The following is a 72,089-nucleotide window of genomic DNA, read 5'->3' as shown; positions in this document are numbered from 1 at the left end:
TTGCAGGGAGCAGGGAATCCTCCAGTTTGAAGGAGTCCTTGTGAATTAGTTGCCTTGAGCAATCAGTTCTCTGGCTGAAGGCAGCACCACGCACTCAGTAAATGTTCATGGAATGAATAATGAATCTTACCCAGAGATCTTCCCTGCAAGAGTATCTGCCTTTTCTTTTCACCTGACCACTGTCTGGTCCGGTCTTCAGTGACCATGGGAAGGTACACGGTCTGCACTGAACAGGCTAAGGCCTCACCCCCAGATTTATTTATTCAGCAAGTATTTATTGAAACTACGAGGCACTTGGGACTGTGCTAAGTTCCAGATGTCTAGCTAATGATAGCCCAACACGAAGAAATGTGTTTGTCCTGAAAAAGAGGGAGCTGCCTGAGCAGGCAGAAGCCTCCAGTGAGGCCGAGTGGTGACAGGAAGCCGGGGTGGGGAGTTAAGAGCCCAGCAAGTTGACTCTTTTTTGACTTCAGGAACCTGATCTGTCGCTGCAAAAGATCCTATGCCATTCCTTCCCCCTGGACCCTGGACTGTATCCCCCTATTTCCTTGGAAGCCTTAGGCCATCAGTTTTCTACAGGTGGTTATATTTTCAGTCTACCATTCACTGGCATACCTCCTCAGCATATAAATGTGTTATAAGTATTTTACCTGAGCAAAACCAAGGCCTTAATTGATTTTTAAATCCCCCTTTAGTTTCTCTTCTTTTCTTGTTATTTCCTTCATACAAACAAATTTTTGAGTTAGTTTACTGACCCCTTTCTTATGTCCCCTTGTCAGATATCCCCACCCCAGCATGGCTCGGGCCGCTCGTGCTATGCTAGAACTGTCCCGATGGTTGTGATACATGCATGTTTCATCTATTGTGCAAGGCATGTTGTTAATGTTTTGGTGGCATTTAACCCTGCTGACCAGGCTTTTCCTGAAACCCTCTGCTTCCCTGGCTTTTGTGGCCTCAAATGCTCTTGATTTCTCAATAACCTTCCTGGTTCTTTTTCTCAGTCATCCTCACAAGCAATTCTTATTCCACTCACTCTTTAAGTGTTTCTTTCCTGAGGTTTGGATTTTGGCCACCTCTTCTTTTCACTCTACTTACTTTCCTTGGGTGATTTTATTTATTCTTATGTCCTTAGCCAGCCCCTGTCCATGCTGACAATTCCCAAATCTTTATTTCCAGCCCAGATTTCTTGCTTGAGCCAGACAACATACCTACTACCTGTTTAATTTGTTCCTTGATATGTCCCCCAGGAACTGAAAACCAATGAAAAAGTGAACTTTTCACCTTTTGTCTACATACTACTTTTCCTCCACCTCAGTGCATGGTAGGATAATTCTCCACTTAGTTGCCTAAGTCATCCCACAGTTAACCAGCGACCATGTTTCATCAATCCTACCAACATTTTGTTTTTCAGATTCTTCCCCTTTTCTTCGTCCCTACTCCCATTAACTCAGTGCAGACCTCATCATTTTTTTGCTGCTATAACTTTTACCTTTTTGCCACCACAGTTTCCCACTACCCTCTGATGTGACTGTTTTAGAGATGGAACCTTTAAGTAAGTAACTAAAGTTCAATGAGGTTGTAAGGGTGGGTGATAATCTAATATGACATGTCTTCATAAGAAGATGGAGACAGTAGAGATCACAGAGCGCATAGAAAACACCAAACAGCAGGAAGGTGGCCATCTGCAAGCCAAGGAGAGAGGTCCTCAGTACAAACCAGGCCTTGCAGCCACCTTGATTTTGGACTTCCAACCACCGGAACTGTGAGAAAATAAATTCTTTTAAGCTGTCCTGTCTCTGGTACTTGGTTATGGCCACCCTCACAGACTAATATACCCCCTTGAATAGAATTTTTCAAAAATAAATTTGATCACATCTCTGTCCTGCTTAAACTTCTTTGTGTAGCTGGCCCCTCGACATTGACCTCTCACTCAGTACACTGGCTTTGCTAAATGACAGGATGTACCAAGCTCTCTCGGTACCTTTGCAAATGTTCTTTCCTTGATTGGGTCATTCTTCCTTGTCCAGACCATGCCCTTCCCTCATAATTTCTGTTTGTCTTTTTATGACCTGACCCTTGCCTCCCTCGTCTTCAGGGTGTTGTTCCAGAGCTTCCATAGACCTAAACTGTCCCCTTCTCCAGACTGAACTCTTGAAGGACAGGACTGAGGTCTTATTTATTTTTCTATTTTTAGCATTTGCATGATACTTGGATTACAGTAGGTATTCAAAAACTATTTTGGATGAATGAACAAACAGTAAAATGTTTTATTCTCAGGGATACAAAAGAAAATTTGACAAATCACCATGATACCAGGGACTGGGAGTAGCCTCTTTTGGGATCCACTTTACATTATGATTTATTGGACCTACTCACGCTGGTGGCCCAAAGACCAAAAACAACACTGTCATTATTGTCACCAGTGTTATAACAATAGCACTTTTCATTTATTTAGCCAACACAAGATGCATAAAGTATGCCATGAGTTATTAGAGTGTTCTGAGCCCAATTTTTTTTTGTGTGTGTGTGTGTTGTGTGTATGTGTGTGTGTGTATGTGTCCCACACCACCAACAATTCTTCAACACCAGCTGGGTGTCCTTCAATTCAACTTAATTCTGACACTATCCACCCGGAGATAGCATTGGATTCCATAGATTAAGGGCTCAGTTCCACAAAAACAGCCTCACTGTACTTCAGATACCAATTGCAAGTATGGTAGTCCCCCTTATCTGTGGGAGATACGTTCCAAGACCCTCAGTGGATGCCTGAAATCACAAATAGTAGCTAACTATATGAGTTTGTTATGTGCCATTGAGTCAGCTCTGACACCTGGGGAACTCATGAATGAAGGATGTCCGCAGCATTCTGTTCTCAGCAGCCCTGCTTCGTTCCTGTGGACTCATTGTCTATGGCATCTCTTATGGAGTCAATCCATCTCGCATTTGGTCTTCCTCTTTTCCTGCTGCCTTCTATTTTTCCCAGTTTTGTTTTCTTTCCCAAAGAACCCGGCCTTCTCCTGATGTGCCCAGAGTAGGACTGCTTTGGTTTTGTCACCTTTGCCTTTAGCAATGTTTCAGGCTTACTTTGCTCTAGGACTCACTTGTGCATCTGTCTGATGGTACCCATTGAGCTCTTCTGTAACACCGTATTTTAAATGAACCAATATTTTTCTGTCAACCTTCTTCACTGTCCAACTTTTGCATCTGTACATAGTATTGGGGAACACAAGAGTATGGCTGATCTTAGCCTTGATCCCTAATGACACAGCTTTGCTCTTGATGACTTTTTTCCAATTCTTCCATTGCTGCCCTTCCAAGTTCAGCCTTCTCTTGATTTTTTTTTTGCCTGTAGTCTCCATTTGACTTGATGATAGAACCGGGGTAAGCAAAATCTTTAGCAATTTTAATGTCTTCATTATTTATGTTAAAGTTGTGCGTTACTTCTGTAGTCATGATTTTTGTCTTCTTGCTATTCCAATGCAGACTTGCTTTAGCCTTTTATGTTTTCATTTTCATCAGAAGTCATTTCAAATCATTGGTACTTTCTGCCAATAAGATGGTGTCATCTGAATACCTGAAGTTATTGATATTTCTTCCACCAATTTTCACTCCTTCCTCTGAGTCTAGCCCAGTTTTTTGTATAGTATGTTCTGTGTACAGATTAAACAAATATGGAGATAAAATGCACCCTGTCTGGCACCTTTGCCTATAGGAAATCATTTTTTCCATCTATATTCTGCCCTGGCAGAGGATTCCTGTCCACAGTACAGATTTTGCATTAGAACATTCAAGGGCTGAGCACTCCCGTTTCTCTCAGAGCAACCCCTAGCTTTTCATGATCGACAGAGTCGAAGGCTTTACTGTAGTTTATAAAACACAGACTGACCTTGAAATTCTTTGGAGCTTCATTATCCAGCAAATGCTCACAATTAGATCTCGAGTGCCTCTTCCTTTTCTGAATTCAGCTGGAACATCTGGCATTTCTTTCTCCATATAAGGTAGAAGCTTTAGCTACATCACCTTGAGTGTTGCTTTACTTGTGTGGGAAATTAGAGCAGTGGTTCTATAGTTCCTGCACTCCTTGGCATCTCGTTTCTTGAAGATTGGGATGAGTATTGAATGTTTCCTGTCTATAGAACATTGTTTTGTTTTTCATATTTGTTGACATATGCTTGTTATGATTTTGACAGATTCTGTCTCCGTGGCTTGAACTAATTACCAGTATATTGGTATCCCATCTACCTCTGATGATTTATTTCTCCCAAGTACTTTCAGGGCAGCTTTTGCTTCACTTTCTAGAATTACAGGATTTCTAGGAATTTTCTTCAAAGGTATCTGTCATGCTTTTGTCTCTTCTGTATAGATTTTCAATATACTGTTTCCACCTCCCCTTTATTTTCTCGTGATTAGATAATTGGTTTCATTGTTGGTTGTTCAGCATTCCTAGTCTAGGTTTACATTTCTTTTTATTTCTTGAACCTCCTGGTAAAGATTTCCTGTAGTTCCTTTTTTGTTGTTGTTTTCTTCTATCTCCTTCCATCGACTAGTGTAACAGTTCTCTTTATCTGTATGTGATAGTCTTTGAAAAGGGTTAGATAGTCTTTCTAACCCTGCTTTCGTTACCTTCTACTTTTGCCTCTCATCTGTCTTTAACAACTTTTAATGTTTCTCCCGTCATCTACTCAATTGTTCTCTCCTCTTAACTTCTGACATTGTCTTTTTGTGCTTTTTCCTAATGATATTTCTAGTTTTAGTCCACAGTTGTGGTCTCAGTCAATTGAGTTTAACATTGCAAATATTTTTATGTGAACTTTAAATCCATCAGGAATATTATTTACACTATATGTTGATGCTGTGATCCTTTTAGAGTTCTTCTTCAGCTTTATTCTATTGTTTGATATAAGCAGTTAGCGGTCAGTACCACACTTTGCTTCTGGTCTTGTTTTGGCAGATAATACAGCTTCTCCATCTTCTGCTTCCAATTACATAGTCTATTTGATGTCTATATTGGCCATGTGGTGATGTCCATGGATATAGTCATCTGTTTGGTTGTTTGAAGCATGTATTTGTGGTGAACAAATTGTTGGCTTCACAGACATCCATAAGCTGATCACCTGCTTTGTTTCTGACCCCTAGTTCAAATTTTCCAATGACTTTTGATTCTGCTTTATTTCCTGCTTCTGCTTTCCAGTCACCTGTAATTATCCCCATGTCTTGTTTTGGTGTGCGATTAATTTCTCCATGGATATTTGTGTAAAAGCTTTCAATTTTATTTTTTTAGCCTTTGCAGTTGTAGCATAGACTGAATGATGATTATGTTAATAGGTTTTCCTAGAAGTCTGACTGATATTCCATTAGACCTTGCATTGTAGCCCCTAAATGTTTGTGCTACATCTTGCTTCAGTATTAATGGCATTCCATTTCTATCAAACCCTATATGTACTGTGTTTTTCCAATACATACATATTCTTATAGCTTCTCTTTGGCATACCTAAGTTGCCAGAATCAGTACTCTTATGCTTTGGGGTCGTTATTAAGTAAAATAAAGGTTACTTGAGCATAAGCACAATGATACTGCAACAGTAGATGTGACAACTGAAATGGCCACTAAGTGCCTAGTGGCGCGTAGCGTATGCAGTGTGAATACACTGGAAAAAGGGATAGTTCACATCCTGGGTGGGGCAAAGCAGGGTGGCGTGAGGTTTCATCACACCACTCAGAATGATTTGCAATTTAAAACTTATGAATAGCTTATTTCTGAAATTTTCATATTTAATATTTTTTAACCACAGTTGACCCCAGGTAACTGAAATGCAGAAAGAAAAATAGAAGATAAGAGGGGGCTGTAATAAGTCCCACTTGTAGGAGGGCAAGGATTCTGTCCAATTTGGCTACAAATCAGAGTTTTCAGTGACTCCCCCGCCCCTGAATTTGGGTTTGATTGATTTGTGAGAGTGGCTCACAGACTCAGGGAAACATTTACTTACATCAACCAGTTCATTAAAGGATATGAAAGGATACAGATGAACAGCCGGATGAAGAGATGCATAGGGAGAAATACACAGGGTCTGGGGAAGTCCTGAGCTTCTAGCCCTGGGGAGTTGAGGTGCGTCACCCTCCCGGTATGTGGATGTGTTCACCCACCTATAAGTTCACCTAAACTTGTGCTATTGGGATTTCATAGAGGCTTCCTCACGAGGCATGACCAATTATTACTCCATTTCCAGCCCCTCTTTATTTCAAGAGAAGTCAGGAACAGGGCTGAAAATCTGCTTCTAATTATGAGTTGGTCTTTCCTGAGCCACCTAGGGCCCAACCAGAGTTGCCTCATTAGAACAAAACATGTGCCTAGTTCTCTCATCACTGAGGAATTTACAAAGTTTCAGGAGCTCTCTGCCAGGAACCGGGGACAGAGACCAGTATATATTTTTCTATTATCTCACAGTTAAAGAGAAAACATGTTATCCCATCTTCATAACTACTCTATGAAGTAACATCTACACAGAAGAGAAACCGAGGCTTCGGGAAGTTAAACAACTCATCCCAGGTTGTAAGTGGTGAACGCAAGCTCAACTAATATTCCATTTGCCCCCTATATTTTCTAGACTTTTTATATGGGACTATATGACTACTTCTGGCCTAAGACCCGTGAGCAGAAGTGACCTGTATAAATTCTGGGCTGAAGCATGACTGAGATTTTGAGGATATTGTCACAAAAGCATGTTCAATTTTATCTTGACTGTTAAGAACTTTATCTCCCCGCCAGGGAGAGCCCTGGGTTCCATTACAGCAGTCCCATCCCCCATATAAAGAGAATGTGCAAAGAGAGACCCTAATACTTCTCAACAATCTAATCATCTCTCCAACACAGAGTAAGACTGTTGGATGCCAACTGCTCAGTCAGGTCGTATTGGATTACTAAGTGTACATGAAGTATCAGCTTCTTGAAGACCTTAAATATCTAAGTTGGAGAGGCAACAAGGTTGCAACTGTAATCAACAAAAATACACACAAACACAGGCAGTAATTATGTGAGTGCATTGTGGAGGCACTATCAACCAAATGATATAAATTATGATAAATTAATGATATTAATCAGGGATTCGGGTTGTAGACCTTGAACTGTTATGTCAAAGTTGGAAGGGTTTATTGAGGGTTTTTAAATCTTAACAGCATTAACATATTGGGCCAGATAATTCTTTGTTGTGAGGGCCAACCTACATATTATAGGATGTTTAGGATATTAGCAGCTTTCCCGGCCTCTACCTACTAGCCACCAGTAGCATCAACACTGGGCTCCAGTGTGACAATCAACATTTCCATAAGTCATACTGCCCCACAGGGGACTTACACTGGCTTATTGAATGGATAATCAGTTGTGAATGATCTTCTCTCATCTATTTCTACTAGGGGCTAGACCAGAAGAGCTGAGGGGAAATGCTCACCTGGCAGGTTTAGGGAACACCAGGAATGCAGTGCCCACAGACATCTCCCCTCCCTGAGAGATACATTTCCTGGACACTTCCTTGTTTGTGGATTAAAGCATAGAGACATTGCTTTCCCCTTTAAATACAGCATCCTTGGGAAGGATTCCCCAGTAGGCGCTAGCCAGGCATTTATACAACAAAGGGAGGATCTGAGAATAAATTGAACTAAGAGGAAGAAAAAAGTAGCAAGACACTTCACACTGAAAAAAACAGCAGGCCAAGGAGGCAGAGCTGATAGCAGGAAGTGACAAGAGCTCTCCAATAGTGTTGTTGCAAGCTAGCCCAGGATGGGTGCCCTGGTGTTTTCATGGGGAGGAAGGAGGCTGGGAGAGGACTTTGAAATGCACAAGGAGAGGGTACAAAACCGAGTCAGATGCAAGCTTGGGGGAGATCTGATACTGAACTCTGGGGTGGGGGAATAAAGAAAAGCCCAAAGGGAAAATTCTCAAGGTCCTGGTACAAGGGCCTAATGATCTGTCGGGCTGTGGCCTTCTTCCGTGGTCTAATTTCACTGCACTCCCTCTCATGCTTGGGGCTCAGCCCATGGGGCCTTACCCCTGTTTTTGAAATGTTTTGTGTTTCTTCCTACTTTTGTACATGCTGATTTACCTGTCTGGGAGCACCCTCTCAACTCTTATCTACCCCCCACTTCCTAGTTAACTGTTACTCATGCTTCACAAATCAGCTCAATTTGTTATTTCCTCTGAGATGCTTCCTAGCATCCCGCTCTTCATAGCACATTCCTTAGTTTATAATTTGAATATTGATTTGTGACATTACTTTATTCCTGTCTGCCTCCAAAAGTTAAAGCCTTAATGATAGAAGAAAGTTTGTCAGTTTGGCTCATCATGGTCTCCATAGAATCTAATGTCAGGCCTGGAATATAGTATATGCTCAATAAACAATTTTTAAAATGAAGTCATGAAGGTCAGGATTTTCCTACTTGATAATTGTGCTTGGTTATATAGGAGTAGGATCTACGGGGGCAGAAAAATGGTGGGAGGGGGTAAAGAAAAAAAAATCACAACATAAGACACAAACTTATCACATCAATAATCTTATTTTTGTTATTTAAAAAGATTTTTAAAAAAACAAATGTTAGCCCGTCTGGTGTGGCTCAATTGTTGAGTGTCATCCTATGAAACCAGGAGGTCATGGTTCGATTCTAGGTCAGGGCATATCCCCAAGTTGCATCCCCAGTAGGGGGCATGCAAAAGGCAACCGATCAATTTGCTCTCATCATTGATGTTTCTATCTCTCTCTCCCTCTCCCTTCCTCTCTGAAATCAACAAAAATATATTAAAAAATAAATGAAAGTCAAATTGTAGGCCACTAAAAAGTGACATCCCTAGACAAATAATCAAAGTTACCCAAAGAAGGTGCCAACAATTAGGTTATGTGACTGTTTTGGCCAGACCCCAAGTTCTTGTTTTATTTAGAATTAAATCCTGTTGGCCAAAGGAGCCCTGGGTATGTGGGCTCAATGAATCTGACTCTCACTGGGCCAGAGAGCAGTTTCTGTTTTCAGGTTTGTCTTCAGAGCCAAAACAGTGGTGCAGAAGCAATCCCCACACCGCTTAGGCTGTTCACAGAGTGCTCGGCATCCCTGCACATTTCACATTATAGGGATGGTAAGGTGTCTCAACTGGGGTTTTAGTCACTATATTTGGATAGACTGTGTTTACGGGAACCAGTAACGCTACAGTTCCCATATGGGCAGGTGGCATCCCTTTCTCAACTTCACACATTGGACCATGAAAGTCAGCTCCAAATGCAGTTCCTTCTATATATGTTCTTGATTAAGGGATTAGAAAATATTAGGAAAAAAATGCAAAGAGAATCTTCTGTGGGTTGTTTCGCCATAGAGACAGACTTCATGAGGATCAAGACAGAGACATAATCAACAACATTTAAAAAAAAAATGTATTCTATTGATTTTTTACAGAGAGGAAGGGAGAGGGATAGAGAGTTAGAAACATCAATGAGAGAGAAACATCGATCAGCTGCCTCCTGCACACTCCCTACTGGGGATGTGCCTGCAACCAAGGTACATGCCCTTGACCAGAATCAAACCTGGGACCCTTGAGTCCGTAGGCTGATGCTCTATCCACTGAGCCAAACTGGTTAGGGCTAATCAACAACATTTTAACATGTTGACTATATGCCCAGTATTGTGCTAGGGACTGATGTTACAGTGTTTAACTAGACTGATATGGAATTTACAGACCAGAGTTCTATAATCATGCAATAGATCTGTTTCATGTATCTAGTCTAGCAAAGAGAATACTCAGAAATAAAATAAGCAAGGCAAACTCTGATAAAATTAAAGTTTAAACAAAAGTACTAAACTCTTAACAATAAAAACTCAGTGGATAGAGCGTCAGCCTGTGGATTGAAGGGTCCCGGGTTTGATTCTGGTGAAGGGCACATGCCCAGGTTGCAGGCTCAATCCCCAGTAGGGAGCGTGTAGGAGACAGCCGATCAATGATTCTCTCTCATCATTGATGTTTCTATCTCTCTCTCCCTCTCCCTTCCTCTCTGAAATCAGTAAAAATAAATAAATAAATAAATAAATAAATAAATAAATAAATAAATAAATAATAAAAAAGAAAATTTTGCCTGAATACAGGCAGGAGAAGAAAGCTTTAAAACATATCTTATTTATTTATGAATGGAGATTATTTTTCCTGATGGGGAATAACAGTACAAAATGTCCTCCTTAATCACACACACACACACACACACACAGATGTATATATATGTATACGTGGTATTTAGGGAATGAGGTAGATATTGTCTGTTTGTATCTGTATCTGATGTGAGCAAGTTTTTGCAAACCCAAAAAGGTACATGAGGTCTGGTGAGGGGCCCGAATATTTGAATTGGAACAACCTTGGAAACTCAAGGTCCTAGAGCAGTCATGTTTATTTCTTAGCCCTCTGGTTGTTCTCTGACTTCCTCCTCTCTCGTGTCTGTTCTCTTGTTAAATATGCAAAACATGGTTCCATTGCCTATGCAAGAGGCTTACTCTGTATGGTCTCATAATAATCCTCTTATCCCCACCTCCTTTGCATCTCCCTCCATATCCCAGGGACATGCTTGGACTAGGACATTAAAGACCAGCCATAAGGCATGCCTTATGTGATAGTCCAGGTCCAGCAGAAAGCAGATGTCAAGACAGGATTTTTATGAAGAAAAATGCCTGGGAAAATGTCAGAGGAAATGGAAGGAAGCTGAGAGAGTCTGAGAGAGCCTGCAAAGTAGAATGCAAGTCCCACTTTGAGTGAAGGGTAGAAGAAAGAAAGTTGGAATGAAAGCACCCTGGACTGCTGAGCTGGCTAAGGAAATTTCTAAGGAAAGTTTGGCAAGGCTCCGGGGAAGTCCTTGAGCCAAAGTCACCCATTCAATGCGCCCCATATCTTCCAGGAAAGAGCCTGCCTTTGCTGTGCTTAGTCATTGCCTGGGAGCAGCTTGTGGGAAGGGCGGCCGTGGTGCCAGAGCAGTGATGAATTTCGATGGGTGTCAGAGCCAGCAGCAGCTTGAGGCTCTTGGTCAGTCACATTCCCAGCCGGTGGAAGACTGAAACCCTTCTCATGGCTGCCACAGCTTGTGATTTATTCAGAAGCTGGTTTGGAAAACATGTTGCCTCTATGCAACAGATGGGAATGTTTTCAAGATTCTGAGAAAACATTTGGTAGGACAGATCCTCATCTCCAATGACTATAATTTCCAGAATGCTGGCTGTCGTCTAGTGGATGAAGTCATAGAAGGAATAGTATTTGGGGAATGGGGTGAATTTTGTTCTTCTGCATCTAATGTGAGCAATTTTACAAACCCAAAAAGGCGTATGAGGTCTGATAATGGACCCACGTCTTTGAATAGGAGCAATATTAGAAAACCAAGGCGCAGTTATGCTTTTCTCTTAGCCTCTCATGCTTCTTCTCTTGCTTTGTCATGACTGAAACCTGTTCTCTTATTAGATTGAAAGAACTTTTTGACATAGACTGGCTCTTTTATTCTTCACACCACCCTCTTTCTAGATGGATATGTTAGAAAGCTATAAAAGCTGCATGCTCCAGACTCAAGGATGCAAATTTTGTTTTTGTAATTCGGTGAACTGGGGCTGAGATTTGGGAGAAAGAAGGCAGATGCCATTCTACTACTACAGCTGTTGGTTCTGGCAGACTGGGCCATCACTTGTAAGATTTGAAGAGTTGTGGTGAGGGGACCAGAATCCCTGTCTAGTCACCAGATTTGTGGGTATGAAGGATGGTTGTGGCCATGGCCAAAGCATCAGTTTCCTGACCTGTGGCTTGTCACCATGGAGTGACCTTGAAATCTATAGCTGAGTGGCAGCTCTCTGACTGGTGTTTCTCCAGTCCTGCCAATGTCTTCATAAGCCCCCAATAGCCAATATTAAGCTCTCTGCTGGAATTACCTTGAGTAGTTTCTGTTTTCTGCACTTAACCCTGATGTATAGTAATGAAATTTCTCCCAAAGGAAGACTGTTGCTTATTAACTCATTTGTTTGTTTATTCAGTCAATAAATATTTATCCATTCAGCTAGTGCAGTGATGGCGAACCTATGACACACATCTCAGAGGTGACACGTGAACTCATCTTTTTGGTTGATTTTTCTTTGTTAAGTGGCATTTAAATATATAAAATAAATATCAAAAATATAAGTCTTTGTTTTACTATGGTTGCAAATATCAAGAAATTTCTATATGTGACATGGCACCAGAGTTAAGTTAGGGTTTTTCAAAATGCTGACATGCCAAGCTCAAAAGGTTCGCCATCACTGAGCTAGTGAGTACTGGCCTTATGCCTAGCACTATGCAAGGTGCCTAGGATTTCCTTGTTAACCAGACAAAGGTCCTGCCCTTAAAGAAGTTACAATCAAAAGCCAGGCTTTGCAGTGGGGTGGGAGATAGTACAGAGAATCCTATATAATAAAGAGGTAATATGCAAATTAACCCTCACACCATCACACCATCACAAGATGGCTGCGCCCACAGCAGAGGTGGGGTTCCTGTAACACAAGATGGCTGCACCCACAGCGGAGGCAGGGTTCCTGAATGAGCTGGAATGAGCGATCAGCAGGGACCTGAGGCTGCATGGTGCCGAGCCAGGGCGGGGGACCTGAGGCTGTGTCCTCCGACTGGCAGGACTTCATGGGGGACCTCAGGCTGTCGCCCTGCCTGGTGGGGCTTGATGGGGGATCTCAGGCCATGCCCCTCACCCTGGCCCAGGCCTGGAGACCTCAGGCCCACCCCCGCCCCAGCGCCAGGCCGGGGGACCTCAGGCTGCGCCCCCCCACCTGGTGGGGTTTGATGGGGGAACTCAGGCCACGCCCCCCACCCAGCGGTGCTTGTCGGGGGACCTCAAAGCACACCCCCTGCCCAGGCCCAGGCCGGGGGACCTCAGACCACGCCCCCTGACCCAGCTCTGGGCCAGGAGACCTCAGGCTGTGCCCCCTACCCAGCCTGGGCCAAGGGAATTCAGGCCATGTACCCCTGCCACAGTGCCAGGCCAGAGGACTTGAGGCCATGCCCCTGCCCTGGGCGGGGGGACCTGAGGGTGTGCTGGGGGATCTGAGGCTGCACCCTCTGCCTGGCAGAGCTTGATAGGGGACCTCAAAGCACGTCCCCCACCCTGACCCAGGCCGAGGGACCTCAGGCCGCACTCCCCGCCCTGGCCTGGGCTGGGGGACCTCATGATGCACCTCCATGCCTGGTGGGGCTTGATGGGGGACCTCATGATGCAACCCCTGTCCCGATGCTGGGCTGGGGAACCCAAGGGTGTGCCGGGGGACCTGAGGCTGTGCCCCCCACATGGTGAGGCTTGACGGGGGCCCTGAGGCTGTGCCCCCCACCCAGCGCTGGGCCGGGGAACCTGAGGTTGCGCCCTCTGGCCCAGCAAGGCTTGACGGGTGTGGGGCCAGCCGGATCTGGATCTCGCCCAATAGAGGTGGAGCTGGCTGGGTCTGGGTCTTGTGCGATTTCAAGCCGTGCATGGGTGGGCTGGGACTTGACTCTGGGTCCCGCGGTGTGCCCCAGACTCTGACAGGAGGAGGATTTTCATATACATTTTACTAATTTTCTTTCATCTCTGACATTTCTATTATAGAGAAAGGGCAAATAGCAATGTTTTATTTCCTCTCATTTATTCACTTTTAATGTGCACAAATTTCGTGCCACTGGGCCACTAGCTATTAATGATTAAAAAGTCCAACGTGGAAAGCCTAGTATGGGGAAAAGAAGGGAGACTCACACTCATCATACATCCATTATGTGTCAGATATTATGATGGGATTTTATATACTTTATTATATTTAATCTTCATAACAATCCAGTGAAGCAGGTTATCACTCCCAATTAGCAGATGTGCAAACTAAACCTTTCGTTTCGCCAAATATCTGCTCAGGATCTGCCTGACTGCAAAGTCCATGCTCTTGGAAAGCAAACCTCAATAGCTTTAGACTGTGCTTTGCAATTTCCAGGTCCCCTGAAGAAATGCACGAAGGGCTTGGCCTCATAACTCATCAGGTTTTCAGTGTCTCTGCAGCCCATCAATCATTCATCCATTCCACTTTCCCTTTTCACTTTGATTCCCATTATTTTTCCTTTCCTTTAGGTTCCCCTTGGCCTGCCCATCAAGTGCCTTTTCTCTAACTTTCATTCTGCCTTTGATTTCCTTTGACCACTTTTCTTTTTCCTTCACTCTGGGCCTCTTGCATCTCTGTCTCCCCATCTCTTTCTCTTCTTCACCTTCCTTGAATCATACCTTCTCTGTCTCATCTCTCTCTTTGGACCCCCTCAGGCTCTCTGTCTCTCTGTGTCATTCCTTCTCTGTCTGTTACATCTCCTATGAGAGTCCCTGGTTTTCAGCAGTTGGGCCTCTGTATTTCTGGTTCCATGTTCAGATTGAGGGGACAAATGATTTTACATTCTCTCTTGGTTCTGCTTTTGATGGGAGAGTTAAGGAACTCGTACCTCTCAGTTGTCAGTGAAAATGCTCCTTTGTCAGTATGCAAGAGTTTTGACTCTTCATCCTTGTCATTGTCACATTCTGTTTTTGGCACAGGTTGCTCATGCTCTCACAAAACTCAGCCCAGTTAAGCCATTTTTCCTTCTTTCTCTGCCTGGCTCTATAGGGACATAAGGGCTTAGCAGATCTTCCACCTGCATTGGGATGACATGGAACATGGAAATCCCTGACATTTAAAAAATACATATTATTAAACACGGATTTGAAGGAATATATGTACCCTATGTTCATTGCAGCATTATTTACGATAGCCAAGACTTGACAGCAGCCCAACTATCCATAGTAGATGAGTGGATAAAAAAGCTGTGGTGCACTATACGGCTGTAAAAACAAAGGAATCTTACCCTTTTCAGCAGCATGGATAGACCTGGAGAGTATTATGCAAAGTGAACTAAGCCAGTCAGAGAAGGACAAGTACCATATGATTTCATTTATGTGTGGAATCTAATAAACAAAATAAACTAACAAACAAAATAGAAACAGACTCATAGATAGAGAACAGACTGACAGCTGTCAGAGGAGAGGGGGGTTGTGGGGCTGAGTGAAAAAGGTGAAGGGATTAAGAAAAAACATACACAAAAGCTCGTAGACACAGACAATACCAGAGGGAAAGGGGAGTGGGGGTAGGTAGAAGAGGGTAAAGAAGGGCATAAATGGTGATGGAAGGAGACTTGACTTGGGGTGGTGAACACAAAATATAATATACAGATGAGATAGTATAGAATTGAACACCTGAAATGGGTGTAATTTTATTAAAAATGTCACCCCAATGAATTTTTAAAAAATTATTATTGACTTGGGTACAAGTTGAATGAGGAATAAAAAACTCTAAGTGGATCTTGCTCCCAGTTAATCTTCTCTTGTGCTCTGATCACATGGTAATTGCAGGTCTCTTTGCTAGAACATCCTTTCTCTGCTCACGGGCAAAGTGCCCTAGTTAGGCATCTTCAGGGAGGAGGAGCAGCAGTTTCAAGGGTGAAAGGGCTGTGTTTAAAAAGATTATCCTTACAAAAAGAAAGAAATCCCATCATACTTTTTTTTTTTAAAGGCAATTTTAGCTTTTGAAAAGACCTACATTTTCTTTTGTTTTCTTTTGAGCTAAAAGGAAAGAACCAGTGAAATTTTACTCTTTATCAATTTCACTCTTTATCTTCATTTTCCTTGATTGTCAGACTTCATCCTAATACTCTGTTTGTCTCCCAAGACTCTAGAGGAATGATTGCCTACCAAATTTCCACTCTCCTTCCTGAAATTTCAGCAGTAAAGATGCAGATTACTGTTTTATGCTTGTGGTAAGCACCTTAACCTTTTCAAAGAATATAATAATCACAAATGAATTATATAACTTAAGATCTCATTTCCTCTCCATTTAATAAAAACTTAAATAGTTGGAGTTAGGTGTTTTTTTTTCCTCCCCTAAATAAATTACCTTTTCTTGGCCCTTGGGCTAGAAGGGCCCTTTCCCATCCCCATGTGGAAAGGCTGCTGAAAAGTTAATGGGATCTAAGACTGAATTAGTGAGCAAGTTGACCAGTTCAACAGAAATAAAAGTCTCATTGTACTTTGTGATAGCAACTTAGGGTTCAGACTTGGGACCACAGTGTTTGAAAATTACGTAGAAACTGGAATTAATAGAGGAGGACACCTGGGGCGGTGAGGTGGCTGAAATCTATGTTATATAAGGGCTCAAGAAGTAACTAGGTTGGAAAAGACAAGTGTCTAGAGTGGGAAAGGCCAATAAAAGATAGTGCTATACTTATCACAGTGATTCATCTTTTAAAAAAATCCTCACCTAAGGATATGTTTCCATTGATTTTAGAGAGAGAGAGAGGACTGAGGAGAGAGAGAGAGAGAGAGAGAGAGAGAGAGAGAGAGAGAGAGAGAGAGAGAGAGAGAGAGAGAGAAACATTGATCAGTTGACTCCCATACATAGCTCAACTGGGAATTGAACTTGCCCTGACCGGGAATTGAACCCACAATCTTTTTGGTGTACAGGACAATGCTCCAACCAACTGAGCCACCCGGTCAGGTCTGGAATTCATCTTTTAATTTAGAACACAGGACTTATTGAGATGTGACAGTAATTAGAAGAATCCTTTACTGGATATTCAGTACTTATGCTTAGTGCTTTATATATTTTTTGCTTATTTGTTTTAATTGTTATAACAATTTCAGAGGTAGTTATAATTATTTCCATTTAACAGGTGGGAAAACAGGCTCAGAAGAAGTTAAGAATCTAGCACAAGGTCAGGCAGTTAATAAAGGCTAGAGCAGAATTCAAACTTAGATATATGTGACTCTAAAGGCAATATCCTCAAAAAAAAGTATATGTATGTCCCAAAAAGAAGAAATGATGAGCAAACAAATGCTTGGTTGGGGAGAGAAACAAACGTCCTTTGTTTTATGTAGGACTGTGTCTTTGTACCTTTCCATTTGACATGGTGAGAGACTGCATTACCTCTTATTTCTGTGCATTAGCAAGGTGAATGCATCCCACTCATCTCAATTTACAGAGCAAATGCCGTGGCATGGGTTCAATGGAAATTTTCTCCCTTGTGTTCCAATCTATTGCTGATGTGACAAGGACAGAATTGTCAGAGCAGCTCCTAATTAAATAGTTCAGAGCTTCATTAGGAAGATGTGGCTGGATGCGGGACTCACCAGGCTAGTGTTGACATCACAGTTGACACTAATTGGTCCCTTGGCTGGCAGCCTTGGCACGACAGAGGAACTGGACACTGAGGGGAGGGCAGGGATGCTAGACTTGCTGAAACTACTTTCGAAGCAGACTGAGAGACCATCGCCGTGGGTCAGGAATGCAATTCCCATAGGTACTAGAATCGAGCTTGTCACTGTGGCTTTCTCTCCTCAATCGGTGGCTCTCTAGATCCAGGACCCTTCTATTGTGGTTGACTTGTGCATGCGTGCTCACACACACACACAGACACACACACACACACACACACACACACACACACACAGGCTCATGTGTGTGCACTCAGCGAATGAAAAAACGTAATATAGTACAAAGTTGAAATGTCTGTTATAGAGGCAGGACTAACCTACTTAAATAATCTTCTTCCTTTTGAGATGTGAAAAGTAACCAGGAGACCAGGCCATGAGACTTTCTATAGGAAATAAAATAAAAATGAATTTTTGCCCTTGTACCTTATTTACCGAAACAGGTGAAAAGGCATGAGTGCCCCTGTGTTCAGTCTCAGCTTCCATGGCAGAAGCTCTGTGTTGCATTCTTACTGCAATGCATCTTCCTGACTCAGGGACTCAGAGGATGACTCTTTATTTCATGCCCAGGATCATGCAGGTCACCCTGAAACTAGGAAATACTAACATAAACAATAGATCTTTGAAGTAGATTCAGAAACTTGTTAAATATCAAGATCTGGGTCTGTCACTGATTGTTTTTTGTTTTTTTTTTATTTTGCTCCCTGAGATCCTACATGAAAAAACCCAATATTTTTATTTTACAAGGGGCAGTTACTGTTTTCTCAATTTTATACATAATGAAGCTGAGACCTAGAGAATAGAAGGACTTACACAAGATCTTGCAATTGGTAAGAGGCACAGCAATGACATGTGTCCATTCTTTTGGCCCTAAATGTAATATTTTCTGCTCTGTGACTTCCTTTATAGCATTTTATTTTCTTTCCCACTTGTTACCCATAGAGTTCACCATGGTAAACTGTACGCACTTTCAGCATTCCCTCAATTTTCTTTCTTTTTTTTTTGTTAACCCTCACCTGAGGATATTTTTTCCACTTATTTTTTTTAAGAGAGAGTGGAAGGGATTGAGGAAGGGAGAGAGAGAGAAAGAGAGAGAGAAACATCAATGTTACAGAGACACATTGATTGGTTGCCTCCTGGCATATACAACCAAACTGGGGCCTGGGTCGAACCTGCAACCCCGGTACGTGCCTTTGACCAGGAATCGAACCTTCAACCCTTAGGTGTGAGGGCTGATACTCCAACCACTGAGCCCTTCCTTGTCACCAAATAATTTTGACCAAATTTATATATGTGCTGATATCACACACACCCTATAAAAACAAAGGTGATTAAAACGTATTGAATAGTGGTTGAACTTATCCTCAGATATCACATTGACTTCTGGCAGAGAGAATTCAAAAAGCCTGTGCTTGTTCCATCTTCCCTGTGACTCTCAGTAAATGAAAGAAGGCATTGTGGCTGCCATTTCAACCATCAACCTATAAAGGGTCTGGGATGGATTGAGACTTCAGGATTGATGTGTGTCCTATAAAATGCTCGGTGCACACTGAGCATGTGCAAGATTATAGAACTGCTGTGACAGTTCCTTTACAAATTGGTCTTGACGACTTGTTCATCTATAACCTAGTTACTGAGTAATGCATTTTTCAAAGTGTTGACTTCTCTTTTAATCACCTTGTGCATCTTTCACTCATACCTGCCTCCCAGGCCCAGTAGAATTCCATCAAAGCAGAGGAAGCATGTTGGGGTTTTTAAAGAATTCTTTTTGGTGGCACTTGAAGCAGTACTTTACATGTTTGGAGTCATAAGCAGCAGTAAAATGTTTTTATTGTATGAAGCTCTTCCTTCTATGGACTTAATAAGCTGTTATATTTCCGAGGAGAACATTGTTGCTCTCCCTAAATCTAGTCTGGGTTCTGGCTTCCTAATCTGCTTCGGCAGCCTAACTCCATTTCTTTGAGCACTATTTTATGGCAGGGCTGTCTTGTCTTATAGTCACTGGGGCAGGGGCGTTGTCATGGTGCCCCCTGAAACCCTCCTATTGGATAAGTGGGGACTCTTCCTCCCAGTGGCTTAGCTCAGAGTGTGTTCTTATCCCTGGGGCTGTCTCAGGACAGGCTTCCTCTGCTTTGGACTTGGCTGGCTGAGAAATGGGCAGCAGGGGGTGAGATTTCTCTTTCTTCTGACTGAGAGAAACATCATCAAGTGGATTTGCTTTTGGAAGGAGAAGGATTCACTCAATGAGCTCACTGACATTTTAATAAGTTGTCACCCTCTGAACTACAGACTCCTCCTCATTGTATTCTCAAGGATCTCCATCTCTGAGTCTTAGGTTAAAGCAACCACTGATACTCTAAAGGGGATGTTTGGTCTTCCTATCAGGAGGGGCAGCAACCTTGACGCTCAGGAGTGCCATTGAGGGTGGGCAAGGCTGTCTTTCTCTGGCCTCCCTGGGAGCCACTGTCCAGCACAGTGGGCTGCAGAAATCACTTTGAGTTTCTGTTTCCCACGTAGAGGTAGAAGGGCTGTTATAAATGAGATTTCCTAGCTCAGGGAAAGAAAATACTTTCTGTTTTAAACAGAACGGTAACATGCTTTATTGTTTGAATAACAATTAAATGTTCTTGATATTTTTGCCTCAAACAATAGTTAAGTTTTAAGTTATTTTTATTCATTCATTTAGATATTCAAATATGCTTCTATTTTTTAATAATAACAAAATTCATAAAGCCTTTACTTGTGCCAGGACTAGGCTGTATATCTTACAAGCAGTATCTTATATGAGTCACTCAAAAATTCTATGAAGAAGGTATTTTTATCAATCTCATTAATAAATTAGGAATGAGGTTAAGGAAGATTAAGGGCAAAGAGTTAATAAGTGTTATGGGAGATATTAAAAGACACAATTCTTGCTTTAGAAGTCCAGACTGTTAAAATGAGAAGGAACTTTATAGGTCTCCCATACAATCACCTTATTTTGTAAAAAAAAAAAAAAAAAAAGCCCTGAGAGGTTTGCTTAGGGACCCACAGTAATTATAGGCAATGGCTGGACAGAACCAACAACTCCCAAGTCTCATTCACTCTATGCTGCCTCCCTCCAAGAGTTGAGAATATTGTAGCAATACCACCCCTTGCCTCCATTGTAACAGTGAAAATGGGTATTTGCTTAATACAGAAGTGAGGGGTGCAGATGAAATGTTCCATCGGTCTGAGAGAGGGGAGAGCCTTGGGGGCTGCTGGCATTCCAGGAAGACCTGGTGGAGAAGAAGGCACTTTAGCTCACAACCCAAAGCTGGTGGAAGATCTGAATATTCAGGGAGAGAAGAGAACAGGTAGTCTAAGGACCAGGCTGAAGAAAAGCTGTGAGTTTCAGGCAGGGATAAAGAGGAGACCTGCCTGGTTGGCAGGGGAGTCCTATAAGGGGGGGTCATAGGAGACAGAGGTGGCAGGTTTTTCTGAGCTTTGTGCACCAGGGGTACCAGGAACAGGATGGAGGCAGAGAGAGCTGGTTCTGAAATAATTTTGATGTAAAATAATGAGGTGCTGGGAAGAGTGGTGGCCATGGAGGGTGGAGAGAGGACATTTTCACGTGGTGACAAGACTTAAGGCATTTCAGGGAGAAGCATACATTTGGGTAGATAAGCAGACACTGGGGTGAGGAGTTTGAGGTGGAAATGAGGAGCTGTCTTTGGGAAGCAGGAAAGATGCAATTCAGCTTTGGGGTCAGAGCCGCGAGCAAGGCCACAGGCCTGAATGCAGCTAACTTGCACCCTATTGATTTTCCTGAGCAGACCATTTTCACTTCATTGATTTTCTCAAGTTATTGACCTGTGTTTTGTTGGTGGTTAGAGGTCACTTTGTTCCCTTCAGATTCGTTTTTGGCCTCTTGCTACTTCCTCTTGTTAGTGTGTATTTTAATCATGACCACCAGCTATGGACCAAATGTGACATTTCCACTTTTGATTGTTTTATTGTTTAGAGAAAAGTTGAGGGTACAATCAAGATGCTGAGTTTACAGAGGAGTCTGGACTTAGCCATCCTGAGAGAGGTGTCACTGTGGATACACACACAGACTGGGATCACAGGAAGGTGACATTGTCCACGTGTGTAAAATGCTTGGTAGACCATTAGGGGCAGGTGAATGGTGAGTAGACTTGCTCACTCACTCTGCTTTCTCTCCCGCAATTACAGTGGAGCCAAGTTTGTTGAAAACAGCTGGGAAGTGACCCCAGCCGAAGTTACTTCATTATCCTGGGCTCAGTTTTGTCCTCTGTAAAGTGAAAAGTTGTGTGATCCATGGGTGATTCCCACCTGTGGCTCCTCCCACTTGTTAAAATCCTATCGTTCCTCCCCACCTCGGTCAGATTCAGTAGGTCTAGCGTGGAGCCTAGGCGTCAGCATGTCTAACACCCTTTAGGTCAGTGGCTCTCAACCTTGGCTGCACATTCGAATCACCTGGGAATCTTTTCAAAATCCTGATTTCTGGGCCTCATCCTCCAGAAATTCTGTTTCTTTGTTACTAATGTTGTGGCCCCACCCCATAACAAAGAAACCGAATTTCCGGAGGATGAGGCCCAGAAATTAGGATTTTAAAAAGATTCCCAGTTGATTCTAATGTGCAGCCAAGGTTGAGAACCGCTGTTTTAGGTGATTCTAACCAACTGTCCTGATGCCTGGTGTTTGTAGATCTCTGGTCTGTGTGCCTTCCAGGATCCTTCCAGTTTTATTCATTTGCTTTTTTTCTCGGGGTCCAGGGGTGTCTTCAGGATGCACTGCCTCCTTTTTCAGTGAGAACCTCCTAATTTCTCACTCTTCATGTATAAAAGGCTTTCTCCCTAATATAAAACCCACTTATTTTTTATTCTTTATTGATTAAAGTATTAAATATGTCTCCTTTTCCTCCCATTGACCTTTTCCTGGCCACTCCTAACCCCCAGCACATGCCTTCACCCCCTAGTGTCTGTGTACATTGGTTAATGCTTATATGCATGCATACAAGTCCTTTGGCTGATCTCTTACCCCTCCTCCCCCACCTTCCCCTGCCTTTCCTCTGAGGTTTGATGGTCTGTTAAAACCCACTTTTTTATTTTAATAGAAATGTAATAATCGATATCACCTATCCCAGCACTACATATATTTTAAGTCACATTTCTGTTGTGGAATGACAATGTTTCTAGTTAAGGAAATTCCAAGCATCAACACTCAGGTAGAGAAAACAACTTGGGACAGGCTCTTCCTGTGAGAGTCTATATAAGGCAGCCCTATATTTGGCTCTATTATTTTTCTCCCCAACCTTCCCAGAGAGGAGACAGGAAACCAGAGCAGATTTAATTTCTTCCTACCTATAGATTTTATGTCTCTCGCCAGGTTCTAAATTTAAATAAATGGTCTCTAAACAACACATATATTTTAGCCTTATGGGAAACTTCTCCAGAGAATTTCTTTCTAGGAATAATAATAATGGATGATAATGGTGATAACTCTCTCTATTGAGTACTGACTGCGGTCTGTACATCCTGTACTAAGTACTTTCATGCATCATATTCATTTAATTCTCACAAAACCAATAGGTACAATTGTTATCTCCACTTGACAGATGAGCAAATGAGGTTTAGAGAGGTTAAGCAATGTACCTGTAACCACATAGCTTATCAACAGTGGAATGAGGATTGGGCCTATCTCTCTAGGTCCATAAGGCCCGAGGGTTGAATCATCACTCTGTATTGCTTGCACTGTGTGATCTGATAGAAGGGGGAGGAACAGGGCATGCATGATCAGCAGGAGGCCTTGGATTTGGATTCTCAGACATCATTCTATATTTCACAGCCTTTCAATGTATATGCATCTCAAGTCAAAGCAAAAATTGGTGTTCCTGATGGATGCGAAAGAATGTGACAACCCCAAATACTTTTCCCTCCATGTGTTGACTTCAGAACGAATTATAAAGCTTTTGCCATCTTGATCAGCATGTGCAACATATGCCTTGAAAACAGCATAGTCCTAGAAGCCCGCTGAGCTTTCCCAACCTGGTGACCTCAGGTTTCTAGTTAGACTTTGTCTGGGATCCCTCTTTTACAACATTTAGTTTACTTCTTCTGTGCTCAGAGGTCATACTTTGTATGATTTCTATCCCTTTAAATTTGCTAAGGCTTGTTTTGCAAATGCTGGCCTACCATTTAGATAGTAGTTTCTAGTTTTTCCATTAGTCTTAAAAGTTTTTCCTACTTTTTACCTTGTTAGATTAATCAAAAAATTGTTTGAGTCCATTTTATCAACGCCATTGGTTTATTATTTACAGCTTTTCTTTTTCATGGTTTAGTGATTGCCAATAGGTTTACAATGTACAGGTTTGTACATCTGTAATTAATCAGAGTACATCTTCAAATAATAGTATACCTCTTTGTGTGTAATGTCAGGACCTTACAAAAGTATAGTCTCAATTCTTCCCTTTCATCTTTTGTACTATTTTTATATTTTAATGTACATATGATATAAATGCACAATACATTGCTGCTCTTTTTACTTTAAACAGTCAACTATTTTTAGAGTCATTAAAACAAGAAAAAAATTATTTTTACCTTCATTTATTCCATTTCAGTGCTTGTCATTTCTTTGTGTGGATCTAAGTTTCTGTTGGCAACATACTGCTTTTGCCTGAACATTTATTATATTGCAAGTCTACTGGCAGTGAATTCTCTCAGTTTTTGTTTTTTTGAGAATGTATTTCTACTCCATTTTTGAAAGACATTTTTACTGCCTAAAAAATTCTGGTTAGTAGGTTGTTTTTTTCCTTTGAGCACTTTAAATATGTCATTCCTTTGTCTTCTAGCTTGCTTGGTTTCTGACAAGAAATCTCCTGTAATTCTTATCTTTGTTCCCTTGTATGTATCTTTTCCCCCTGGCTCGCTCTCTCTCTCTCTCTCTCTCTCTCTCTCTCTCTCTCTCTCTCTCTTTCTCTTTCAAATCATCACTTTTTAAAATAATCACCTAAGAATATTTTTTTCATTGATTTTTAGAGAGAGTGGAAGGGAGGGAGAGAGACACAGAGAGAGAAACATTGATGTGAGAGAGACACATTGATTGGTTGCCTCCTGCACACACCCTGGGGCTGGGGATGGAGTCTGCAACTGGGGTATGTGTCCTTGACTGGAATCAAACCCACGACCCTTCAGTCCATGGAGCTGACACTCCATCCTCTGACCCAAACTGGTTATGGCTCCCCTGGCTATCTTAAAGATTTCTAAAGTTGTCTTGTGTTTTCAGCAGTTTTCATATGATTTGCCTAGTTTTGGGAGGATTTGTATATTGATAATATTGTTATTTATTTCTTTTTTTATATGCCTTGTGATTTTTTTAAAAAAATATACATTTTGTATAGCATAATAGAGACTGAAAGTAGTTTTTGTGCCTTGAATGAGCACACCTTTTCTTCTGTGTGACCTGGGCTTGGAGTTTGTTGTTGGGATGGTTAGCCTCAGTGCATGGCAGGCTTAAAGTTTCTCTGGCATTGCCTTGTGTTTAGGGTGGGGCTAGTTTGTTAGCAGGTTTTTCTTAATGTCTTCTCTATTCTCAGCTTTCAATAGTCTCTTGAGTTTTGCCTCCAAGAGAGTCTTTCTCCACACTCTTGTAAGTCTCTCAGCACTGTTTGATTATTTGTTACTTGCTGATTGTTAGCCTGGTCCTGGGGAGTGGTGGGGAGAGGAGAGGTGTTCTCCATCACTCTGTTTAGACATTCGCAGAGAGGTGCTCTGTCCCTGAGTCACAGGCTGTGCTGCTCTCAGTGCTTCTGCCCCCTCCCAGGGGTAGTTCTGGCTCTGAAGGTACTCCTGCCCACCCCAGGAGTAAGGGTTCGTTTCTATATTCTTTCCTCAACTGCAGTAGTTTTTTTTCATGCCCTGAGTGTGACAGCGTGTGTTGCTCTCCCCTCAATATTTTAAAGCTTTTGTTCTGTTGGGGAGATAAAGCAGTAGAATTTGGGTTAGATTTCTTGGATTTCCTGCAGCAGCTGCTATTTCCGTCCTACAACACTGTCTTGGGATAGATTCTTAGGACTTTTGCCAGACTTTTCTGTGAGTGCCCAGTGAGGTCCATAAAGAACAAACTGCAAGTAGGTACACATTTCTTGTATATCCACTTCCCACCCAGGGGTCCTAAATACTCTCACTAGCTCCTACTCGGCCCTTTCCAATTCATTAACAGTTTTAGCTGAATTCTTCAATGTCCAATAGCATCTTTCCCAGGTAAGCAAGAGTTTGTGACTCATAATCTCTCCTTGAAAGCACCTGTCTTTCCTTAGGTTTTGGGTTAGTTGGTTATTCTATCACTTGAATTCTTTGACGGTTTCAAACATTTTTGGGATGTGCTGGATTTTAAGTGTATAGTGATATTCTTTCCAGATTTCTCTATCTCAAGTGGAAATCTCATCATGCACTCATAAGCCTCCCTGCTCTTGCTCATATTCACTCTGCCTGCAGTTCCCCTCCCTTTTCCTCTACCTGGCAACCTTCTACTTGTTTTAGTGACCTCATCTTCTTCTTAGAAGATAAGGGCAGGCTTACACAGTGATTAAACCATTAAATTACTTTCATAGACAAAAATCAGGATTTATTGTCAGAAAACTTAGAAATTGAGTCTCATTCTTATCCTTGGCAAATCTCTGGTCATATTTGAGATGTGGTTTCCTTATGTGTAATGTAGGAATGCCGATGTCTTCCCACCTTCCTTTTCCAGGTAAAACAATGTGTGGCGGTATCTGACACACCTTTAAAGCTCAGTATTAGCCCATCCACCCAGCACCAGTTCTGTCCCGAAGAAGACCTCACTCTTCCCAACAACTTGAGAAGTTAGTAGCCCAGGGAGCACTAGCTTGGTCTTATGTCAGAGTGGAGCCGCAGAGGGTCAAACCTTGCCCGCAGCCAGTAGCCAAGAAATACAAAAAGTTAAAGCAAAAGACTTGCCTGGCTCCAGAAACCCCACACTTTCTCTTTTTTTATTTACAAAGTTTGTTGCCAAATACTAAGGAAAATAAATTGATTCCCATCTTTACTGATGTGTTAAAATTGCTGCAACACCTCATATGATCAAATAGATTTTACTGTATAAATTGGAACATAATTGGTACTTCAGGCAGGTCACAAATCTACCTTGGCAGGAGCATATCACTCACAGTACATTGATTATAAAAATTAGTTAATTCAAGACAAACATTACATTCTCTAATTCCTGGCACAAATCCCTCCAAATCCTCCATGCACTGCTGATACTGAGCTAGAGGATAGCTATCCATCAGGTCAGTTTATTCTCTGCAGACTTGATTTAGGTGGTACTTATGCTTGTGCATCCACTGAGATAGATCTCATTTATTAAATCTGTCAGGCAGGGGCCTAAATGATGGGATTTAGTAATAGTGCACTAATCTGCTGCTTTTATTTACTACTCCCTGTCTTACTGGTGTAAATCTTCTCATGGAGAATGCCTCCTAATTCATTCAGTTTGACTCCTCATGAGGAGCAGAGGTAGCTCATTGTAAGGTACACCTTCATGAGAACTAGCATTTTTGAGTGCTTCTGTGCCTTGGACAATGTTGGTGCTCCACCCAGATCACCTTGAATAACTCTAATGATAATGTGTGTGTGTGTGTTAGGGAGGGGTAAATGCAGCAAATAAGGCTTTGGGGTCCTATCACTACCAACAGCCAGCATCTGCAGGAGATGGCCCTCAGGCTACTCCCTTTGGGCTACTAGAGCCTGCCTGGCCACACAGAAGTGTCTAGGCATTTACATTCCTCAGGGGCAGCCCTTATCCAATGACGGATGGGCTCAGGAGCATGGAAGCCCAGTTCCTTTGACGCAGGGTGATTTATACTCCAGTTTGCCTGCAAGATCAGGCTGAAGCCACTCTACAAACTTGACCCCAAATTGCTCCTTTGCTCAGCTTCTTCCATTTCGATGCCTTTGTTCCCCCTTAATCCCAGGAGCACTTCCTCCCTTTTTTGCCCACTTCCTTCTCTCTCTATTTGCCTCTCTTTCCACCCACTCAATAAATTTCTGTTTCTTGCTCTGTGCTCTATTCCAAACCACTGTGGAGAGCACCAGGATGAGTAACAGGGCACCATTGTTAGAAATGACACATTGGGGGAACGTGTGATAGGATTATGATGACATTTGGTTAGGGGACACAGAAATGCTCATTTATGTGCTGTCCCAGCCACACGTTCTTGCAAGATTCCTGAAGAAAATGTCTGTAAGGAAAATGGAGTGATGAAAAGCAAGGTGTCACTATCAGCCAGGACTGGAAAGCTGGGCTGGACCGTGTGGAAGATCCCATCTGGCCTCACTGGGAAGGCCCAAGTAGCTTAAGCCCGAGCAGGCAAAGGCTTTGCTTTCTGACCCAAACGCCTGGGCATAAGCATCCTGATTAGAGTGAAAGCTGCTTTTGCTTTAATTCTTCCTACCCTTTTATCAGTCTAGTCCCTGTGTAGGCATTTTCTTTCCTTATTCCTGAGAAGTTTTAGTGCTGCTTCTCGGTTATCTTGCTTCTTCCATACCAAGATCATTTGTAGGAAGAATGGAGGATTTTCTGTATCTATAGTGTGATTTTAGGAAGGGTGGCAAGACCTAATCTGAGCCATCAAAATCTGCTTCACCTCTTGGCTGATACATAAAACTCCACCTGCATTGCTCATTTCCTTGGCTTGACTTGGTTATGAAGGCAGTGCCAGGCAAGAAGAAGAGAAGGAGGCATTGAGGGACAAAAAGATAAGGCTACGACCACTGAGAAATATGCCAAGGCAATATTGCTACAAGTTGGCCCACCTTCCAGTCTGGCTGAGTGAGAGTCTATTTAGTGACTGTTTACTCAAGAGAGAGGTGATCCTCCCCCTGCTCCTTCTTCCCTTCTTTCTTTTCTTCTTACAGTTCTTTGCATTTAAACACAGGTATAGATTTGTGTAACCACCACTATAATCAAGATATATACCAGTTCCATCACCCCCAAAACTCCTTTGTGCTATCCTTTATAGTCATGCTTTCCCCCAGCCCCTACTGGGAATCACTGATCTGTTCTCCATCACTATTATTTTGTCTTTTTATGAATCACATATAAACAGAATCATGAGTGTAACCTTTGAGACTGGCTTCTTACATTCAGCATAATGCCTTTGAGATTTGTCTATGTTGTTGTGTGCTGCATCATCTGCTTTTGATCTCTCATGTATTAGATCAGCCCCTCATTCAACAACATAATGCCTGCAATGTAGAAACTAGAATATTATACTGCCTACTAGAGGACTGGTGCACAAAATTTGTGCACTGGAAGGGGCGGGTGTCCCTCAGCCCAGCCTGCACCCTCTCCAATCTGGGATCCCTCTTAACAATCCGGGACTGCTGGTCCCAATCGCTCCCCTGCCTGCCTGCCTGATTGCTCCTAACTGCTTCTGCCTGCCAGCCTGATCACCCCCTAACCACTCCTCTGCCAGCCTGATCGATGCCTAACTGCTCCCCTGCCAGCCGGATTGCCCCAACTGCCCTCCCTGCCAGCCTGGTCGCCCCCAACTGCCCTCCCCTTCCAGCCATCTTGTGGCTGTGGGCGCTGCCATCTTTGAGGGCAGGATAGTCAATTTGCATATTCCCTCCTTATTGGCTGTGGGTGCCACCATCTTTGAGGGTGGCACAGTCAATTAGCATATTCCCTCTCTATTGGCTGTGGGTGCCACCATCTTTGAGGGTGGGGCAGTCAATTATCATATTTCCTCCTTATTGGCTGTGGGCGCGCCATCTTTGCAATAGTGTGAGGATCAATTAGCATATTCCCTCTTTATTAGATAGGATTGTTCCCAACTCCTATTAAAAGCTGTGTTCTAGTCAGACTTGCTTATTTTCAAGGAATAAAGACCCATTCAACCTTACCCAAGTAAGTAGGAATTTACTATAAGAATTCAGGGCTTTCCAGGAATCCAAAATCAAGACTAATCATAGCTAGGTCTGGGAATGGGAGATGGTTTTGGATTCAGGCAGCTTTTGGGGTCAGTATATGATCACAGTCTCTCTTTCAGGGGCTGCATAGTCTCTCATTCACTCTGCTTCTCTTTCTGAGTATAGATTTGTTCTGTTCTTATTCTTTACCAGCTGGCTGTTCCTGCTTCCATATGACATCTACTTTCTCTTCCCCCACCTCAGCAATTGCCCATTACAGTTTTTCCTACTCCTGCCCCTAGAACCATTTCTGAATTTAACTGGAGTGTTAGATTAAAATTCCTGGGAACAATCTGTTGGGCTCAGCTCATCTTTCAGGCCAAACTTCACAGGTGTCAGGCCATCTGATGAAATGCCAGCTCTGTTCTAACCACCTGTGCCCAGTGCCAATGGGGACTTGGTAGAGTAGATACCTTAGAAGAGGAAGAGTTGGAAGATGGGGCAGGCCATGATAGACTGCTCTAGTATTTTCCATAAAGAAACTTCTCTTTATGGAGGAGTGTTGAGAGGTTCATCCATGTCTTCAGATATTCTGCTCTTCATTCTTTGATGAAGTCAGCCACAGGAAAGATGTGGCTGAGCCATCTTGCTTGGTCTCCAACAGACTGCTTTCATGAGTTGTGCTTTGTTATCCTGCTGGCTTCACTGAGAAAAATGACAAAGCTCTCTTGAAACTGTGACTCACTTTCTGTTGTTGAGGATGTTATCCTTGCATTAGATGTAATGCTTCTAATTTCTCCCAAAGCTTCATGGGAGAAATTTACTAGAGGGAAAACTCTAAGGATATACTTCACTTCCTCGAAGGAATTGGCACACTTTCCTCCTCTTGTACAAAGAAAGCTGGGCAACTCGTCAAGCTCCCTTTGTGTTGGTGCCCAGGAACCTCAGTTCTCAGTAAACCAGGGTTCAATTACAGCAGCTGCGCAGCTCCTGATGGTCTCCATCTCTGCTTTTGACCTGGTCTTCATATATTCTTATTTATCTTGATCTTGAATTTTAAACATGTATTGGTTCCCTGTGATCCATCTCATAATATTTTAGGGATTGAGGACTGATATAAATGAATCAACAGACAGATAAATAAATAAGAAAACCATGCTAGAGAGAGTGATGGGCTATAAAACTTAGTTCCTGGACCTACGCTGCCATCCTGAGTAATTGTCACATTAGGTGCCGGGGTGTTTCTCAGCATCTGGAAGCGTTCAGGAATCTAGAAAAGGGGCTGCATGTAAATTAATAAAGAGACTAGAAATATAAATTTGGAATACATGGGGGAGCCAGAGGAAACCTAGCTTTAGTAACCAAGTTCTCTCTGGATCTCCAGACCCAGGGCTCTTTATTCACACATTTTGACCTAAAGCAAAGCAGATATACATATCAAAAGGTAAGTTTGGTAAACAGTAGGCATTGTCAGGTTGGGGGAAATGCCTACAGCTGTTCAGCTGTTTGGCCAGCAGCAGGTAATAACAGGTAGATGTTCAGGTTTGGGGAAATGCTTTCTGCTATTCTACTAGGCAATAATATATATCTTCAGCCCTGCTGAAGCCTTAAGTTCCATCAACCTTTTGATGAAACTTCTTGCATTTATGACATGCTGGAATTAGCCTCCAGCAATTAGGTCTCTTCCAATGACAAATGTCCACTTAGCGAACGATAACAATCATACTTTTCAAGGCAGAGAAAACCTAAACAATCACCAAATAGTACGTATTGGGGATTTTATCAAGAGTTCTAAGGACTTACTTACATCACCTCATTTAATCTTTTCATGTCAACAGGGGATTGATATTAGAGCAAGTTACTTAAAACTCACTAACAACCCACACACAAAAAAAGTGGAAACTAGTGAGGTGATAGATATGCTAATTAGCAATGTATACATATATGAAATTATCAAGTTGCACACATTAAATATATACATTTTAAAAATTGTCAGTTATATATTAAAACTGGAGAAACAAAGCAAAAATCAAAACAAAATACTCACTAAGCATCCGCTTCTTCGTTTGTTAAAAAAAGGGGGCTAATACCTTTCTCCTAAGAGTATGATAAAAGGTTAAATGAAATAAAATGTACATAATAGCTAACACAGTGTGTGGCACATAGTAGGTGCTCAAAAATTTTAGCAGCCTTTCCTACCCTGTCCAAACGTGCACCGCCCATAGCCTTTCCTGTCATCTCTGGTGAACGTCCTATCTTGCAGGTGGTGTCAACACTGATTTGATCTAACCTAAGTATCTCTTTCGTGCTCTGGTCCTCTTATCTGCAAGTGCCTAACTTATTTGACTATAGCCAGGGCAGGAATGATGCTTAACATCCCTTGTTCAGTCACAAGCATAGCAAGATAATTCCTGGAAGCCATTTTTATTATTATTTTTAATTTAAATTCTTTATTGTTTAAAGTATTACATGAGTCTCCTTTTCTCCCATTAACTTTTCCCTGGACGCTCCCACCCCCTAGCATATGCCCTCACCTGCCCCCCCCTACTGTCTGTGTCCATTGGTTATGTTCATATGCATGCATACAAGTCCTTTGGTTGATCTCTTACCTCCTCACCCCCCCCCCCCCCACACACACACACATTCCCTCATAGGCTGGACAGTCTGTTCGATGCTTCTATGTCTCTGGTTCTATTTCCGTTCATCAGTTTATTCATTATATTCCACAAATGAGTGAGATCATGTGATATTTATATTTCTCTGACTGGCTTATTTTGCTTAGCATAATGCTCTCCAGTTCCATCCATGCTGTTGCAAATGGTAAGAATTCCTTCATTTTTACAGCAGTGTAGTATTCGACACTGTGGAAAACAGTATGGCATTTCCTTAAAAAATTAAAAATGGAACTGCCATTTGACCTAGTAATCCTATTTCTAGGAATATATCCCAAGAAAACAGAAACACCAATCAGGAAGGATATATGCACCTCTATGTTCATAGCAGCATAATTTACAATAGCTAAGATTTGAAAACAGCTTAAGTACTTATCAGCAGATGAGTGGATTAGAAAACTGTGGTATATCTGGAAGCCATTTTGACAATAAAGATGAGATTTTGCCTGTGGAAATTTGTTGCAGCCCCTTTGGGTCTGTGAATAAATTAAGAAAAGGTGTGTCTTTTGGAAAATGTGGAGCTGCCCCCGATAGACCACTTGGCTTTGGTCAGAGGGATAGGAAGCTGGAGGGGACTGTCCCTGAGCAGCTCTGGAGTCCTTGCTGCTGACCTGACCTTCCTGAAGGGGCTCACCATGTTCTTCTAACAGGAACTGCTTTTGTATGTGGGGCCGTGGGGAGCCATTGGGCTTGGCTGTGCCTTTGTAATCTGTATTGTAATCTAGCATGGGGCCCATAAGTATTTAGCCAGAGAGACTGCTCCTGAGCTCCAGTGACACAGAACAGGTCAATAGCAGGTCAGCTGTTTTACCAGTAAAAAGCCGCAGGGGCTGCTTAACACAGTAACACTTGACAAGACATCCTTGCCAGGCAGATCCAAAGTTGACATTGTGATCCTCTGAGTAAAGAGCTCAGTGCAGAGAGCCAATGAGAACCAGGGGTCTCTCCCATCTAACCCCACCTGCAGCCCCTTGAAGGAAGCAATGATGTTGTCACTGAGAGACCAAAATAAATTTGTGTAGTACCCATGAGATCGCACTTACATTTCACACGCCTTTAATAGACTGTGGTTGCTAGGGATGATTTTTTTCTCATTATTAATAATTTCCTGGACATTATTCCAAGCCAGGCTGTCCTGAGACCAGGCTGATAGGAATACTTAAGACACCACATCTCAAGTTTTCACCCAGGTGCTTTAGAATTAAAAGGTTTCCATTACATTTTTAGCAACCTTCATCTCAGACACTGAATGACTGAGAACCTGATAGCATGGGGGGCTTTGTTTTCTAGCCACTGACCTGGACTTCAAGCTTTGAATTATATGCAAGTCAGAGTTGTGTACCCAAAAGGCTCCGAGAGAGGATCCCAATAGAAGATGTTTCATGGGAGGCTCCAGGGTCATGGAACTCCTTTCCGGCTCCACGGAGCTCCTGTCTCACCTGCTTAAACTCGAACTAGAATGGGCAAAACTTTTTTGGGGAGAGAGCAGTTTTGAGCAACAGACTAGAAGCTGTAGACCTCAACATTTCCCCCCACAAACATCCATTTCTTGTCTGAATGTAGACCATCTCCTCTGGGCAGCCAGCCTTGGGAAAGCAGATGTAACCCCCACGTCCCTAGACATAGGTTCCTTCTTAGAGATGTTTATTCGAAGACTTCACATTTGTTAATCACCCTCCTGCATGGAGAAGGCAGCAGAGCCAGAGATGTGGCTAATTGTAGCCCCACCGTCCCAGACCATGACACTATTGTTGTCCAGAATCTCTGCAGTGGTTCTCAACCTTCCTAATGCCGTGACCCTTTAATACAGTTCCTCATGTTGTGGTGACCCCCAATTTCATTGTTACAAATTGAACATAATTAAAGCATAGTGATTAATCACAAAAACAATATGTAATTATATATGTGTTTTCCGATGGTCTTAGGTGACCCCTGTGAAAGGGTCGTTCGACCCCCAAAGGGGTCGTGACCCACAGGTTGAGAACCGCTGCTCTAGGGCCTTCCCTATCATCCCAACCAGACTTTCTTCATCCTTTGCATTTCCCTGTTTCAGGAAACCAGAAGTGATGAGCTTAGCAGCACATGCAATTCCACCCAACACTGATGCCTTCCCTTCCTTCAGACCTCACCTCTCTGGTCGCAGTCAGAGGCCTCCCCAAGGAGGACGATACTGAGCAAGTGAGAAAGGGAAGGAGAGGATGAGAATTCCTGGTCCAGCGGAAAATATGCTACAGGAGAAAAAGTCAAACCAGTGCCAAAATAAACCACAAAAAACAGCTAGTGCATATATATAGTTGGGGAATGCAGTAAAACTCTGTTCTAATGTGTCATGTGAGTCTATAATTTAAATCTGAGTTTCCATCATTTTTGACTGTGTCCCATCGTAAGAAGTAAATTGTATATTATGACTCAGTACACATACAGAAAACAACGTTCATGCTTACTTCATGGATGCATGCTGGCATTTTTTCCTATTCTATCCCACTCCATTTCCCCCCACCTTACCCATTTTACTCTGTTCAAACATTTTTTGTTCAATTTCACTTTGAGAGGAAAAAAAAAGAGGGAATGGTGCCTACTCACTAAATTAGTTTCATAATCCACTAATAAATTATAACTTGCAATTTAAAAAACAATGGTTTGTTAGTCTTCACGGATACACAGACTTCTGGATTCATAGCCTTTCAGAGTCTGGATTCATAGACTTTCAGAACCTTACATCATCCATTTCTAGTGTAACCTCATTTTCCAAGTGAATATACTGAGCCCTAAAACAGTAGTACATCCTCGCTCGTGCGGCTGGCTGATAGCATGAACAGTTTTTTAACAAGGTCACATGGCGACGTGAGAGGGAGTGGTGCACAGAGGCTGGGGCTGGGGTTTGTAGACATGTTCTGTTGTTTAGAACTCTATGGCCTTGAGCTAATCACTTAAATACTTTAATCCCACTTTCTTATAAAATGGGTTGTTTGGACACCAATTAGCAGAGGCTTTGCCAGTGGCGAAGTCCAAATTTAAAAAGTAACTATTTTCCCTGCCTTTCTGCATTAGCCTGTGATGCAGGGGCAGGTAGGTGTTGTCTATATTTCTAGACCCCTGGCTTTGGGACAGGGAGAAAAAAATGTCTGTGCAGTCATTGTTTTTTTTTGTTTGTTTTTTTTCCCTCTCTTCATCTGAGACTTCAAATCCACCCACTTTAACCTCTCCTCTTTTGTTCTTATGGTTTGTTTTTTCTTCTAGATTTTATCTTATTTATTCACATCTCATACTGTTTTGAATTTTGAGTCTTTTAAAAAAATATTCAAGGTCAATGAATGGTCAGAAATAAATAGTCCATACAAGGATGATAAACATATTTAAAAGTGTCTGTGCAAGTCTGTAGCAACCAATAGATCTGTGTCTCTCTCAGTGTGGGAGAAGGGAAGGGTCCGTCTAGCCATCTGGAAACTCATCTGTTCCACCTGTGTCTTAAGAGAATGAAGACTTTCCACAATCAGTAGGAATGAGTAAGACATGTGGATCTCGGCATCAGTTGGTTCCAGGGGCGAACCATGTTGCCTCTAGGGCTTTCAGAAACACGAGATTTTCTCTGATCTGAATGTAAGCAAGTGTGAATGGTCCGTTACCAAGAGAAACCACTCTTTCCCATGATCACTTTAGACCAAGCATGTCAAACTCGCGGTTCACAGGCCACATGTGGCCCACAACGAATATTTTTGCAGCCCAGCCAATACAACGGTATATAAGAAATGTTTTAATAAAAATTTCCTAACAATTTTTATAACATCCTGTTATACATAACTATTAATAACGAACTACAAAGTTCACTAGTGACTGATTACTATAATCCTGTTGCATTCATTTCCCTTACGTGGCTTACGTGCAGGCGCACCATTTCTCTCCACTAATACTAGCAGCGAATATTTTAGCAGCCAATTGCCATGTCATTAGTCTTGGACTGACTTGTTTGGTGTGCACAACAGGAAATAGTTCGCTTTCGGAGAACAAGAAAAATAGGTTTATTTGCATTACGCTTATTAATTTGCACAGTTATTCAGTGTCTGGTAAGTTAATGTTCAAGAAAAAAATATTAATTTTTATTAAAATGTTCTATTATTTTATGTTAACGATTACTCATTTATTTCAGCCCATTGTATTCAGCATGTCTCTATTGATATAAACCTATGTTTCTATGAAAATTGAAGCTTTTGTTTTTTGCAGCCCACATAAACTTAAACCTTGTTTATTTGGCCCGTGTTAGCCTTTGAGTTTGACATGCTTGCTGTAGACAATGTCTGGAGGGGCAGAGTCTTGTTCATAGGTGGCTTTGTCCAGAAGGAGGCTCAGTTGACATCGACCGCCTGTCAGGGGCTCTGCGTAGATGTTCCGGTTCCTCAGAGGAGGGGGATACTGTGGGCTCTCTTCGCAGCTTCTCATACTTGGTTTATGCTGGCTAAGTGCTTTCAGGAGGAGAGTGGAGCTTGATCTGGCCTCAGGGTCACCCTGGGGCCATTTCTCTGCTCTGGATTGGAAGGGGTTCAAGGGACTGGAGTTCACTTCTCTAAGGACCTTGATATGTCTTAGAACCACAGGAAAAGTTTACCTGGAAAACATTTAAATAAATTCATCTGCTTATCCCTCCTGTTTCATATTTGAAAGATATGGCCAAGGTAAGGCTCATTTTGACTTTTCTCCTATCAACATATATTCTGCTCAAGTATCTGGTTTGGTTTCTTTAGTAATTTATGCAGTCTCAGCTCATTGATTTTCTGCAGAACCAGCCTTTTATAAGAAACTAGAATTTTCCCAGGGAGAAAATTGCCTTCTCTGTCACTGTAGTTTATATTTAGTGCATAACCACCTGTGTGACATGACCTGACTTTCCACATCTAAAATGAAGATACTGTACCGAGAGCAGACATCTTTTTGTGGTGGCAAATAGCACCCATTTGAGAGCTAGGCTGCCTGGGTTTGATCCCTACTTTTCCACTTACTAGTGGTGTGACCTTGGAAAAATTACTTAACCCTTCTGTGTTTCAGTTGTTTTCATCTATAAATTGGTGATGGCAATAATAGTATCTATGTCATGAAAATGATATGAGTTAATGCAGTGCCAGGCTATAGTAACTGCCATATGAGTCTTAGTGTTTTTCTCACTTACTGGTAGATGATTTGTAAGGTCCCCTATAGTTTTAAAAGGGGGTGAATATATTATAATAATGCCATTTTACGTCAGAATATCTCTTTATTGCTTGTTAAATGTGGTTCCATATATTATCCTCCAGATGAGGAAACTGAGGCTAAAAAGTTAAGGGACTTGTTTAAAGGCATACTTTTTAAGGGGGCAGCTGAGCCTTCTGACTCCCAGTTTTGGACACATTCCTCACATGATGATGTCATTTGGGCCGGTACTGATATTTCCCTCTCACATGGTCCTGCTCCTGATAACCTCTCATTATGTTAGGACAACACCACCATTCTCCAAAGTACAGGGTGCCACAAGGAACCGGAAAGCATCCATGACTTTTCCTGCCCCTTTCTATTTTAATTAAGACAACACTAGCTGCTGTAACAGACAAACTAAAATCTCAGAGGCTTAACACAATAGCAACCTATGTCTCACTCCTGTAAAGTACAGTCTCATGTTCCCTGTTCTCACTTGGTAAGTGACCATTCAAGGCCCTGGCTTGAGATTCCATCCTCCCGCAGGACCTTGAATTCTCTCCTTCTGAGTAGTAGATGAGGCAAAAGATCATGGAAATCTTCCACCCACCTTTAAACCATTTTGAACTAAAAGGCACACGTATCACCTCCTTTCACATTTCAATAGCAAAAGCTAGTTATGTGGCTCCACCTACAAGCAAAAAAGACAGGGAAATAAAGTCCCTTGCTGGGCAGTCACTTTTTGACAAAAAGCATGAATTTTTGGTCATCAGCTAGTCGTCTTGGCCACACTTACTTACCTCACAATCACTTGCCAAACATGCGTATTCTTTCTGCACATTTTCTCTCTTATCGGTGCTCACCTACCATTCCCATTTCCACCACCCTAGTTAAGGCCCCTCTAACCTCACACTAAGGTACCATCATAGCTCCTTAAGTGATTTCAGAAACTAGCTTCTCTTCTTTACACTTTTCCATGTCTCCCACATGCCACAGACAGATTAATCATCTTGAAGTACTTTTTCAAAATGTCATTTGTATTGGCTCCATTCAGCAACAACTCAGCAAACAGTACGGGCTCCTACCCACCAGAGATTAAGCACTGAAGGGACACATAAAAGAATAACACCTGGTCCTGTACTGAAACTGCTTACAATGAGCGATGGACCAGGACAGGGAGCAAGTGCTAAGACAGAGTACCAATAGTTGTTATATATGTATAGAGGAGGGAGACAGTAAGTTCTCAGAAAGGAAAAGCAATTCTAGATAAGAATTATTAAGAAAAGTAGAGCATAAGACTTGAGAGGAGGCAATGAGATTGTTGTTTCTGAAACAGGCCTTAAATCTCTGTGTGTAGGTGAATGTCCAATTCAGGAAACAGATACAATTGAAAACTGCTGGGTAACTGGGTGACATTTAGTGTGGTGGTGATTTGGAAAGGTCCTCAGAGATTTAAGATGAACAGATATCTAAATTAAAAAGTAGTTATAGGAAAGTCTATAGTCTAGTGAGCTTGATATCTACATTTAGAAATATTATAGAACTTATTCATAAGAAGATGGGATGACCCTAACTCACTATGAACAAATCATCTCAGATTGGTCTTGTTTACTCTCTTTTAATAGGATCATTAGAGTTAAAGGTCAAGGGGAGATAAAGATTCAGTTTATCTGAATTTCAATTAAAATTCTGATCAGTTTGAATTAAATTCATATGGAGAAGTTGGAACACTGTAGCCTGGATGATTGTTTGGTTTGGTGGATTTAAGCTGTTAAATGAATTACAGTAAACCCTCAATTTTGGGATCTCAACTTAATGGACTTTGGATTTAATGGACAAAATTTCCAGTCCATATGTCATATGTGAAAATTAATATCCTGTTCATTTTTAAATGTTTTTAACCAAGATATGCTTATAATTAAATTAAGAGGTTATGTTTTTGTTGTTATTAAGTCACTGTTATTTTTAACAAATTTTAGCAAATAGGCCATATGTTGGAAAAAACACGGTAGTAATTTTGCCAACATAAATAAATGTTACATATCTACAAGTATAGTCTACATATTTAAATCCAAGAGTCACCGCTCCTCAACAGTGTTCAGCGACTGATTGGCATGTGATCACACCACAGCAGTAATAGTCCTGTGGTGTGACTTTATGCAGCAGGTTTACCATGCGGAAGCTGAGGTTCCCACCTGCACTAAACCACGCCTCAGCTGTGTGCATTTGTTTACCCGAGGTGACTGGTGTATGCATGCATTTACTAGGCCTATTCAGTGTACATTTAAAATTATACTAATACATATAGAAAACTTTTCTGTGAAATTAAACTTTTCGTACATACTTAATTTTAATTACACAAACATGTCTACATTAGTAAAAACAGGTAAACTAAGTTGTCAATTTTTTAACAGACGCATTTCGAAAACCTACTTTATTATATAACAGATTTTTGGCTTTAACAGATACCCTTTGTCTGAATTAGTCCATTATATCGAGGTTTTACTATAATATAAACTTGGAGAAAGATTTATAAAGATGTGTTTTAGGAACCTGCTTCTACCCCCCCTTTTTAAAAAATTAATGATTTTGGTGGAAGACTTGATGCTCAAGTTTATGGTTGATATGAATTTGGGAGCTAAGTTAATGTCTTTGAAGTAGTAAATTCTTTTTTTAATTTAAATTCTTTATTGTTAATGTATTATGTAAGTCTCCCTTTTCCCCCATTGACCTCTCCCCAGCCACTCCCACCCCCTAGCACATGCCCTCACACCCATACTTTCTGTGTCTGTGTCCATTGGTTATGCTCATGCACATGCATACAAGTCTTTTGGTTGATTTCTTACCCCCTCCCCCTGCTACCCCCCCCCCCCCCCCCCCCCCCCCGCCTGCCTTCCCTCTTAGGTTGGACGATCTATTTGATGCTTCTATGATTCTGGGTCTATTTTTGTTCATCAGTTTATGTTGTTCATTATATTCCATAAATGAATGAGATCATGTGATATTTATCTTTCTCAGACTGGCTTATTTTGCTTAGAAGAATGCTCTCCAGGTCCATCCATGCTGTTGCAAATGGTAAGATTTCCTTCTTTTTTATTATAGCGGCATAGTATTCCATTGTGTAGATGTACTACTGTTTTTTAATCCACTCATTTGCTGATGGGCACTTAAGCTGTTTCCAAATCTTAGCTATTGTAAATTGTGCTGCTATGAACATAGAGGTGCATATATCCTTTTTGATTGGTGTTTCTGATTTCTTGGCATATATTCCTAGAAGTGGTATTACTGGGTCAAATGGCAGTTCCATTTTTAATTTTTTTGAGGAAACTCCATACTGTTTTTCACAGTGGCTGCACCAGTCTGCATTCCCACCAGCAGTGCAAGAGGGTTCCTTTTTCTCCGCATCCTCTCCAGCATTTGTCCTTTGTTGATTTGTTGGTGACAGCCATTCTGACAGGTGTGAGATGGTATCTCATTGTCATTTTGATTTCCACCTCTTGGTTGATTAGTGACTTTGAGCATGTTTTCATATGTCTCTTGGTCTTCTGTATGTCCTCTTTTGAAAAGTGTCTATTTAGATCCTTTGCCAATTTTTTGATTGGATTGTTTATCTTTCTTTTGTTAAGTTCCCTATAAATTTTGGAGATAAAACCCTTATCAGAAATAACATTGGTAAACACATTCTCCCATGCAGTGGGCTTTCTTGTTGTTTTGTTGATTGTTTCTTTTGCTGTGTAGAAGCTTTTTATTCTGATGTAGTCCCCATTGTTTATTTTCTCCTTAGTTTCCATTGTTCTATAAGCTGTATCAGTAAAAATATTGCTATAACATATGTCCGCTATTTTGCTATGAATTCTTCTAAGATTTTTACAGTTTTCCATCTTACGTTTAAGTCCTTTATCCATTTTGAGTTTATTTTTGTGTATGGTGTAAGTTGGTGGTCTAGTTTCATTTTCTTTTTTGCATGTATCTGTCCAATTTTCCCAACACCACTTATTGAAGAGACTGTCATGACTCCATTGCATGCTCTTGCCTCCTTTGTCAAATATTAATTGAGCATAATGGCCAGGGTCAATTTCTGGGTTCTCTGTTCTGTTCCATTGGTCTATATGTCTGCTCTTGTGCCAGTACCAGGAAGTTTTAAGAACAGTGACTTTGTAATATAGCTTGATATCTGGTATTGTGATCCCTCCAACTTTGTTCTTCTTTCTCAGTGTTTTCTCAGGATGGATATGGCTATTTGGGCTTTTTTTTTAAATTCCATATGAATTTTTGAAGAGTTTTTTTCTGGGTCTGTGAAATATGCTGTTGGTATTTTAATGGGAATTACATTGAATATATAGTTTGCTTTGGTAGTATGGACATTTTAATGATGTTGATTCTACCAATCCATGAACACAGTATGTTCTTCCATTTGTTTATGTCTACCTCTATCTCTTTTTTAAATGTCCTGTTGTTTTCTGAGTACAGGTCTTTTACTTCCTTAGTTAAGTTTATTCCTAGGTATCTTAATTTTTTTGTTGCAAAGGAAAATGGGATTTTTTTTTAGTTTCTCCTTCTGTGAGTTCATTATTGGTGTATAAAAAAGCCATATATTTCTGAGTGTTAATTTTGTATCCTGCTGCATTGCCTAATTCATTTATTAAGTTTAGTAGTTTCTTTATGGAGTCTTTAGGGTTTTCTATGTACAATATCACGTTATTTGTGAATAATGACAGTTTTACTTCTTCTTTTCCAATCTGGATGCATTTTATTTCTTCTTGTTGTTTGATTGTTATGGCTAACACTTCCAGTACTATGTCGAACAGGAGTGGTGAAAGTGGGCATCCCTGTCTTATTCCTGTTCTTAGGGGAAATGGTTTTAGTTTTTGCCTATTGAGTATGATGTTGGCTGTAGTTTTTCATATATGGCTTTTATTATGTTGAGGTATAATCCCTCTATTCCCACTTTCCCAAGAGTTTTATCAGGAAAAGTTGCTGGAATTTGTCAAATGCTTTTTCTGCATCAATTGATATGGTTATGTGATTTCTGTCTCTCAATTTGTTTATGTGATATATAATGTTTATTGATTTGCAGATATTGTACTAGACTTGCATCCCAGGAATAAGTCCTACTTGGTCATGGTGTATGATCTTTCTAATGTAATGCTGAATCTGATTTGCTAGGACTTTGTTGAGGATTTTAGCAACTATGTTCATCAGGGATATTGGCCTGTAATTCTCTTTCTTTGTAGTGTCTTTATCTGTTTTGGGATTAGGGTAATACTGGCTTCATAGAAAGAGCTTGGAAGTGCCTTCCTCTTGAATTTTTTGGAATAGTCTGAGAAAGATAGGTTTTAGTTCTTCTTTGAATGTTTGGTAAAACTCCCCTATGAAGCTGTCCGGTCCAGGGATTTTGTTTGCTGGAAGATTTTTGATTACTGTTTCAATTTCATCAGTAATTATTGGCCTATTCATTTTTTTTTAATTCTTCCTGATTGAGTTTTAGAAGCTTGTATTTTTCTAAGAATATGTCCATTGCATCTAGGTTGTCCAGTTTTTGGAGTAGAGTTGTTAGTAGTATTTTTTTATTATTATTCTTTATATGTCTGTGAGGTCGGTTGTTATTTCACCTCTTTCATTTCTGACTTTGTTTATTTGGGTCATCTCTCTTTGTTTGTTGGTGAGCCTGGCTAGAGGTTCATCAATCTTATTTATCCTTTCAAAGAACCAGCTCTTGGTTTTATTGATCTTTTGAATTATTTTTTTTGGTCTCTATGTTGTTTATTTCTGCTCTAATCTTTATTATTTCCTTCCTTCTGCTTATTCTGCGATTTTCTTGTTGCTTTCTTTCTAATTATTTCAATTGTAGGGTTAGATAATTTATTACCATTTTTTTCTTGTTTTTTGAGGTAGGCCTGTAGAGCTATGAACTTTAAGTTACCAAAGACTTTGGAAAACTGGTTAGGCATATATAATTATCATTTAAAAAGCTTTATCATATACCTTTCATTTTAGTTATACTTATTTTGCCTTAACAACTTTGAGATTTTAAAGCCAATTATTACTACCCAAGGCATTTTCTTGGCAAATTTTGTAACAGGAATAACTCACTGCCCTTCAGTGGCTTTAATGTAAAAGTACTATTTTATTTTCTTACAAAAATAGGAATGGCCCCCACTACTATTTCTGTAACCTGCTGGAGGGCACTTGTGCAGATCTGGTCCTCCTAGGAAAAGAACTTGGGAGGTTTTGAAGATTTTATTTCCTACATTTTTTTTCTTTCTTGAGTAGACTAACAATATGAAATCTTGCATATAAGAACAGATCTTAAAAACAGAAACAGAATATCCCTTACAGTAAATGAATGAGTATTCACAAAAGGGTGGACTGGAACATTAGCCTTAGAATCTTATCTCACACTAACCCAGCACAGCAAATGGGTTCTGAGTGGCCCAAAGCCCAAACAGCAGAGACAGAGGATTCCCTATATTCATAAAACAGCGAAGCACAAACTAAGTTCCCCAAAGATAGGAAAGCGAGCAAAGAACATCAGTAACCAAGTTACATCACAGACAAACAAGAACTCTCACTAGCTAAGAGTTTTCAGTGGCTGGTGCCGTGAGAGGGAGAGCTGGAAGGTCCCCAAGAATACCTGGCAGCTTAAGATGGAAGTTCCTGCAATCCCTGCCAGGGGGTCAGCCTGCCATAGGGAGCTGGGCCCCCCAAAGTGAGATGTGCCTCATATGTAAACAAATTAAACCAAACAAAGACGCAAAACAATCAACAGAGACACTCTATGTACCATATTTACAGGCACGCACAACCCACAGAGAAGAGCTTCATACCATGCTCCTTGTCTGTCCAGCCACAGAAACCTCAGCATGCCCTGCGTATAAAACCGACTGAGGCAAAGCAATGTCTCTCATCCCAGAGTGGATCAGACTAAGGGCTCAGAGACCAGGCAAGGACTGCTGGAGGTCCCTTGCCACCTGGAGCTGATCAGCCTCACCCAGACAAGAGACAGTAAAATGCCTCCCACGCCATTCACTGTACTACCATATACAGTACATGCTTCCTTTCAAGGAAACCTAAATGAGAGGCAGCAAGTATTCTTGTGCCATACAAACACACTTGATTTCTCCTACAAAAATGCTTGATTCAACTAGGGTCTCAGGTGAGACAATGGGATTGCTAAGGCTGAAGCTAGAACTCAAAACAGTAAAATTCCCGCAGCGCTAAAAATAAGAGTCCAGGCCTCAGCCCCAGGAACCTCCAGTCCAGGCAGCAAGCAGGATCCCCGGTACTCACCCCAGAAGAGTCTCTTGCTTACATCCCTTCGTGGTCGCCAGAATATGTAACCGGACAATCAATGGGTCCATGCTGCCTTCACTACTTGAGCCAATTAAGCAGAGACAGGGTTGAATCATGTATGAGAATTTATTCCAATACTGCCAGCAGAATGGGAGAGCAGCAGGTCATCCATAAAAATCTGCTCTCCAAGTAGTAAATTCTTAAAATTCTCTGGGTAATTTTCAAAACTTGATGTTGGAATGAAAAAAAAGACAAATGATATATTGTCTTATGTATAATAATTTTCCTCTGTATATGTTTATCCTGTTTATCCTCTTTGGAAAAGATAGAAACCAAGGAGTTTTTAATTATATTTTGGCTTAGAAGTGATCTAGTATTAAATTTAAGCTAACTTTGTACCAGTCAGCACAACTGAGCCAGAAGGACGTTCTTGCTTATTAAATTTAGAAAAGAAGTGGTCAAATAGGAGTTAAATCCTGAATCTTCTGCCTGAGTTTCAGGAGGTAATAAATCAATGAGTTATACCTTCCTCCACACCTCCCCAATCCCTACCCTCTCCCTGCTTATGAACTAGTAGCCTTGGGGAAAAAGACCCATGAGAAGCTGGCTGTGCTCTGATAAACAGGAGTCTGAAAATTCAGGAGATGTCTGAGCCCTGGGCACTAACTAGAAGGAAATATCCAGAGATGTCTGAAGGCCCAACTCTACTCCCCTGGGTCCTCCAGAATGAAAATCAAGAGACCTGCTAAGCTGAACTGTGGTTTAGATCAAGTCATTAAAATCATGACATTCTAAGCCAACTCCACCCAGAGGAGAACCCTGGAGCATCTTCTACTCTTGGGCCAATATTGGGTGGGCCAATGCTCCTAATAAGCAGGCTACTTTTCTTTTATAAAATTCCCAGTGCTAAAAAGTGTTTAATTTAGTTGAGTCATGCCAGGCATGACCTTTTGAGTCAGCAAGGACCCATACTGGAAACGTTGAAACAGAAGCTACGTGGTCCCTTGCTAGTGATGTTGTAAAGGGAGTTCCTAAGCAGGGCACAGGGCAGGAAGGCTTTAGGACAGTGATGGCGAACCTATGACACGCGTGTCAGAGGTAACACGCGAACTCATTTTTTTGGTTGATTTTTCTTTGTTAAATGGCATTTAAATATATAAAATAAATATCAAAAATATAAGTCTTTGTTTTACTATGGTTGCAAATATCAAAAAATTTCTATATGTGACACGGCACCAGAGTTAAGTTTGGGTTTTTCAAAATGCTGACACGCCGAGCTCAAAAGGTTCGCCATCACTGCTTTAGGAGGAGGGGGACTTTGAACAACCCTTTGGGATGATACCTACAATATGCAAATTCCCAACTTGCCATTTATAGCCTCCACTGTCTAGTTAGGATCTTGGACTTTAGCATCAGAAATATCTGGCTTTTAATTTCAGCTCTGCTGCTTAATTTAGAAACATTAAACATGTAGTTCACCTTTCTGTGCCTCAGTTTCCTCTTCTGTAAAATGGGGATGGATGACAACAGTTGATTCTTCAAAAACAACTTAAAAAAACTGTTAATCAAGCACAGGTTTATTAGACTGAATCAAGTTTATTAGACTTTACAACAGTAATGGAAAGATCACCACTTGGCAGAGACTACAGTGTCTCAGAAGGGGGAAGTCAAGAGAGGGTATTTATAGGGTTTTAGGGCTGCATGATTTTAAGATGGGTCTTGAAAGGCAGGAAAGGTTGGGATTGGGCAGAGGTTGGGATTGGACAATAGCTTTGGATTGGTGGGTACTGAGGCAAGAGTCTTAAAGTGAGTTATTTCAGGTGTTTCACCATCTTATCTTCCAACTAGAGGCCTGGTGCATGAAATTCGTGCATGGGGGGGGTCCTCTCAGCCCAGCCTTCACCCTCTCCAATCTGGGACACTTCAGGGGATGTCTGACTGCCAGTTTAGGTGGGGATCGGGCCTAAACTGGCAGTCGGACATCCCTTTCACAATCTTGGACCGCTGGCTCCTAATCGGTCACCTGCCTGGTTGCCCCTAATTGCTCCCCCCACCAGCTTGAGCACCCCTCACTGCCTCTACATGCCGGCCTGATTGCCCCTAACTGCCCCCTGCTGCTGGCCAGGTCTCCCTCAACTGCCCCCCTCTGCTGGCCTGGTCATCCCCAACTGCCCCCTCCCGCCAACCTGGTTGTCCCTCACTGCCCCCCCTGCCAACCTAATCACCACCAACTGCACCCCCCCCACTGGTCTGGTCACCCCTAACTGCACCCCCCCCCCCCCCACTGGCCTGGTTGCCCCTCATGGCCCCTGCACCGGCCTGGTCACCCCATGCAGCCTGCTGTTCAGTCATTTGGTCATCCCTCACTAACCCCCCTGCCAGCCTGGTCATAGGCAGCCATCTTTCGAGGGCAGGAGGGTTAATTTGCATATTACCTCTTTATTATATAGGATAGAAGCTATTTTAGCAACAAATGGATAGACTATTTTTGCCTGATGTTAGTATTATTTCCAGGGATAGGAAATATATTGGTTTCAGTTAATACCTCATAAGGTTGTTATAAAAATTAAACAAAATAATGGACAAAAGCACATAAAGCTCCTAGCAGGTATTTAGCAAATGTTGGTCAATGGTAACAATTATTGCCCACTCCTTTACAGTCCCTATGTTGCTTATGGCCAAAGGAAACTTTATATGGCATATTTGGAGTTTCTTCTCTTAATTTATGCTATTCTAGAGAAATACAAAACTTCAAAACTGCTCACTGTTCTTTCCTCCACCCTGTTTTCTCAGACCTCACTTAGTAGGGAGGGATTTTGTCTTCTGAACTGTATCTTACTGTGGAGCTCTCCTCTGTGACACTCACTGCATTATACTTTCTACCTATGATAGTTACATGCATAGAGATTTTTCCTGTTAGACTTTGAGATTGTGAGCCCTGCCCCCCAGTCTACCAGAGTTCTCAGCCCAGAGCCTCCTCCAGGTAGTGGTGTTCTAAATGCTTGCTGATTTAGTAAACATAATTCATTACTGACCAAACATAAAATGGAAGACCTTAGATAAGAGCTAAAGCTTAAGGCAAAGTCTGGGTCTTCTTGCATACTTTGCACACAATAGGTGTGTGCCTTGAGCTATCTGTAAATGTGACTGGTGGTGTGAGGAATGATACCATGTAAGACAGATGTATGTGGAAATAGCCAATAGGCAGAGAATGTCAAACAGAAAGTGGTGGTGAGAGAATCTAAGGAGCTAATACTTAGGGTCAGAGATAAGGGCAAAAAAGACCATTTCAAACATGAATCATTGACTATAACTCATGGCTAAAGATCTAACAGAAAGATCCATGAAATGATCCTGTTTAGGGCTTTGTTTGTTAGGTTTCCACATTTATCAACATTTCCCTTCTTGAGATCCATCTGACAGGCTCTACAAAATTTTTAAGGTAACCTTGGAAACAGAGACCTAATTATTTAAGTTAGAAACTAATTATGTTAATTTAATATTTATTAAAGCTCCCATATATAATTTATTAAATATTTTAATTAAAAAAAACTGTCACATTGTTTTATGGTAATAGCTACCATTTTATAAATGTGGTACTTTATTATACACTAGAGGCCCAGTGCATGAATTCGTGCATGGGTGGGGTCTGGCTGGCCCAGCCCCAGTCAGGGAAGATTGGGGCAGGGCCTGTCAGGAGGAGGAGATGGCGGGAGGTTGGCTGGCTGGCCCACCCCAATCAGGGCCGATCAGGGCCTGGCCACCTGGGGGGAGGGGCCATGGATGATTGGCTGGTGGGGGGCCCAATTGGGGGTGGGCTGGTTGTGGGTAAGGGCTGTGGGTTGTGGGCAGGTCAGCCCCATCCCAAAGTTGGGGAGTCAATCAGGGGTCAGCGGTGGGGGGAGGGGTCATGGGAGATTGGCCGGCCAGTCCCTCCCCTGATTGATGTAGGGGGCTGATTGGAGGTGGAGTTGGCTGGGGGGAGAGTCCAGGGGCTGATCGGGGTGGTGGGGGCTGATTGGGGTTGGGGAAGGCTGTAGGGAGGGGCTGTGGGCAGTGGGCTGGCTGTCCCTGCCCCCAATCAGGGTGGGGGGACCAATCTGGGGTGGGCCTGGGTGGGGGGAGGGGCTTCAGGAGTTTCGCCACCCGGCCCTGTTCCCTATTGGGGTGGGGAGGGTGATCAGGGGAAGAGCCAGCTGGGGGGAGCAGCTGCAGGCTGATCGGGGTTGTGGGGGCCTATCAGGGGCGGGGCCGGCCAAGGAGAGGGGCTGCAGGAGGTTGTCTGCCAGCCCCGCCCCCCCCATCAGGGTGGGAGAGGCTGATCAGGGGAGGGGCCAGCTGGGGGGAAGGGCTGTGGGAGGTTGGCCTGCCGGACCCACCCCCCGATCAGGCCAGTTTGCTGGCCACAGTGCGTGTCATAGCAACTGGTCGTTCTGGTTGTTACGGTGTTCCGGTCGCTGGCTTTTTATATATATTAGTTCATGTAATCTTCACAAGAACACTGTAAGTTCATTATTTTTACCCCATTTTCCATGGGAGGAAACCAAGTTTCAGGGGTTAAATTACTTACATAGTGTCTCTTAGCTACCAAATGGTAGAGCCAAAATTTGAACTTAGGGTGGCTTCATTCTGAAGTCATATTTTTAACTACAAAAGTAATTGAATAAGGCTCACATCTAAAAGCAAGATTTTTTACTACACGAAACTCATTGTGAGGGATCAGGGAACACATGTGGAAGTGATAGTATGTAACTATTATATGAAAAGTTATATAGTTTTTCTAAGAAACTTAAATTGATTTAATTCTACACCCATGTATTCATATATATATATAAACTCAACTAATTATAAATATGAATAAAAATACACATTTCTATCAAATTTGCTCAACAGTCCTTAGCCACATCAGGTTTACTCTCACATGTCCATATGGTTACAAGAGATATATATTTATTAATAAGTGAAGGGGGAAAAGACTGATTAGTCAAGGAATACCAAAGAGTCAATGTTTATTACTTTAACTAGAGGCCCGTTGCACGAAGAGATTCGTGCAATAGGCCTTCCCTTCCCCTAGCTGCCGGCACCCGTTTTCCTCCGGCACCCAGGACCCAGGCCTTCATTCCGGCCACAGCGGAGAAGCCAAGCCTCTTCAGCCTTCAGTCTTCACTCCGCGCCTGCGTATGCAAATTAACTGCCATCTTTGTTGGGTTAATTTGCATACTCATCCAATTGGCTGGTGGGCATAGTGGAGTGACACCAATTTGCATGTTTCTCTTTTATTAGTGTAGATTATTTATATAAACTAACAAGTATAAAGTGATCATGGGGCTCTTAGACCCTTGAGTGGGCTCTATAGTTTATATGTAATTTTTTAAATAGTTGTTTTATTTTTCCTACATAAAGTCAAGCATAGCCAATATGTTCATATAGAAACCTATGAAAATGGTGAAGGGTGCACAAAAACTAATCATTGACTTTGCATTTCAATTTAGAACAGGATACTGTTTATCTTTTGAAATAGTTCTCCCAGCTCTAGAATCACAAAATAGAGTATCTTCCGTCAGTCACTTTAGCTGCCTCTTCTTCACAAATTGACTGGGACTCTTACCAAATTAGCATCATTTTGACTGATGATATTTTTGATGTTTTTTCCACTTTTCTCTCTTTTCCTTTTAAACAGATGGGGAGGAAGCATGTGTGTCTGGAGGTGCTGCTGCCACCCAGGATGCATTGCTTACAGCCCTGTCCTGCTGCCTGGTCTTCGGCCTGCTGTCAGCCCCCTTCAGTAAGTTTCTCTCCAACAGCGTGTTTGCACACCTGCTTCTTGCAAGTCCAGGCAGAGTGCAAGCCATTGGGGAGTAATTCTCTTGCTACTGTCCCTGCTTCCCCTGGTTGTTCATCTCATAGACTTTTGCAACAGGAGGAGGGCTTAGCGATCACCTGGTGTCCTTTTTCATTTTACTGATTTGGAAACTGAGGCCAGGTAGGCCTAGTGGATCCTGGGACCAGCAGCATCAGCCTCCTCTGGGAACTTTTTGGATATGCAAACTCTCAGATCCCACTCCACACCTATGGAATCTGAAAGAGGGGGCGTGGCCCAGCAATCTGCATTCTAACTAGCCCTTCAGAGGATTGCTTCATGCTAACACTGGCTAACAATCATGGCTATGGGAAGTACAGCAGAGGGGATATAGTCAATAATATTCTAACTATGTGTGGTGCCAGGCGGGTAGAAGACTTACCCAGGTGATAAACTTTGTAAGTTACATACATGTCTAATCGCTGTGTTGTACACCTAAAATGAATACAATATTGTATGTCAACTCTAATTCAAGAGCAAAACAAGACCCTGGTTTGAGCTGTTTTGCCAAGGTCATGTGGCCATCAGGGGGACACAACCCCGCATTCCCTGACACCCAGTTCAGGGGTCTTTCTGCTCCATGGCTCTGCTTCTGCCCCTTCCCGAGCTTACACTCACGGCAATTTTTTCTCTTGGTGTCTTTTGCAAGCTGGGATTTCTTCACTTAGTTTTAATGAGGTCCAGTCCAGCTGCCCCCCGCCCCCTGCACCCCCCTCAGCTTGCTGAAAGATCTAAGTTCATTAGCTATTACTTAATTATATGAATTTCATGTCTGGGGATTTTAATAGCAGTTTCTTCACACTGAAGTTTTAATTTGACCAGGAATTCTTGTCCTGAGCAGAGATATTGTTAGTTCTCCTGGTTCATAGGGTTTTCTTTGCTTTTCAAGCCGGGTTCAGCAGCTGGGCAGCGGCATTTTCTTTCACTCTTCTGAGGAGATGAGAAAGGCTCGTGCCCTTTCATGAGCAATTTTCCTTTTCTAGTGACAGTTTTTATCCTCTTCTGACAAAACTGCACAGCAACATTTTACCTTTCAACTTCAGACTCAAAGAGCTTCAGTGTCTCTTACTGACCCCCTCCCCCATGTTGAAGGAACAAGGCCTTGTAAGCTTCTGAGGCTCTCCCTCTGCCTCCACAGACCCCAGGCAGGACAGACACCCTTGTCTGACCCTCTTCCACTGTTCTCCAGGGATATCCTCCATGTGGCTGAGCTTCCATGGGGCGTCCACTTTGTTTAATCTCCCTTCTCTCCACCTGTGTTTCCTCTGGGCTTCCCTCCTTGGGCTAGAAGCCCGTTGTGGTCATAAGACCCCAGTAGGAAGCTTTGTGGTTTATGACTTTTTTCTTCCATGAAAGAAGCTTGCATGAAAGCTGAAAGGCACTGAATGAACTCAACTACTTTTGCCTGGTGCCAGGTTTATTCTGGGCTCAGGAAACTCTGAGAGCCATGGAGTGTTTTCTTTGCTTTCCCTTTTCCTTCTTTTCCATTCCAGAGAGCTCTTTTGATCTGGACCAGCCTGGGGTTCTAGGGGGAACTCTGGGATGAGGTCTACTCTGGGGAGCCCTGAATCCAGAGGGCCTGGATTCAGCCTAGCTGCCCAAGGGCTCCTATGTGAGGCTGGCCCTGGGAACTGACCAGAACCAGATGAGGTGAAGATCTCAGGAAATTTCTCCTGGGTATTTGGAGCCATGACATTTGTCTACTTGAGGTTAAATTTTTCAATACTGAAAATTGTACGTGTTAGTATTTGTTTGATGCATCTGGGCTTGGGTTTAAATGAGCACATCTTTGCATGGTGGTTCTGTTTACATAAGAAGCTGTTGTGGAGTCCCTCTTGATATATAACAAATGACAGGGAAAATAATAATTACTATAGCTATGGAGTACATGTGGTGGGTTCCCATCGTAGGCATTTTATAAACATTGCCATTAATTCTTCTAGCCAACTGGCAAGGTGAATACTATGAGTTTCATTGTCCCAGTGAGGAAACAGAGTCTGAGATTAAAGCAATGCTCAAAGTAAAACCCTTACTAAGTGGGAAAATTTAGTTGTCTTTTTTCTGCGAAGGTTTAGTGTAGTGGTTAAGTACATCAACTCTGAAGTCAAAGTGTCAAGTTCAAGTCCAAGCCCTGCCACTTGTGTTTTAAGACCTGGCTATACTCTATCTCCCTGTACCAGTTTACCCATCTGTAAGGTGGGAATAATAATGTCATGTACTTCAAAGACTGATATAAGATTCAAAGAATTAGCATAAATTATGTACTTTAAAAGTGGCATAAAGCAATCACTATATGTATGTTGGCTATTTTAAAAAGTGCAAGGCTGATAAAAAGTGCTGTTTTGCGTTGTTTGCCAAATGATCTAATCCTTTAAAGTAGATTTTTCCATATGCCTAATACTCATTTTTCTGGCTCTTTTCAGGGCTAGGCAATAAAACAATTCAGTGCTTAGTGAGACAAGCGAGGAAGGGATATGTAATTTTTACTTAGAACAAATGAACCATTTGTCACTCCTTTGGCCCCCTGTCCTCTCCCAACCCTGTCAAGCTGCACCTTTATAGCTCACGTGGCTGCAAATCACACAGCAGCCAGTGCTGAGTTCCATTTGCATAGAAACAGACTGCCAGGACGGAAGGAATGGGCTTAATTAGTAAGAGACAGTCAAGGTAAAGCTTTACAAAACAAGAACTGTGCTGTGTTAAAGAGAAGAAATATGATGAAAGCCACCATTACCAGAGCCAGAATGATGCATATATTGTCTTAGCCTTTGCCTGCCATATCACATCTACTTAGATGTCCCAGCCCCAATTTCAGAGGGAGTTCAAGGCTGAGGTTTCTGACTAGGCAGGAGCCTAGGAGTTTATGCTATCAGATCTTTATCAACTCTGGCCAATTAACAACGTTGGGAAAATATAACTTAAGAAAACAAGCATCCATTTTCCAGAGCTGTATGTGAGAAACAGACATTAAAGTCCTCAATCCCAAATACAATTAGAGATTTCTAATTCTCAGCCTGGAGATTGAGCACTACGGGGCCACAACCTTAACTGAGAGATGAATGTGGATGGTGAGATAGAAACAACCAAACAGAGGTGGCAACAGTTCATCAAGGCTGGGAATCGACCAGGTTACTGAGTAAAAGGGGAAGGGTAATAGAATGTGCAATAGAATCAGAAACCTCAGTTCTAATGTTGGCATTGCCATTTGCCAGTTTTGTGATATTGGGTGACTCTCTACCGCTGTGGGCTGTACATTTTAAGGTCTTACATATTTTTCTTATTAACCTCACATATACATTAAGTTCCATCCAAGGACTTTAAGGAAGAGACAGAGAATCTTCTCCAACAAATTGTTAAAGCCTCCAGAGAGGTTGGTTGGAGATTACTTAATTGGAATTTTTGCTTCCGTTTAATTCACATATCCCACCCAGCAGTGGATAGGCATTTTAGAATGTGTGGCTATTCTAGAAATGATTTCCAAACTATACTTAGGTGGTTATTAACCATTTCCTGGCTTTACTTATGGTCATTGGTAAGGCTTGCCTTTTGTTTCTAGGATTAATGATTTATCTGGAAGTTTTGGAAAAATTCTTTGATCAAACTCAATGAGTAGACTTTATGCTGAGCATTCTGCATGTTGTTATGATTCTTGAGGGTAAGTGGAACTTGTTAAGATATTTGAAATGATATGTAAACTGAACAAACTTGGTCATTCATTCATTCACACATATTTAATGATCCCTGACTATGTTCCATGTGCTGCACTAGGTGCTCCAGAGCTGACACTGACCAAGGCAAACCCTGCCCTGACACAGTCAAAAATCTACGTGTGACAACAGTTCCATATGCATTTACAACAGGATAGGATACATTTCGCGTAGGAAGAGTGGCAGAGGCTGTCTCTCACCTCATCTGCCTGCTTTTCTACATTTCTCAGCCCCTAGTATTTGGCAGGGTTATGTCATTAATTTTGATCAAAGGCATGTGAGCAGAAGTGATTGTCACTTTCGTCCTAGGCATACTTTCTCCATGCTCACTTTTACCTGGCCTGGATGACTTGGAGGCCACACATTCCAGAGAACATCGCTATAAGAGGGTGGCCCAGTCTGCTTCAGACTGTGATATGAATGAGAAATAAATGTTTAATGTTTATGTCAGAAAAGACAAAGAAAGACTGTGGCAATATTCCAGATTAAAAAGAAGGAACTAAATGCAATATCTGCCTTTAGAATGGATGATGTGCTAGAAAAGCATATAGTTAGATCAACTGATAAAATTTGGAGATGAATGTTAAATTTGATTTTTAAAAGTTTTGTATTAATGTAAACTTGTAAAGATGACAGTTGTACTATGGTTATATAAGAGACCTTTCTATTCTTAGGAAATACCCACTGAGGTACTGAGGGGTAAAGGGCCATAATTTATGTAACTTACCCTCAAATACTGATGCAAATGGAAGTAAAATATTAACAATAGGTAAATCTGAGTACAGGGTATATGGATGTTCCTTGTACTATTGTTAGTTTTGCAATTTTTGGTAAGTTTTAAATTACTTCCAAATTAAATGTCAAGGAAATACATGTGATTAAGCCTCTAAGGTGTTGGGGTTTACTATTGCCACTGCATAGCCCATACTTTCTTGATGGAATTGGGAATTTATTGCAGGCTAGCAAGTTAATTTAGTGGATGAGGGAAAAGTTTCTAGAGGAAAATGGTTTGAAAAATATGTAGGAATTAGGCAAGTGAAGAGGGAGGAGTATTTCAAGCAGAGAAACTATATGAAAGCCAGTAGTGAGAGAGGGAGTACAGTACATTCATGGGACAGAAAAAATTCAACATGGCTGGGACCTAGAGTTTGGAGAGGGAAGAGGTGAGAAATGAAGCTGGAGATGTAGACGGCCAGGTCCCTAAGGGCCATAGAAGCATGTGAAGGCATTTGGACTTTGTACTAAGGGCAACACAAAACCATGAAGGGTTTCAAGCATTTTATTTTTTAAAAAAATATATTTTATTGATTTTTTACAGAGAGGAAGGGAGAGGGATAGAGAGTCAGAAACATCGAAGAGAGAGAAACATCGATCAGCTGCCTCCTGCACACTCCCTACTGGGTATGTGCCCGCAGACAAGGTACATGCCCTTGACCGGATTCGAACCTGGGACCCTTGAGTCCGCGTGCCAACGCTCTATCCACTGAGCCAAACCAGTTAGGGCGGTTTCAAGCATTTTAAAATGGATTGGTAGAGAAGAAGGCTAGCTCAGAAAAGGTCAATGGGGTAGTGGCCATAGGGATGGAGAGGTGTGGGAGATTTGAGGTTTGAAAGCCAGCGGGAGATGAAATCTATTGTTCTGGGTGATTGATGAGTGAGAAATGGGAGCAGTGAATAATTCCCTAATCTGGCTATGGGAATCTGGTATATGTTGCTACCATTCCTCAAACTAAGAAACACAGGGAAAGGACCAGGTTTGTCAAGAGAAAATAATTTCAATTGGGAGCTCCAATGGAGAAATGGCCAGGAGGCAGCTGGATGAATGGGCAGGGAGCTCATAAGAGAGGTCAAGCTACAGATAGGGATGTGGGGGCCCTCAGCACCTTGATGGGAGAGGTAAGGTCACCAGGAAGAAGGCAGACCTGCATGGACAGCAGGAATATGAATGGGTAGAGGATTTGATACTAAGCCTGGGCTTCCACCGTGCCAGTATAGAGAGGCTATTGCCACACTTGTGACTCAGTTTCTCCTTTTGCAAATTGGTCCTATCTCATTGGAATAGTTAAGTTCTGTTCATCGATACTTAGGCAAGGGCTTAGATTCAACGAAGAAGCTTCAAAATAGCATGTTTGTTTCTAATTTACAAGGGATTTCTGCATGTTTCGTGATGAAAGTATTTTCTATAGTTGGTAAATGATCTGTTGACATTGCATTTTATAGATGGGGTCACAGGGTTCAAGAAGTTCTAAATGCTTTATTTCCTGCTTTTCAGAGTTTTGGCTGACAAGCCAGGAATGGGATGCCAAGATTTTGGCTTTTAGACTTAGTGTAATTCCAAATTAATTATCCAGAGGTCAGGACATGTTACATATGCCCTTTTTATATTCTTTTCTGGGTTTTAATCTTCTGGTTCAATTAGCCAGTGCTCTCCTTTTTACCAATGTGCTATATGGATGGCTACATGAAAGACAAATTTACAGTCAATCGACTGATCACCATCGTTCAGCTCCTGCCTCCTACTCATCTATGCTTCTGGAAGCATTACTCACTCTTCCTCCCCAGGCTGGGCTAAGTGCCCGACAAACTTCCTGCATTCTGCTGACAAGGGCAGTTTCCTATGGTTCTCTCCCACCAGCCCATGAGCACCTTGAGGGCCAGGAAAGAGACAGACTTGTTCATCTTTCAATCTTCAGCATTATACGCAGGGCTCATAGAAGATGTTCACCTTTAGGATTTTCCCAACTTAGCTGACGTGGTTGATACAGGCACTCCTTACTGAAGGGGCTTAGGGCTTAGCTGGTTAGAACAACCATCTCCAAATTGGGGTGCGCACATCTCAGAAGTTTTACAAGATGATCCATGGGGAACAAAAGAAATATTAGAATTTCTATTTAAGAATATAGCTATTATTTATCCCTTCACTTAATCTATTTTAATATGTTTTATAATATACTATAATAATATAATAAACTAGAAGCCCGACGCACAAAATTCTTGCAGGAGTAGGCCTTCCTTTCCCCAGCTGCTGGCACTGGCTTCCCTCTGGCACCTGGGACCTGGGCTTCCCTCACAGCCCCAGCTTCATCCAGAAGGTCATCCAGAAGGATGTCCAGAAGGATGTCCAGTCTAATTAGCATATTACGCTTTTATTATTATAGGTTATATATGTTCAATTGTATTTGCATATATGTATGTTGGGGCTTCATGTTCAAAATTTTAATTTTGAATGTAGATGTAGGTTGTGGATGATTCCTTAGTGAGTCTCATTGACTATTTCAAGGCTGCAGAATAGTTCAGCAATTCCACTTCTGGTTATATATTCAAGGGAAATGAAGTAATTATCTTGAAAACATATCTCTATCCCTATGTCCATTGAAGCATTATTCACAATAGCCAAGACATGGGAACAACCTAAGTGTCCACTGATGGATGAGTGGGTAAAGAAAATGTGGAAACACACACACACATACACATGCACACACTAGAATAGTTTTCAGTCATAATAAAAGAATGCAATCCTGACATTTGTGACTACATGAATGAAACTTGAGGGTATTATGCTAAGTGAAAAAAATCAGGCAGAGAATACTGTATAATCTCACTTAAATTTGACTCTAAAAGATCAAAACTCATAGAAACAGAGAATATATCAGTGGTTATCAGAGCTGGGGAATTGGGGGAAGTAGGGAAGGTGGTCAAGAGTATAAACTTTCCTATAAGATGAACAAGTTCTGGGATGTAATATACTGCATGGTAACTGTAGTTCACAGTATTGTTTTGTATATTGGAAAGATGCTGAGAGAGTAAATCTGTAAACTTCTCATCACACCAAAAAACACACACAAAAACAAAGTTAACTGTGTGAGATGATGAATGTGTTTACCAACCTCATTGTAATAATTTAAAAATATATACATGTATCAAATCATCATGTTGTATACCTTTGACTTACACAATTTTATATGTCAGTTACATCTCAATAAAGCTTGGAAAAGGAAGCCTGCAGGCTTCTGCCCTTATTTCCAGGTAGCTTCCTTTCATGCAATTGTCAGCTTCCAGAGATGGTCATTGAATCCAAACCCTTCTTCTCTGTTGGTTTCTCCTTTCCACAACCACACCACCCTGCACAGTGTTTGGCTTTTGGCACAGGGTAATTTGGCCTTGCTAACAATTTATTGGTTTTATCGTATAGGACACAGGTGGCTAGTCATCATTTATAAAGATAAGCACACAGCAGACACCTAATTAATGGTGATGATGGTAATACTATAGTGATGACTGAACTAGACACCTTCTGTTTATATTGTATCCTATAGGGACTGCTGTCTTCCATTGTTTGGATCAATGTCTCTGTACTAGTACTTGAAAGGTGATTGTGTGTGTTGTGGAGATGAATATCCAGGTAAGCCAGCAGGTCCAATTGGCAGATATTGGTAGGATGGCTGAAAATGAACGTTTCATGAGAAGGTAGGAGAAAAGAAGGGAAGGAGGTAGGAAATGAGAAAGTTGGAAATTATGACTCTCCATGAATAATGGCTACTGCTTTTCACTTTATAGGTCATTTAAGTCTCAAAACATCATCTCCCCTCTCTCCTCTCCCTCCCCTACCTGGCCAAGCATTGTCCTTATATTACAGATGACATAACCGGAGCCCAGAGAAGTTAAGTCACTTGCCCAAGATCACACACATAGTAAATGACAGAGCTAGGATTCAAACCAGGTCTTAGTGGATAAAACCCATCCTCTGAACCCACAATCCACCCTGCAAGACTCAGCAGTTCCAGGTAGTTGGCTTGATCACATAGTCAGGAAGCCTTAGAGAGCACCTGTGGGCCTTCTCACCACCTAAAATCAGAAAAAATAGAACATGGTGCCCCTGTGACCACCTGTGACCACTGAGCAGTTAAAAGCAATTTTTAGGATTTGCCTAGAGCTGGCAGAGGCTTCGGTAATTGCTTCACAGCTGTTCATAGGCGCTGCAGCCTGCCACTGCTTTCTTCTGTCTCCTTTCAGAATGTTCTTTCTTGCTCAGAAGTATGTAGTGTGGCTCTGTTAGGATTGTTGAAGTTACAGCATCTGGAATTCTGTGTGCATTTTCTCTGATTGATATATATGTATGTCTTATTGTTCCCCCTGCAGTAAAATTGGTTTTTACTGCCTCCACCTTCCCCCCTTTAAATTTTAAAGCAGCTCTTTGGCACTGTCTCCTCTCTTCAGACTGTGTCAGCCTTGGTGAAATTCAGGTTTCAAGAGTGTGTGCTCTGGTGCCAGAAGGATTTTGAGGACTTTTAAATTTGTCAGTCAGTCCCTTTAAGCAATGTGCTACCCTTTCAATAATTAAAGGCAAAACCCCAAAGCTACTAACAACCTGTCCTTCCTCTTATTTATTTATTTTTTTTTCACACTGGTTCCAGCATTTCTGGTTAACACCATGGCTGAATAAATTGGAAAACAAAATCTCTATGGGTGATCAGGCAAAACTTATTAATCATAGAACCCTAGCAGACAGCATAGCCTTAATATAAATATTTGTGCTTCTATCACTGGCACTCGGCTGATCACTGCCAAGTAGTGACAGATTTTAAAGACAATCACATTAAGTATTAATCAGGCTTGAAAGATGCAGCTACGCAGCGGAATACTAACCAGCAGGCATTTCCAGTATGCTTTCTGCACTGACAGCATCCTATGCCAGTGTGTTATTGAAATGTTCTTTTTCTTCATAAAATAGCACGTTCAGCATGCCTAAAAGTCTAAATGGCCATCGGCTGGTGGGTGAATTTAAATGACACAGCTCCTACTACATTATACCCTGGGCTCCAGGCTTCCCTGACCGTGGTCACCTCCCTTATTCTAGCCCCTCTCTTGCTGCTGGGATGTGAGCAAGTGCTATTGGTTTGGCAAGTAGTGAGAATGGTTGGATGTTAGAAAAGTGAGTTGGTCCATAAAGAAGGCCTCCTGGAGTCAGGGGCGCTCAGGCTGGGGCTGGAAGGAGGGGAGAGAAGACTGCAGGAGAGGGACCCGAGGGCTGGAGGGAACATGGGGTTGGCCATATCTGCCTGGCTGGGGCGGAGAATAACAGGAGATAACGTGTGCTAAGTCAGGTGCATTGGCAAAAACAAGGAATTAAGATAGAAATTCATACTGTTTTAATGAAAACTTTTATTTGCCTGAGGAGGCTCCTCAAAGAGAGAAAGTATCTGGGAGGGTAAGAGTTACCAGTCTATCCACTCTGGGAAGTGGGTCTCAGAGAGAAGAGAATGCGGTGGGGACTTAGGCTACTCAGATGGGCAAATCAGGGTGTGGTCCAGTACTGCTCAGAGGATGCAGACAGGAGGAATCAGAGCTTCGGTCCCAACAAGGTCCTCCTTAAGTTGTCAGTCCTGGCCCACAGCAGAGGGGTCCCAGAGGCTCTGGAGCTGTTCAGAGTTCCTGGTTATTAATGTTGAAGAAAGAATAGACAGAGTTACCAGGAAGAGAAGTGAGCTGGCAGCTCAGTCAGGGCTTCATGGACTTTGCCTGGCTGGGGGTCAGCCTTTTAGCGTTGTGGTTTCAGAAATATGAGTATGTCTTCTTGTTCTGAGAAGGCCAGGCTAAGGGAACTGACTCACACTGACCAAACTCATGTGAGCTTGATGTATAAGTGGAAAACCCAGTTACTTATTTAAAATCTATATATTTAAAAGCCCAGCAACCTTTATGGCAGAATGACCGGTGGCTATGACGCTGGGGCTGCAGGGGCCACCACCAGAGCCACTGCCGAGCCCCAGGGCCCCGGGGCCAGTTGCACGGCCACTGCCAAGGCACCAGTAAAGAAGAATGCGAAGGTGGCCAGTGTGAGTGTGCAGCTTGAGATAAAGGCTCTGTGGGATGAATTCAATCAGCTGGGCACCGAGATGATCGTCACCAAGGCTGGCAGGTCAGGGCACCCCTCTCCCCATTGTGACCCTCCCCAAGTGGCGCCAATTTTGGGCAGCGGGCTTTGGCCGGATCCACGTGAGCAAGGCTGAGAAGTGGAGGTGGGAGGTGTGGCCTGGCCACCTGCGGGTCCCTTTCGGAGCGGGCCAGTTCCTTCGCTCTCCAAGTCCTGGCTCTAGTGACAGCCACCTGGCATGCCAGGCCTGAGGGTATTGCTCGGGAGGCCAGGAAGGCAAGAGAGAAACCCTGTGGACCTGCCACTTGACTAGCACCCCAGGACCCAGCACCGTCAGAAATGGACCAGCTCAGAGCACACTGAGAAGGCAGCCACCAGTGAGGGGCCTTGCCACCAGCCAACTCCTGGTTGATCCCACCTCAAAGGAAACTCGGTCTTTGGTTCCTTTGTTCAGTCTATCCCGGTTAAAGAGGAGCAGCTGGGCACATTTTAGGGGAGAAGTAAGACTCTAAAACAGTGTATTCTGTTCCGTGGAGATTGCTACCCAGTTGTCTTAAGCCTAAATTCTGGGTGATGGTGGGGCCTGGCTCTGCCACTGGGGCCGGCGTCTTCCAATTGGCTTGTATTTGTTGTAAGGCCCCAAAGAGAAGAAGGGGAACAAGTTTTTCCATGCAATGGATTTGACCAACAGACAAAGGCGAGTGCCGGGCTGTGTCTAATGTACACACAGAAACACCAGCTCTGAGTCCGCCTGGCCAAAGGGAGCTCAGCCAGCGCCTGTTTGCAGAGCCTTTTCGTGGTTTCTGTTTCCTTGCTGAGGCCGTCCTCCCTGGGAAGCCTGGGGCCCATGCTCAGCTCCAGCTCAGTGGGTCTTCTCCAGGCCCCTCCCCCCAGCCTGCCTGATCAGCCAGATCAGGGCAGGCCAGCCAGACCCCACCCAGGCACGAATTCGTGCACCAGGCCTCAAGTGAGGATATAAAATAAAATAAAATGAGGATATATAATTATTGAAATGGGGTAGCAGTGACTGTGTATTTGTGTCTGTGTAAATATTGAATTGGCTGATTGTGTCCTTTTCTCTTTAAAGACAAATTCATGTTATAATTTTAAAATTGCTTGTTAAGTTCTAGCCCATAAAAAGGACACATTATCCTCTGGACATTGCTGAAAGCGTATCAGCAAATTCCTGTTTGGCCTCTAACTGTCTAGACTCCTTGAAGACTTTCTCTCCTTCTGTTTTTACACAACTTGCTGTATGCTTAATTAGATTTCAGGTAATTTCTTGGCAATTAAAACTTTTCCAGTTAGGGTTTATTTTGTGTTTTTGTTTTTTTTTTTAGTGAGTGAGATCCCAGGTAGGGAAAAAAACAAAAGATAATTATCTCTTGGTAACTCTTTGCCAAGCAATCACTCATTAAAGCTCCCAACACCCTTCTCTTATCTTTATTAAGGGGAAAAAAAAATGAAGTCATAGAATTTTAAAAGCTGGAAGAGGCCTTTGAAAGAATTTAATCCAGCTTCTTGGGTTGGTACAATGATCTGCTCTTTTGGCCATTTGAAGTGACTTTTCACCCATAAATCTCCATCTTTCCCTTATTCTTTCATCTGAGTAGATGTTCTATTAAGACCAGCTACTTCCCCTGCTGTATGCTTGATCCCATTTCCTTTATTATAACCATATAATTTATTGTCCAAATGCGGACACTACTGAGAGTAAAAGGGGACATTAATAACGAAGCCAGAACTGTCCTGCAAAAACGTGGACGTATGGTCATCACTATTCCTGCTGCCGCCTCCACATCTTTAAGCTTTGAAATCTTCAAATAGTTTTTTGTTTCAGGCTTTTTCAATCTCTCCTTTTCATCTGCTTAGAAACCACATCCTTCCTTCACATATATTCTGGGCCGTCTTTGTGATCCTCTTCAGAGGTTTGGGGTATGGTCTGCCCCTTAAGTAAGACTTACCTCCTGCCTTCGGGAAGAGCTAGTGGGAAGGGAATGAAGGCGGAAGCTCTTTCCCCCAGTGTTCCCCCCAATACAGAAGTATTTTCTCTGGTAAAAATGCTGAGTAAGAAGTTCAAGGTAAGAATGCTGAGACACAGAGAAAAATACTTTCACTATAGCAATCTCTGCAGCTGCTTCTGCTTCCTCACCACCCACTCATTCTTGCCTCTTGGCTTCTACCCCTACTCGAAATCCCTCTGACTTTATTTTTCCTCCCTTTCCTCCTCTATCTTGTCCCTCACAGCCAACCCTCCTTCTTCAAGTGCTCATCTTTGCATGTAGGGTACACTCTCCCTGGAGGACCTGCCCAGTGCGCCATCCCCTAGTGTGGGACTGCAGGGGGCACCGCACTCATCTCACTCATCCCTGTGTGCCCCCAGCGTGTACCAGAGAGCCCAGCCTACAGGGGCAGCTCAGTAAGTTCACTGGAATGAGAATGTGGGTCTGTAAGTGGAGCTTAGGGTTCTAGTTCAGCTCTCTCTATGTTCTTATTCTTCCACAGGAAGGCTGAGTATTGAGCACTGTCAACTCTTTACCTGGAGGAAGAAACAGCAAACACCCTTAGAGAGTTATTTCTTCACATAGTAGGAGTCCGATTTTCATCACCTTACTAAATCCTCAAACCTAGTGTCTCGTGGGAGATAAATTGCCCGGGCATCCTGATTTCTGAAATCAATGGAGTCAAGTTACATCTAAGCTTATCTCAGTTTTCAAGTTCTGGCCCCTCCTGTCTCTTAAAAGTCAAAAGCTGCTACCCACCCCTCTCCCGCTGCACCTGCCGTCCCCCCCCCCCCCTCCACACACACAAATCCATGGACAATATAATGAGACATCCACTAGGGCAGTGATGGCGAACCTATGACACGCGTGTCAGAGGTGACACGCGAACTCATTTTTTTGGTTGATTTTTCTTTGTTAAATGGCATTTAAATATATAAAATAAATATCAAAAATATAAGTCTTTGTTTTACTATGGTTGCAAATATCAAGAAATTTCTATATGTGACAGGGCACCAGAGTTAAGTTAGGGTTTTTCAAAATGCTGACACGCCGAGCTCAAAAGGTTGGCCATCACTGGCCTAGGGGATGCCTGATGATTTCTCTGCAGGGGTTGGGGGAAGCTGGTTAGGCCTCAGGAATGTGGTTAGAGACATCTTTACAGAGGATTTGTGAAATGTGTTTTAGGAGTCAACTCTGGGAATTCGTCTATTAACAAGGCTGGAACCATTTCCTGATTCCTTTTTCTCTTCTGCCAAAAAATCTCCAAAGGTTCAAGAAGAATTGAGTTCATTTCCCCTGAATTGCTCCTTGTTCATTATTTTAATGTCAACCTCATCTCGATTTCTCACTCACAGCCTGACTAGCAATGAGGAAGAAAATATTGATTCTATTTCCTAAGAAGCTGCTTCAAGACTCTCTCCAGGGCATTAAACATGCAGCTTTTGGGCAGGGCCAATAGTGCAGAAAATCCTTCAGGCTCCTAGATATTCAGTCGCATAGACTCTCCCACCTGGTGACCTGAAACAGATGGCGCGCTTTTTGCCAATGCCTGATAGGTATGGAGTAGAAATTAATGCACAAGTTTGTCCCAACCCTTTCCTTGGGATAATTTCTGCTCCAGAGTTTTCCAGTGGGTTCAGGTGGAAGGAACTCCCGTGGGCTCTGCCTGCACCTGCACCTGCACCTGCACCTGGCGTGGTTCCTTTCTCCTGCAGTCCTGCTTCCCCCAGTGCCTTACCTGTTTCTCCTGGGAGCGTTTCCTACTGAATCTCTTGCCTGTGAGTCCTCATCTCAGGTTCTGCTTCTGGAAAACCTGACTCAAAACAATGTTATCTCATTGAATTCTCAGAGCTACTGTGTGAGAACTAAATTTTTAAAAACGTCCTTTCATAATTCTCATTTATAAACAAAGCAACCTAGATTCCTAGAATTTAAAGGATTTCCTCAGTACCACACAACTAATAAATAAAGTGCAGGGTTGGGATTTACATCCAGCACCTTTGACTCCAAATCTTGGATCTAGTTAATTTATTTATAAGTATCTTGGTTTGGAGAAAGACAGGTTTGCATAACAAAACAAACAAACTCGTTTCTGCCTAAAATGCTATGGCGTGCAGCTGAATGAAATTAAGTTTAATTTTGTATTTCTAGCCAGATAAGTTTAATTTTGCAAGCTTCAGTGTGGCTGGGAGCTGTCAACAAGATGTAAAAAGTCTATCCGCACACAGCTCGCTGCTCCCCTCCACATGCCCCAAGACCTTGGCAAGCCTCCTTGGTGCCAATCAGCAGCCCCTTGTAATGTAAAAGGCAATGGCAGCTATGGGGGCATCCCATCGCAGAGTCCCTCATTAAAATCTGTGCTTGGCAGGGCAGCTGGTCCCCGGTCATAGATTCCGGCTCACGGTGGGGAGCTCCATGGATGGAAACCACCCATATACACAGCTTGTTAATGACACTGTCAGAAGATGTGGTCCCCTTCCGGGTATTTTAGAGAAACTTCGGCCATTTATTACACACAGAGACATTTATTCACTCATACCTAGGCTCTCATAGTCTTTCTTTGTAGGACTGTTATTAATAAGCAGAATGTTCTAAGTGTTTTTCTAGTTGTCACTATAAAGAGAAGGGTGCTAGTTCAGGTGATAGTGGGAATCCCAAGAAGTATAAGACCATCTCCTGCCCTTAAGAGAATCCCTGTGATTTTATTATTGTCAGGGGTAATAACAATGATGATGATGATTGTAATACTCATCTATGAACTGCTGTTTTACAGTTGATAGAGTATTTTTACCTTTATTAACTTGTTCTTCCCACGGTCCTATCCCTGGAGTGGAAACTCAGAAGGTTTTCTCATGATAATTTACCATCAGTAAACAGAGAGGCTTGCTCCACTGTCAGGGACTTAATCAAAGGTTTCAGGGCTGTGACCTGAAATAGTTGAAAGCACTTTTACCCACTGGCAGATTCAGACCTAGCCCCTACTATGGTCCAGGCCCGGGCTCACGTCTAAAGACATCTATATATATAAAAGGCTAATATGCTAAGTGTCCAACCATTCAATTGGTTGCTATGACATGCACTGACCACCAGGGGGTAGATGCTCAATGCAGGAACTGCTGAGCTGCAGTGACTTGGTGGTGGCGGTTCTCAGGTGATGTACCCTGAAACCAGAGAGGAGGGAGCCCGATTCCTTGTAGGACCATGTGATTCCACCTTCAGCTGTGGGTTATGATGTTGCTAGGGCACTGTCGGCCCCGGATCTGGTTTACTGCACACTTGTGTTTGTGTTCCACACCCTGTATGACAGCAACTTTTCAGAGTGCCCTCTCTCACTCTGGGACCTCTTGGGGGATGTTGGAGAGCTGGTTTCAGCCCTATCCCCACAGGCCAGGCCAAGGGACCTCATCTGCTGGAGGGACCTCGCTCACTCCACAGACGCCAGGGAGGGACCATGGGAGGTTGGCTCCAGGGCGTGTCCAGCCCATCTCTCTTAGTCCTGCCCCACCGGCCACCTTCTAATTAATTTCCTTTCAATGTGTACGAATCCATGCACCAGGTCACTAGTATAAATATAAAGTTATAAATATATCTTTATAGAGATCTATATATCTTTAGACATGTGAATCAGTAAAAGCCAAAACAGCCTCTATGGATACCAATTTTCTCAAGGTCTACTTAAATGAACTTCTGATAGAATCATATTTCTAACTTCAGAAATGTTCACCCATACTTAAAACCTCAAGAATCAGGGAGAGAAGATTTTGCTAAATAGATACTTGGTAATCTATGCTAATAATTTAAAAACATTTGTTGTGGCCTATCTACATTATAACAATAATAGTAATAATGGTTAAGATTTATCGAGTTCCTATTATGTGCTATAAACTTCACTAAGTACTGTGGATCCAAGAAGTATAGGGTGAGGTCCATGCCCTCAAGCAGTTTATACTCAAGTTGAGAAGACCCACTTAGGCTAAGTGGTGGATGCTTGGTATGGAGAAAAAGCCTAGTTGATGGAGAAATTGCTCTGGTCTGGTGCAGTCAGAAATGACTTAGAAGATAGGATGATTTAAAGACCATAGAAGATAGGATGATTTAAATAGAGGATAAAATTTAAATAAAGGAAGGGGTATGTAAAGAATGCTTTAAGCAGGGGGTAGCAGAGGAACTAGTGTTTAGAGTTGGGAATGCATGATTCACATTTAGAAGACAGTTGGCAGAAGAGTATGACTGGAGTGCAGTGTTGGTATAAGAGAGGACAGATACATAAGCCTAGGAATCCAGGTGAAGCTTAAATGCCAAACCAAGAGGTTAGATCACTGGTGACAGCCACCATGTACTGTATGGTAATTAATATGGTAAATACAATAGTAATGACGATTGGTGCCTACATTTAATATCTAATATCTACCTGGTCTTGCAATAGATGTTTAATGAGCTCTCACTTAATCATCCTTTAAATCAGTAAGTATTCATTGTCCTCTATAATCCTCAGAGCAATCCAATAAGAGGGAAGTCCAGAGGTAAAGAAGGCGCCAGTCCAAATGGAATTGGGGTCAAGTTTAAGTTTTCTCCAGTTCTCCTGTCTCTGTCCTGTTCTGATTTTCAGCTTTGTTGAGAGGATCATCAACAGTAACTGGGGCAACATGCTTTCTCCTTCATGTCTAGTTCAGGAGACAGAAAGTCCCCTCCCCCAACAGTTGAATATCAGGACTTCTATTCCATCTATTAGGACCCTCTAGGAACATATGCCTACCTGTGGACCAATAGCCAGCAGCAAAATTCCACACATGAACTGGCTTAGCATGGGGTGGACTGGGTGACGAGAAGCGTTAATATAACCCACAGGCCTTTCTGCCCATAGCTAGCACCCAATAAAAGTTAGTTATGTTTTCTAATAATGAAGAGAGTATTATTTGGGTCACTTACATATATAGGCCTAATTATGTGGGATGTTCTTTTTCTTTAAAGTTTATCTTCACTCCCTCCTTTAGTCCATGGGCACAATCTCACTTCCCACCAGAGTGGCACGCACAAACCAGGAAGGTAGCCCTGGGCTTATTTGTACATGGAAAGCAGCTTCATTTTTCTTCTTATTTATTTGTATTTATTTTTAAATTTGATCTTCATTTTCTTTTAGTGTTAAACAACCCTAAGGCGGTTTTATTGTTTTTTAAAATGTGTTTTTATTCATTTTAGAGAGAGAGGAATAAAGAAGGATAGAGAAATAGAAACATCAATGATGAGAGAAAAACAACCACTGGCTGCCTTTTGCACACTCCCTACTGGGGATCGAGCCTGCAACCTGGGCATGTGCCCTGACTGGGAACTGAACCAGTGACCTCTTGGTTCATGAATCGACGCTCAACCACTAAGCCACAACGGTCGGGCAAGCAGCTTCATTTTAAAGTACAAAGGCAGAAGTTAGGACATATGGACATAGGACAGGAAAGGAATGCTGAGTGGGAGCTGGGAAAAAGGAGGAACTGAGAGTCAGGAGCAGGGATACCAAAGTGTTATTGACTTGATTTTTGCTCTGTTCCACTCCTGTGCCTTCTTTGCTTTCAGAATGACAAACTGAGAGGAGGGGAAGGGATGGGGATGTGATAGCTCTTATCAGCAATTAGAGGGAAGTTTTAAACAACTCATCCATCCAGGCATACATAGGACCTCATTTCCTCTTTATGCCTTTGGCAACTAGCTGGGAAAGACCAGGACTGCGGCTTTCACACCTATTTAGCACCTGGTTAAGCATCACTTGACACCTGCCAAATGGGTTTCTCCCATTTAGGGGGAATTTGCACTGATTACTGTACTAATTAAGCAGAAGTCATTGCTACTTACAATCATTAGGCTAAATCGGTTTCTGGGGGAAAGTCTCCATAAGCAGCTGCCCAAATGAAATGGATTCAAAGGCACCCCACGCACACAGCTCATGCACTGGCAATTGCTCACACGCCATCAGCCAGCACAAGCTGGATTCTTATGACCAGGTTCTTGTGGTGAGTGAACCCAGGGATCATTGGCGGTCTCAATCCTAGGTGACATGGGTTGCAGAGTTTTAAAAGGTGAGATGCTCATACTTGAGATAAATTATACTAAGTACCAAACATAAGAGGCAAGTCCTGCATTAAGTAGACATTTCACACATGCTTTGGCCTATAAATTCTCTTTCCTTTTCTTTTCTTTGTATAATGTTTTTGGGGTAGGAAATTCCCTGCCCCAGTGACTTTCTACATTGCCCTGTAGCGTACTTAGAGCATTTTATAGACTCATTTTGTGGTTGGAGTGTAGTAGGTTTTCTGAACTATGATTTTTAGAATTTATATGAATTTGGACAATAATTTTGAGAGGTGGGGTGTGTGGTGGGGAGAGTATATAGGGATAGCCTTGGTATTCAACACATTGGGAATGCTTGTGAGCAACTGAGGAGCTTTCCTGTGGGAAACAGATTCTCATAAGAGACCAAGAACTCCTCAAATAGTAACATCAGGTACTAGGCCTGAAGACAAGCACTTTGAATCAAGGCATAAACTACATCTGAAGACTTGCCATCGATCTTTTTTTTTAAAAAAAGAATATGGCTACTGCTTGTTATGAAATGTTTTAGAAGTCAGATAATGTTGAGCTGGGTGGATATTATGAAAACTATAATGTGAGGAAGGATCTGACCTGTATATATTTGAGGACAAAATTTACTACTTTGAGATAGGCTTGAGGCATTGAGGCATTGTATTGGCATATATATATATATATATATATATATATATATATATATATATATATATATATATAGAGAGAGAGAGAGAGAGAGAGAGAGAGAGAGAGAGAAACATCAGGGATGAGAGAGAATCATTGCTTGACTGCCTCCTGCACACCCCACACTAGGGATTGAGCCCACAACCTGGGCATGTGCCCTGACCAGGAATCAAACCTCCTGGTTCATAGGTTAACATTCAACTATTTCTGAGATGCTAACGTGCATCCTGAGATCTGTACATTTTCCTGATATTGCACATGCCAATGTATTTCTGTCCTTACCAGATTTTCCTGAAACCCTAAAGAGAAGTTGTTTCTTTTAGGGGAAGGAGGTGGATGGCTCCATATTATTTAAAATTGTGATGATGTTTTCAGCAATTGCATCTTACTTTGTGGAAGGTCAGAGAAAAGAATTCAAAGGAAGCCAATGGAAAGTTTCAAACATGGGTGCAATGCCATATAGCAAATGCCACTGCAATGAAAATCTCTACAGCCCAGTGATTCCCAATGGCCTATTTGTATCAGGCAGTATTCAACGAGGAAAAAGTGTGTTCTAAATAAAAATATGGATAATCCCTTGGAGTTCTTTTAATGGGGAACTATTGTCAAAAATCTTGAGGGAGCGGGGCTGGAAACAGTGAGTTGGAGAGAAGCGTCTGCAGGAAGCTCTTAAAGGAGGTTGTTTGAGAGGTTACTGGGGAGGGAAACCAGATGGATGACCATGAGGACATGAGCCCTTTCAGAAACACAGAGAAACCTTGGGGTTTAATGGAGCGAGGGAGGGAGGCTCAACCCATTTAATCATTTAAATTGAAGGGAAGGGTGACCTGGGAATGCTTGGTAATTTGGGACACACAGGTAGCAGACATTTGGGTGACATTTAAATTCTATTCTCCTAGGGGCTCCCATCATTTTGTGCAGTGCTCGGTACCTGCTAGGTGTATATTAAAAAACTATTGTGCATCTCAAATGGAATGGACACAAAGGTGTCCTGTAAATACTAAAGTGCTACATAACAGTTAGATATCAGAGCTGCTTATAAGATTTTAATGACTTACCAAGTTCATTTCCAGGGAAGAGGAGGAGGAGGGATGAGATGCAGATAGGAAATGATGAAAACAGGGCAAGAGGGTGTGAGGGAAGCTGAAGACTTGACTCCCCGATTGCAGCTGAGAGATTCTCTGCTGCCCTTTGATTTTGAAAGAGAAGAACATTTTCATTTTTTGAGTAACCCTTTGCTTGTAGATCTGGTATTGCCTGAACCCCTGTGTCCAGTCGAAGGAACAATGCATCCCGGCAGCATTTTTTTCCTCTGGTTTGAGAGACAAATATGGATGTTTCAGCAGCTCATTCTCCACCCCCTATATCCCCACACCCCCCACCTCCCCACCATCCCTGGCAACTTCACAGAGTGCTGGCTGAGTAAGTTCAATAGATCAATCGCCACTGGGCTTCAAAGGCCTGTCCCTAACAAAGCCACCAGGGAGCCTCCCTTGTTCTGCAGTCACAAGCTGTTCCCTGCCCCTCTCAATGTAGAGCCTTCCAGGGATGGACCCTTTGATGGGAACTCTGGGCAGAGCCTGTGGACCATCACACTTGGTGTGAGCTATGGGATGGTGAGAAGTCCGGGTGTTACCTCTGCTCAGCTGCTTCTCTACTTACAGGTCCCCCCGCCCCATACATCCTATTTTATATCTATACTGCATGATTCTTTTGCTCCTTGTGAATTGGGGTCCTTTTCAAAATGAGATTTAAGCTTTCCAGGTACCTGGAATGGCAAAGGGACAATTCCCCTACCACGGGAGATTAACAATCAAGAGACCTTTTTTCCTGGGAGCAGATGAGGAGAGAGGAGAGAAAGGCAGATGAATTTTCCTTGATCCTAAAGAAAAGCCAATTTCCAGACTTTCTTCTGAAAGAGATGTCAATTAGTGCTTTTCTTCCCACTTCTAGAAGCTTCCTAAGTGACTGGTTGTTTGGGACTGGATGATTTTTTGCTTGTTTTCAGGGAAAATAGCTATGGGGCTGCTGAGGGCGGGAAGATTCTCTCTGAGTCCTAAGTGAGAATGAATGAGAGCCGTCCCTGATAGGGAAGCATGGACCAGTGCAGTGATTTGTTGATCCGCATGGACGTGCATGCCGAGCTGTGAGCACTGAGGCTGGAGCGAGTATAGCTCTGGCTGGAGGGGTCATGTCATCCATCCTGCAGCAGCCTCTGGTTCAGTTGTCTGTTTCTTCCAGAAAGTGCCTGGGAGAGTCCTCCTGAGGCCCCTGGGCAGATGCCCTCCCTGCAGGGTGAAGAGCCTGCGTCAGGGGCAGGGGATGCTGCCTTATCATCCGGAGGCTGGCTAAAGTAAATACAGAAGGGATGGAGTTCTTTTACTGTTGAAAACAGCCTTTCTGCAGATGGAAGGTGGCAGCTCCTGATCCAGGAGTATTGATTTGCTGCAGTTGGTCTGCTCAAGTTGTAGAAAAACTCCACACAATTGGCTGGCTAAGGAAGCAGAACTGAGGCTCAGCCAGGCAGACTCGAGTTGGGATTGGCCAGAGTGGGTGGAGCCTGC

This window comes from Myotis myotis, unplaced genomic scaffold (assembly GCF_014108235.1).
Source record: "Myotis myotis isolate mMyoMyo1 unplaced genomic scaffold, mMyoMyo1.p scaffold_m19_p_1, whole genome shotgun sequence".
NCBI classification, from domain to species: domain Eukaryota; kingdom Metazoa; phylum Chordata; class Mammalia; order Chiroptera; family Vespertilionidae; genus Myotis; species Myotis myotis.
The sequence above is the reverse complement of the archived record's forward strand: the minus strand, read 5'-3'. Positions refer to the sequence as shown.